This window comes from Olea europaea, unplaced genomic scaffold (assembly GCF_002742605.1).
Source record: "Olea europaea var. sylvestris unplaced genomic scaffold, O_europaea_v1 scaffold2261, whole genome shotgun sequence".
NCBI classification, from domain to species: domain Eukaryota; kingdom Viridiplantae; phylum Streptophyta; class Magnoliopsida; order Lamiales; family Oleaceae; genus Olea; species Olea europaea.
This window is the reverse complement of record NW_019240665.1, coordinates 1-72,089: the sequence shown is the minus strand read 5'-3', so window position 1 is coordinate 72,089 and position 72,089 is coordinate 1. Positions and strand designations below refer to the sequence as shown.

Here is a 72,089-nt window from a genome sequence, read left to right as displayed (position 1 = left end):
AGAAGAGCTGAGAACGAGATAGAGAAGGAAAGAAGAGAGAGAAAAGGGGGAAGAAAAAAGGGGAAAAAAGGTGGAAAAAGAAAAGGAAAAAGATATTATTGAAGAAGATGATATATGGATTCAAATACAAAGTTCATCCTTTCTTCTATTCTATTCCAAGAGGTAAGAAAAACTCATTGTTATTCAATATTGTTAGATTTGGGTTTGTAATTAGTGGCCTAACTTAAAAGATTTGAAGGAAAGAATATATATTGGAGTTGAATATATGTTAAACTAATATGAAACAAGTTTGTAAATTAAAGCCTAAATCTTTATATTTATAGTGTATATGATATAAAACAATTAATTTATGAGGTATTACAATGAGATATGGAGTTGAGGTTGGATTTTGGTATTTTTTAAATTAATTTTCGGGCAAAATTAATGCATAGTGCTATTTTTGAAATTCTACCCAGAAAGTATCATTCCTGTCAATGGTTTTGGAGGCAGATTTCAATTTACAGAAATTGGTGCCAGATTCTTATATTATGGAATTTTAGTGCCATTTTTGTCAAACCTTGGATTTCCAAATTTTTAAAGGTTTGAATGAACCTATATGACAAATATTGAAGTCTATGTATTGGACTAACTACGTATAAGGGTTTTATATGTATTAAGGTAGTGATTTTAAGGAAGTGTGGGTGGTGTAATAAATTTAATAGTGTATGGTGATTAGTTGATAAATCATTAAAGAGAAGAACAAGTTGAGGAATTGGAGATATAAGAGTAAGTATAGAAGTTGATAAGTTAAGTGGTGGATTTATATTAATTTAATTGTTAGGTTTTAATTCGAGAAATTATATCGTTATTTCAGGTACGGACATGGAAGCTTGGAAATGCTCATCAATTTAATCAGATGTCTATCCATATATCTACGAGTGGAAAAATGTAAATTTTTTAAAGTATTTATAAATCAAGTACATTAGTAAAGTATGTGCAATTATTTGTTCGATTCTATGATTTTTACAGAAATCTCTTTTATTATAGTACATGTGGAATTTCAAAGATTATTTATGGCACATCTATGACTTGGTATGTAAGACATGTGCTATTGAGATTGGTTTGGTATGTGAGACATATAATATTGAAATCGGCCAGAAAAGTGCCCGTAATTATATATTTATTATAGCTCACAGAGGGGTCTTAGCCGTATTCTATCCTACACGAAGGGGTCTTGACCGGATATTGGTCTCGATCGTGTACATATAGTTCACAGAGGGTCTTGACCATGTTCTAGATTTGATTATCAGAGGTCTTTGAAATCGACTTTTGTTCACGGATGGGGCCAAGGGCCTATGGGGAAAGTTCTTAGCCCGAGGGGCGGATTACATATTTCAATCAGATGGTACATTTTTGAAGAATTTTTCAGTATGTTTGATGGGATGAGATTATAGCGTGATTATCAGCTGATGTTTATATCATGATTTTGAGATGATATTTTATGACCTTATGTGAATATTTCACTTTTGGTCATAATTACATGATGTTATCTTGTGAATTATTAAATGATATGAACTCAATTTTCGATAGAATTGTAAAATTGGAAAAGTATAATTATTTTCGAACTTCTTCACTCATTGAGCTATTAACTCATATATTTTCCACGATTTTTTCCTACATGTAGCAATTGATTCTTTTTAGCTGGAAGAGCCTAATGGTTTCGGAATGAGAGCCACACATGATGTAAATATTTTGGGCCCAATGCATTATGTTTTACGTAAGCATTTGATTTTGTTACATTTTTTGAAATAACTCATAGTTAGCATTAGTGATAGATTTGACATCTAGTTAGCATCTATCATCGGCACATGTCACGTTTTAGGTCCACTAGGGGATTCAGGACGGGTCGTGTCAGTGTGGGTAATTTTTTTCTTCAAATTGTCCAATGATGTTGCGTCCCATGTTCACATGTTGTTTAATCCTGTCATTGAATCTGTTTGTGTAGCATCTTTGTTTGAGCCAATTTTATGACATAAATAAGTCCAACCTAGAAGCGTTTAGCCAAAATCCTCATCTACGTCATAATATTGGATCAAAGAAACCAGTCCACACCAGATGTCTATGTCGAATCCGATTTGTCTTTTAGCATTGTAATCTATATCCCAACGCGAAAGAAACTAGGCTAAATTTTTTTATGTTGTTTTTTTTATAGTTTTGTCTTTTAGCATTGTAATCTTTAGTGGTCTAGTGATCTTCATAGTCTTAAATAATTTCCAAACTACAAAGTTCGTTGAATTGCATTGTAGTGATTTTCTAAACCAGGCAATTCGACAGAAAAGCTTAACACCAAATAAATTTATTCCACTGCTGCATGAAATCATGTGTTTATGAATCATACCCTGTAACGATTTACATGCTGAAAAGAGAGCATACTAAGAAAAATGAGTTCCAATATTATTTTTATAAGGTCTTCTTAATCCAACACGTGTTTTGACTTCAATTGTAGGAAGAAGTAAATTAAGATTGATTTTGATTGCAGGTAACTCTTCCAAATTGTACCATTTGTTTATTTATTTATTTATTTTTTTTTTTTTTTTGCTTTATAAACAGTAATGATATCATTTTTCATCACAATTGTTTCAGTTGCAGCGATAGGCTTCTTCTCCATAATCTTGTTCACTTTCAACAAGAGGAAGTACAAGCTGGATTTGAAGGGAAAGATACAAAATGATAAGGATGTTGAACTCTTCCTATTGAACAATGAGAATCTCACAACAAGAAGATACAACTGCTCTGATATTAAGAAAATGACTAACTCATTCAGTGAAAACTTAGGAGAAGGGGGCTTCGCTAGCGTGTATAGAGGAAAGTTATCCGATGGCTGTCTTGTAGTAGTAAAGATTTTAAAAGAATCCAAAGGCTATGGAGAAGAATTTATCAATGAGGTTGCAAGTATCAGTAGAACTTTCCACATTAACATTGTCACTCTCTTGGGATTTTTCTTTGAGGGTCCCAAAAGATCTCTAATTTACAAGTTCATGCCCAATGGATCTCTTGAGAATTTCAGATTCTCCAGAGCAGAAAGTCTATTAGGATGGGAACAATTGTTTCAAATTGAACTTGGCATTGCTCATGGAATAGAATACCAGCGCCAAGAATGTAATACAATGATTTTGCACTTTGTCATAAAGCCTCATAACATTCTGCTGGATAAAGACTTCAATCCTAAAGTATCAGATTTTGGCCTGGCAAGAATTTGCCCCAGTAGACCTAGTATAGTGTCAATGCCAGGGGCCAGAGGAACAATAGGGTATATAGCTTCAGAAATAGTTTGTAGAAACTTTGGAGATGTTTCTCACAATTCAGATGTCTATAGCTATGGTATGATGATTTTGAAAATGGTTGGACAGACGAAAAATATTGAAGTTGGAATTGATCATTCAAGTGAAAATTACTTTCTTGATTGGATATATAAGAAACTTAAACAAAGTGCCGAACTTGATTTGAACATCAGTATGAATGCAAATGACCATTTGGGGATAAGAAAAATGTTAATAGTTGGATTGTGGTGCATACATACTGACACTACAACTAAACCTTCAATGTGTAGGGTTATAGAAATATCGGAAGGGAATATAGAATCTCTGCAAATCCCACCCAAACCCAACTTTGTTTTACAGCCAAGAGAAGCATTAAATCCTTCAATTTCTAAGTTAGCACTTACCTTATCTGAAGTTCATGAAGTTTAGCTATGACCTCATTAAAACTTCGAGGGATCCTTGTGGTGATTGGAGGTTCCGAGTGACCATAGAGCAATTATCTTGATTGGTTGTACTATAGCAATTTGCATGTTGTTTCTGTCTCAATGTTAAATTTCACATTTGTGTAAAAACAGAGTAATTAAAGACACTCATCTACCCTTTAGTTTGTCTAGTTATTGTTATTATCTAGTACTTAAATAAGATAATGTGTTGCATTATTGCATAGCATTATTTTCTCTGATTTTTATGAAGTTGAGCTATGAGCCCATTAAAACTTCTCGAGTTGATATGATCCAGGAGTCGAGCCCGACGAAAGCAAGTGCGAGACGAGCCCCGTTGATAGTCGATGACGGACCAATGACGCGATCAAGGGCAAAGCAAGTGAAACAAGCGATGGGATTGCTCGTTCAAGAAACCATTGATGGAACCATGTTCGGGACACAAAATGGAGCAACTTTCATGTTCGGATTGAAGGTTGAATCAACTTGGATCAATTTATTATCAAGCGACGAAAGCGAAGGTTGAAGACAACACCATGCGGCCACACAGGCAAAACCACATGCGGCCGCACACATGCATACCGAAAATCAAAAGTGCAATTTCAGTTGAACCATGCGACCGCATGGATTTACACCATGCGGTTGCACAGGCCAAAAATTTGGTGAATTTTTCAATTTTGGCAATTTTCCACATTTTGTTAGATTTTGATTCTTTTCCATATTTTGGAGATTATACTTGATTTTTGCACGATTTTTACCTAGTTTTTAGGTTTAGTATAAATAGGAGTTTCCATTCAATTGTTAAAAACTTTTGACATTATTGATATTGAATTAAAGTGAGGCGTATTGTCTTTTTTTCATCGTTCTTCATTGAACAATTTCGAACTTATCAAGTGATAACTTGTGGCATTCAAACAACCGGATTTAATTCTTGGATTGCGTGATCAAGGGGTCTTTCAAGCGTCATTCTTGTTGGGTTTTTTGGTTCGACTTTCTTTTGGGTTAATCCTAAACTCTTGGATTAATTTGGCTTTCTTAAGTTCGTCAATCTCGTTGTGGGTTTCGTAGTCAAAGTTACTACGGGGTTCGCATCACGAGTTCTGGTGGTTATTGGAGGCTCCTAATGACCAAGCACCGAAGTAGTTATCTCTGTTGTTTGTGCTCTAGCAATTGTAAGTTGTTAATGTTAGAATGCTAAACAAGAATTACATGGAATATCACAATTTTCTTTAATTTAAGAATACAAGATCGTTATTATGTGTTCACGTGTAAATTACAAACAAGAAACTTAGATTAAGAATTTATTCAAACTCGATAATCAAATTTTGATCCGAATTTGAATCACGAATTTTCTACTTTCTTAAATTACGAAATACTTTGTTTTCAAGAACTTGGTGATTTAAACCTTCAAGTCTTTTATGATATTCTTCAAATCTTTTATTATATTTTTTAAAGTCAAAATTATATTGACATGTAGGTAGGGTTAGACAAAAATCTACCATAATTGCTCAAACCGACTAACCTAACCCAAATCGATCGGTTTGGATTTGTTTTTAAGTTCAATTAGGTTGAATTGTGTTGAAAAATTAAATTTGAGGTCGAGTCAGATTGGGTTTTGGTCTATGAATTAAAATCTAATTCCATCCAACCCAATTCGATGAATTAAAAATTTAATAATTAAAATGAAGAAAACCTAAATAGAGACAATATTAGAGACGAGAATGATTCAAAATGTACAAATGTTCCATTTTTACACATAGGCTGATTGGTATGAATACTATGTACAAATGCAAATAGTTCGATAATAAACTAAAAATTAATTACATGATAATGAAATGAATAAATCTAAAAAAATTATAAAAAGAAAGTGTTCCATAGTTTCAAACTTATTTATAAATTAATTTTTCGAAAGAATTTCCTCCATAAATTAAAAATAACGGAGATTTTCAAGTGATTTCAAACTTTAAAAATTGTTCAAATTCAACCAAAGAAATCGAATCCAACTTGAATTGGTCCAAGCCCAAATTGATCAACCTAACCCAACCCAAGCCAATCCATCGATTTGGGAAGGGTTGGGTTAAAAATAATAATTGGGTTGGGGTTGGATAAAAAAATAACCCAATCCAACCCATGCCCAACCCTATATGTAGGCACATTTTCTAATTAATTTGAAAATCAAGAAAAGATCAAAAAAACAAGATACATTAAAAAAAAAAAAAAGTTTGTCTCTCTTTTCTTATGTATACTAGTCGATGTCACGTGCGTTGCACGATTATTGTATTTAATGTGTCTTTATTAACGTGATGTAGAGATTTTAGTTTTCTTGGCATAATCCTAACATGCTTTTGAAGTTTGAATTGAATTGTTTGGCATAAATCTTCTCTCGCAGTTAGTAAAAATTAGATTTAAAATTGTAGAAATATAAGTAAAAGATAATTTATAATTTTGTGCGGGGACGTGCGAGGAAGTCCCCGCACAAACTGTGCGGGGACGAAAAATAAGCTGGTTGTTTGTGTGGGGACGAAAAATAAGCTGGTTAGTATAAGCACACCCAAACTCCGTGCTAAATAAGCTGGTTTGCTTCTTATTTAGACTTGGCCAAACATGCTATATGTTCTTACAAGAGAAAATAAAATCACATCTTTGGCTACCAGAATACCAAGGGCATATTTGATTCCATGTATATTTTAATGGCATGTTTGGGATTAAATACAACTGACAATAAAATAATTTAACTTATTTTCTTTTCTTGAGTATTGGCTACTCGCTTTGTCAAACATACCATAATTGGACAACATTAAATATTGAGGATTGAAAAGCAAATTAAACGGGACCATAACAAGAGGGAAAAAAAATCCAACTTGCACAATGAAAATTGAGTCAACCAACTGACCTCAAGAAAACCAATCTCTCTTTCCATCATCTGAACATTGACCAACGCCCGCCGCTTCCTGTACAAATCCAAGTACTCTGGTGGTGACTTTGGCAGTGGCCATGAACCACCGCCTCCTGAACCATTCATTTTTCTAAACTTTCCCACCACCGTCCACCAATGAATATATTTGTAAAAATATATATATATATATACACAAGCGTTTACAGAATACAGTCTGAGTAGAATTTGTGAAGGAATCCAAAAACTTCCCAGAAAAGAGAAATATACAGCCTGCCTATATAGTGCGGGGACTCCGCACCAATTTCGTGTGGGGAAGTCTCCGCACAGTTTATTCGGGGTTCCCGCACCAAAATGTACTTGAGATTGTAGAGTTGGTTGGTGGTGCACATACAACTCAGAGATATGTTTTCAAGAACTGATCAGAGGGCATAATAGAATTTTACATTATCTGCACGTTTGTGATTCCTGTGTACAATTTGCATCAATCTTCTTGTTGTAGTTTTGCATCCCTATCTCCCTGCAACGCTCTCTATAGGTGTGGTTGGAGTAGTGGTCAGCACAGAAAACCTTTTGGCTCTTTACTGTCAGTATAAAAAATAGAAAACTTTGATTCATTTGTTTCTTGAACAACAGAGATCCGACTCTATTTTGAAGATAATTGTGTCGACTATCATTCCACGTTCTTCCATGATAAATTGACTTCAGCTCTTGGCTAGGAGCTGCTGCAATATTTATGTCTCTGTTTCTTGGGAAGTGGCGTTCCAGTTCTTCGTGCATGTTGGTATGGAATATAGTAGGCTTAGAATGTACAAAATTTTAGCTGTTTTTTATATTTTGATTTGATTTACCAAACCAGCTATTGAAGGAGTGTTAAGAAGTTGACATTATCAGTGTTGTTCCCATTCCTTGAATTGGGAATTGCTCGTCAGTAAATTCTCTTTCTAAATATAGTGCAATAAAAAATAATTTTTGAAGCTACTTCTTTATTAAGTTGCATAAACATAAATCATAAGTTACTATGTATTCAAACTATTGTAAATTCTCAAATTTTCTATTTCTTAAAAATAAATTGAAGGCCTATATAAATCTTATTATTTTTTCCACACAAGTAATAAATAATTAAAATATTTTTAAAGAATGTAATAACGAGTAACATATATATTTTATTTGAACCTAATTATAATTAAATTCTTGTTTCGATCCCAATTGAAAACAAATTCACTGATTCGATAAATGCCCATGCACGTAGAAGTGGACAAATCATGTAAAGATTTTTGAAATATTACAAATTGGAACAAAATTAGGCATTACCAAAGTTAAAATTTAAAGAAAACATTAGTCATTCTTTTCCTTGTAAAATTTATTTTGTCATCACTTAGGATGCATTCATTTTTAAAAAAATAAAAAACCAAATAAAAAAATGAAGAATAAACAAAAAAAAGAGAGAGAGTTTGGAGAAACTCTCCGCACTGTGCGGAGAGAATTGATCTCTCTACACAGTTCGGAGAGATCACTTGATCTCTCCCCACAGTGCAAAGTTGATCCGCACTTTATGCGGATGCGGAGTGTGTGGAGTAACTCCGCACTTTGTGGGAGCATATGTCAAAGGCAAACTAAGAAAATAAAAAATCAAATAGTTTGAATTTAATAAAATCAAAGAGAATAAAAAAGAAAGAGAAATGGGGAAAAAATCATTGCGTGCGGAGCATCCGAAGAGTTTGAAGATAACTCGACATTGGTGAAAAACTATGGTAATCTAGAAAAAAAAAACCAAATAGATAAAACGAAAAAAAAAAACCAAGAGCGGAGAGTTTGGAGAGTTTCTCCAAAGAGTTTGGAGACTCTCTGTAGAGTCTCTCCAAACTCTCCGCACAGTGCGGAGAGATTTTTTTTTTTTTTTTTTGGTTAAGCTATTTTATTTGTTTCTTATGTAGGAATGTTTACATATATATTATATATCAAAGGTAAACTAAAATAATAAAAAATCAAATAGTTTAAATTTAAAAAAACCAAAGAGAATAAAAAGAAAGATAAACTTGGAAAATAAATCTAGCTCTAGAGAGTTTGGAAATAATGAAAAATATGGTAATATGAAAAAATAAAATACCAAATAAAAAAATGAAGAATAAACAAAAATAAAAAAGTTTTTCCAAACTCTCCGGAGAGTTTGGAGAAACTCTCTGCACAGTGTGGAGCAATTTTTTTTATAGCATTAACAATAAAATTAGTAAAATTCAATCTTCGGTATTCCAACAAAAATGAATTCACCAAATTAACATCACACATCACACTAAAGCAATACTTTCTTGGTATTCCAACAAAAATGAATTTATCAAATTAACGTCAATTTACCCAACTAAAATCAGGTAATACGTTCTAGGAAAATAATTAATTATACAGCCTAAACAAGAAGGTGAAAAGGAAAATATGCATTTTTTATACAACTTGGAACAAAATTTAAATCAATTCCATAAAAAAATACGAAGAAAATATTACTAATCATTACAACCAGCAAAATTTCTTTTCGAGAAGAAAGGGGAGTAGAAAGAGATATTTAAATTCATACACCTCTTCAACTGTGTAAATCAATCAATAAAAATTATTGTACTTGAAAATAAGGAGTATGGTTGCCTAGTATTGTCGCCAAAAATAAGGAGCAAAAATGGGGATGGAGAAGAGAAAGCAAGAAGAAAAAAAGAGAACTTCAATAGTGAAAAGTAGGAAAAATATAAAGACAAAATGATGTCATTTTCTTCTCTCTCGTACAGTAAATTGGGATTCATTTACTATTTCATCAACAGTGACAACTCGTTGAGGTTTTTAATTTAAGTTAGATATATTTCAACCATCCATGTGTCAATATATGCACAAAAGCCTTCTTCTAAGCGGTGGCAAATGAGCCTACTAATTAGTTAGCTCATCCGCTGGGCTCGTCGGGACCTCGTTCGAGCTCGACCATGAATCGAGCGACTATTTGGAATAAGTTCAGCTTGATGAGCGACTTGTGGGCTCGCTAAACAGTGACCAACAGTCTTCTTTTTTTTTGAAAAGTGACCTTTCGTCACTTTTAAAAGTTTTGTGACCGTTTTGTAATGATCACAAAACTTTTAAAGGTCCACAACAGTAAATATATATGTACACACACTCTCTCCCCTTTTAATCAATTTTCACACCAATTCTCTACAATCTAATTATTCACTATCAAATCTCAATTCAATTTAATTCATCTATTACATTCTCATTTTCATATTTTTCTGACTTTATCTCAATTTTATAATTCATGCATTACATATTTACATTCCATCTCTATACAACTATAATTCTATTTGATTTTTATACATTTCAATTATATTTCATATAAATGAATCCCAATTCTTATGTTGAGGGGCTTGTTCGATGGCAATTCACCTATGATGCCAAAATCTCAATTCCATAATGAATTTTTCGGTCTCAACGACATCCCCATTCCCAACGATTTGGCCCATTTGGGCATTGACGATGCTCACGGAAGCAATACCATGTATAGTCCTTGAACTTTCATTATAATTATAATTAAGTCAAAAAATTTTCAAGTAATTACAATGGAGTCCAAAACTTTTTGAACTACCATAGAGGCCTGATTGGGCGTAAATTATTCAAGCTCCAATTATTAGTAAATATCTCTATAGTCTTCTTAGAGTACAAGAATGAAGATTCTCCTCTATCATATAATGGATTGATAATGGATTGAGAATTATCAAGTGGCTTAGCAATATTACAAATAGAATAAAAGCGCATGCTTGCGTACGTAATTGGCTTGAAGTAGGCGACCTTTTGACCCTTTTCGATGTATATATATATAATGATTCGATGTAATTTTAATTATGTCTACGTATTCTTTTTTAATCGAGCACAAGCCAGCTCAACTTGGCCATTAATATCACCAAGCCTCAATTTGACAAATTCACAAAAAGGAATAGTAGTGGATGCTTTAAAATGTGTGGATTATAATCAGTAATAAGGATAAATATATGATTGAATTATAGTTTGAATTTGATTGAATTTCGAAATCATTTACAAATTTCGTTCCAAAGGGATGCGAAATGAGCTCGATAGCAATCCCTTTATATGGCTTCATTTGTCCCTTTTTGTGAACGTCGATAATTTGTCAACCTTTTGTCATCTTAACTTTGTAGCCCGACTCTTTAAATTTTGAGAATTACGTTGTCGTACAATACAACAATAATTGTAGTGAAAATTTGTTAATCATTTATTTAACAAGAAATATGGTAACAGTAAAGGAATTTTTGTTTTCCCATTTGGCACCGCAACTCTACGTTATCAGGAAAATCATTATATTGAAAACTCTATGATATAAATTCATCACGGTTTATTTTCATAATTGTCAATAGAAAACAAGTGTGTAAAAGTTTAAATTATTAGAACTTTAAAAGCGAGCTGCTATTTTCATCTTCCATTTTTATATATTTGTCCAATTTTAATGTTAAAATTTTTTAACCTTTTGTAAATTTATTTAATAGACAAAAGTAAAATAAAATAAAATCTATAGTTCTAAATTCATCTATTAATATTTATTCTCGTTTAATACTTTTGACCTTTTATACCATTGCTTAATTATGTGTTAATTATGTTTATTAGGTTGAACTCAATACAAATTGATGAATGGGAAGAAATGAACCAAAAATGGGCAAAAACGAAAGAAATCCACTAAAGTATAAACATTCAATAGTTAAGTTGAACCATAAAATGATGATTGAAGATCACATATGATCAATTGGATGCAATTTGAAGGTCAAAGGAATGAAATAAAGTTGAAGTATTTTCACAAATCAATTTTCAGCCAAAAAAGACATGTTCTAAATTTTTAGCCTCGACTTGAGTCCCATTTTTCGGATAGCAAATACTCGAATTAGAAAAATTATAGTAAAATAATTTTAGTTTTTTGAGTTAACTTTTTAACGCACTTTGAATCACCTCAATCGGATATTGGAAGAGAAAGCTATAACCAATATACCAAAAATTATTATGGGACAACGGCGTGCAAGCGAATCAGCAGTTTCATTTCGTGATTCAAACTCTTTTGGGACTCAAATTTGAAGCGATTTTGACCTATTTTCTAACTCCTATAAATAGAGAACAAGGGTTACACATTAAAAAAAAAAAAAAAAAAACTCTCTCTTGCCTCTTCATAACAATAGTATCATCAAATTCATCAAGAACAAGTGGCTAATTACTATATTTTGAGAGAAGAAATCAAGTCATAGCAAGGAATTGAAGTTCAATTACATCAAGAAATTGAAGAATTCCACTTTGGACTTGAAAATCAACATCTTTTGAATTCTTTCATGATCTGGGTAATATTTTTTTTATTATTCTTCTTGTAATTTATATATTAATATGCTAGACTAGATTGACTTTTGTATTGGATGAAAATGAACCATATCTGATATTTATTTCTAATTCAAGACTAGTAGCTTAATTTAATTTTTGTATTTTTTGATTAATTTTGCATACTCATTACATTATTTAATCGTTTGCCCGCCAATTGGATAATTAGTTGGTTGTTGTAGTGTTAGGAGACTCACAATAAGTTTAGAACATGATAAAACTAACATATGTGCAATAGATGTTAAAAATAACACCTATCACTTATACAATTATATATATAATCTAAACTTTAATGCGTTCTAATCTTTCGAATTCGGGCTAAAATATAAATTTGGGTCGTGGTTAGGATATAATTAATTTGTCTTAGAAAATAAAATTAAATATATTAGCTTTATGATTGTCAAGAACGTATGAACGAAACTAGATTATACAAATAAAGAATTGAAATAGATAACAATAAGCGGATTCAAAATCTAATACAATCATCCATAATTTGACAAAAACCAAATTTTTATTGTTTCCTTATATTAATTTAGAATAATCATGAATTCTATTTTGTTTTACATAATCCAAATTTCGTATATAACTAGTAAACTTGAATTGAAATTTATTATCTATGGGACGATAATCTCAACTCATCAATTTTATTACTTGTCAACAATCATGTATGCTGCGAGTTTTGCACGAACAACGTCCTCCAAATGTTCATCCACACATGAATCCAAAACTCAATGACGTAGATGACATGTAGTTTGAAAGGCATGAGATTCATTTGGTAACTACGATGACACGTATTCTAAGATTTTGACTCTCGATTGGCTCTTATCCGAATGTTATTCAATTAATCCTTCTTGAATTTTTTTTAGCTTCTTTGTGGTCTATTTTTGAGTTCTTAACAAATTTATTTGGATTTGATTTAATAATCTTATATGATTTTTTCTTCTGATTCAACAGTTGGACGAAAGAAGAGCGTGTGGATTGAAGAATGAAATGAGGAAACTCTAAAAGATATAGGAAACTTAGTTCTTGCTCCAATTGTTGAGTAGAAACCCCTCTCTCTCTCTCTCTCTCTCTCTCTCTCTCTCTCTCTCTCACACACACACACACACACACACACACATACACAAAAGCGGGCAATAGTTTTTTGATTTCGTGTATGTTGGAACTATAAGGTAAATTCTTGAATTTTCTAGCATTCAATAAATTTTAGATTATTGAATGTATACATAAAAAAGTAATATTCTGACTGCATTTTTATTTGTCAAAATCCTGATTTTAAATCAAATTTACTAAAAATTTTACAATCTTGTATTTTATTTATTAAAACTGTTTTGTCTGGTATATTGTAAGCATCATCTATAGTATTATCATTAAGTCTTTTATTATTAATTATCATTCTACTTTTTCCTCTAACAATTTCTGAATGTTTTCTAACAATAAAGGCTGCTGATCTATGAGGACTTTCTGATTTTCTAATAACTCCTAATTCTAAAAGTTCTTTTATATGTATATTCTTAGTTTTAATAATATATTCTGGGTTGTTAATTTTTAATTCACATAAAATTTTATCTTTTTTCCCAATATTTTAAAACATTTTCTTCTATTATTTCTATCTTTTCTAATTTAGATATTAAATTTTCTATTTCTTGTTCGGTTATTAACATATCATAAATTTTTTCATTATCTACTAATTCTATAATTCCAATATATATATATATATATATATATATATATATATATATAAAAGTGATGTTGATATATAGTATTTAAGTGAATAAATTTAATAAGGATAAGGATAATGCTGAAATGTAATGTGGTTATGCTTAAATAGTTGATAAAAATTTGAGTCAAAATCAATAATTAATTTTTACCACACATTTAATAAGGTTCATAACTTTTATAAACTTTTCGATCACATATTTCATCAACTTTTATTCAAATATACTTAAACGTTGATTTTTGGAATAAAAATAAACATGCATTAAACTCTATTCAAAATCGTTCAAACCTAAACACACCTTGTTCAATTTGTCACGTAGCCCTTGTTTGAGTCCAATTTTCATCAAAATACATTTTTCAACAGTAATTTGACTCTATTTCAACCACACATTTTTAATAAAATAATATTACATGTAAATCCAAAATTTTTTCCTATTTTTTAACTACACATTTTATATCATAACACTATCTCAAAGTGCATTTTTTGAAAACAATGGGGTTCAAACAGTCCCATAATTTCAAATCAAACTAGGTTTTCTTTTTATAAATTTAAAATGTGTTCAATATCAGTTCAAATTATATAAAAAAAAAATGTTAATTGAACGAACTAATTCAGACCTAATCAAGGGTAATTATAGTCCTAGATGGATTCCACAGAGGACTGTTAATACAAAGGAACAAGTTAGTGTTTCGAAGTTGTATGACCAAAGTTAGAAAATTTATTAGAATATGCTTGAACCACATTTTCTAAAGGAGTCAAAGCCATTTCGAATTGATCTTGTAAAAGACTCGCTACAAAATGAATACGTTTAATTTCTGAATGATTCAAATCACATAGTTAGACGAATGACGTGATTATGTTTGACTTTACATTTCAACACTATACACAAGTCCCAGTATCAAATTCTAGATTCTCCAAAGAGACAGTGGAAACCACATATCCTGAATTCAATTTATACTAATTTTTTTATTGTTTCTGTTACATCCTGCCCATTTATGGTCAAAATCAAAAAAAAAAATTTATTTAGTCAAAGTCAAGTAATTCAATGGGTCAAATTATAATTTAAATAATGACTTAAGTTGAACAAATGATATCATGGGTTTAATTTGTAATTATCAATACTTAAGGGCCTGGAAATAATACTAGTTAAAATCTAAGGATTCAATTTTCTATCATTACAATTAAATGACTAAATGTTATATAATATGAAGATTGGTTACTTAGCTTGCAATTATATGATAGTTATCCACTTAAAGGATAAGTGATTTCCTTTTTCTCATTTTGGGCATATTAGTCTAGAGGCGTCTAGAAATGAGAAAGCGAAGTAGACGAGAAGGGGGAAGAATGAAAAAGAAAGAAAGAGAAGGGAGAAGAAATAGGGGAAAAAAGGAGAAAAGAAATAACTAGGTGCCGATTTTTGCATGTTGGGGTTCCTTATATCTTCAATTTTTTTCGTTATTTTTGAGATGTATGTTACTTAAATTTCTAGGGTTCATGTGTAATTGTTTATACTCAAATTTTAGCAAGAATTGAAGATTTTTAATATGTATTTCAGGTATTAAACAATAATATTATTGTAGAGAAAAATATATATATTGGAAGATTAGTGTTGAAGGGAAAAAAAGTATGAAATTGGTTTATGGAGTAGAGTTTAAATCTTTATAATATTATGTGTACATGAAGATATCGAACATTTGATTTAATGGATTGAGGTTTATTTTTCCTTTCTTAAAGCTATTTTAAGCTATTTTTGACCAAGATAATACATTGGTGTTACTATTGAAATTCTGTCCAAAAAGTGTTATTTTTGTCAAAGATTTTGGTGATAGTTTTCCATATATAGAACCAGGTGCCAAATTTCAGTACTCTAAAATTTTAGTGCTATTTTTGTCAAATCTTCGTTTTTTTCTAGATTTTCCCGATTTGGATGAAATTATTAACAAATATTGAAATCTAGGCATTGGATTAAATTATCTATAGGGGTTACATAAGGTAGTGATTTTAAGAAAGTATGAGCAATCTTATGGATTTGATTACATGCAGTGATTGGTTGGTAATAATCAAAAAGAAGAAAAGTTAAGGAAGAATGAATATGGAAGTTGATGAATGAATTGATGGGTTTACATTTGAGTAATTATCCGTTATCTTGGGTAGCGACGTGAAAGCTTGAAAAGCCTTGAGAATTTAGTTAGATTTCTATCCATAGATTTGTGAGTGAAAAAACTTAGATATTTTCAAGTATTGATGAATTAATCATACTATTATATTATGTGCAATTATGTGAATTACTTGTTCAATTATATGATTAGTACAGAAGTTTCTTTCGATATCATATATGTAGAACTTCAAATATTGGTTATGGATTATTTGTGAATTGGAATGCTAGACGTGTGATATTGAGATTGACCAGAAAAGTATCCGTGATCATATACCCTTTATAGTTCACAGAGGGGACTTGGTCATGTTCTATCTTAAGCGAAAGGGTCTTGACCGTATATATATAGTTCATAGAGAGGCCTTGACCATATTCTAGAATTGATTATCAAAGGTCTTTGAGACCCACCTTCGTTCACGGAGGGGGCCTAAGGCCCCGTGGCGAAAGTGCTTAGCCCAAAGGATGGATTACAGATTTCAATCAGAGGATACATTTTTGATGGATTTTTCAGTACACTTGTTGTGATGAGATAATAATATGGAGATCAGTTGACGATTATATCATGATTGTGAGATGATATTTTATAGCATTAGGAGGATGTCTCGTATTTTATATGATGTTATAATGTGAACTGTTAAATAATGTAAACTCGATTTTCGATAAAAATGTATAAATGAGAAAGTATAAGTATTTTTTAACTTCTCTACTGACTGAGCTATCAACTCATATATTTTTTCACGTTTTTCTTACCAGGTAACAATTGAGCTTGGGATCTTTGAAGAGAGAGTTGATTTAGGAGCCACCGCCACATGACCATTCTAGATTATTTGTGTTTGTTGAGTTGAGCATGAAAAAATTATTTTGGGCCCATTGCATTATGTTTCGATAATTATCTTCTTTTGACACGTAATTAGTAGTAATTCATAGTTAGCCTTGGTAGTGGATCTAACATCTAACAAGCATCTTCTATTGGCACATGTCTCATTTAGAATCCACTAGGGTGATTCGGGACAGGTCACATTAGAATGGTATCAGAGCATGATTTTGAAAATGTTTATGGTTCATGCATTAGTATATCATGCATATTCAGTGAATACGATCACATGTTGTGGTGGCAGAAATCACAGGCTTTCAATTTTTTGCTACTGGAATGTATGGAACCTAAAATGGTAGATGAATATTTAAACCGATTCTGAAATGACATGTATATAAGTATATTAGTTGCAATGATTTGATTGTTGAAATTGTTATTAGTTGTTGGGTAGAAATTGTGGTGTATGTAACCTATTAAGAGTAAAACAAATTATTAATTTCAAGTGAAAGTTTTGATGGTGTTGCAAGTTTTACATATAGGCAGTTGAAGTGATAAAGGGCACAAACACTTAAGTGCCAATTTTATGTAGAACTGGTGACAATCATAGTGATGGCAAAAAACCCATTAAACTCGAAACCCGCATGCCCCGCCCTAAACAGGATGAGTAATACACGCTTAATTAGGTAACGGGTCGGGTAGGGAGACTTAGACCCGACTCAGGTATGGGGCGGGGACAGGTAACAAGGCACCCACTCCACACCCGTCCCGTTTAATGTTTAAAAATTAAAACTAAAAAAAAAAAAGTTAAGATGCCAATTGCCAAGTCCAACATCATTTGTAACTCCTAAGTGGCCCACTTCCTAGATTTTAGTTTCCCACTAAGCCATAAGCTACATAAGGAAGTAAATAAAACCTACAGGCTACAGCCAGCCACGTTACCCATCTTGTTGACTTGCTATGTCACCGTAAATAGAATTAGGGTTGCCGACTTGCTCTATGACTTTGACTTCTTCATTTCACTCAGAGTCTCAATCTCTCTCGCTGTCTCTCACTTCCACTCAAATCTCAAGCCTAAGGACCCACGTAATTTGACAATATCTCAAACCCTTCATCTTCTTCAATCTCTGTGCTATCTTCTCTAGGTTAGAATGTTGGTGTGGTAAATTTTTTGCATGGAATTTTATGGTATAATTCTTTTGTCTTATACAATATTATATTTTGATTAGTTTTTATTTTAAACCATTTGAATTGAATAAAAAAAACAAAATGTTGTAATAGCTTGCTGATGACAAGAATGAGGGATCCAATTTTTGCTTGATCTAGTCTTGACTTGGTCAAATTATGAACGAATTTATGGGAATTGTTTCTGAAATACTTTGTGATCACCTAAGAAAGAAAGAAAAAATGTATTTGAACGACCAATGTAAAGTTCCTTTGAATCGGACAGAATAAAGCCATGTTCAATCTAATCGTTAGGGGATTCTCATCATTTGCCTTCCCTTTCCTTGCTTGAAGCTTGTCATGAGATATTTTTGTTAAAAAATTTGTGTTTGTTTGTAGTAAATAAACAGTTGAATGATAAAGAACGGGTAGCAGCAGCTCTAGAAAATCCAAACCTCATGGACATTTTGATTAGTTTTTATTTCAAATGTCTAGATTACAGCATTATACATCCATACGAGCATTGGAAGTACTCCAGCACATCAAGTGATAATCCATCCCATGAAGACTTACCTAATTAGATAAATACACAACAAGATCCAATAGACTTGTGTGATGCGGAAGAGGATAGTAGACAAAGTAAGAAAAGAAAATTGACTTCGGTAGTATGGAACCACTTCAAAAAAAAGGTTATTAAGGGGGAAGACAAGGCAATTAGTAACTATTGTGAAAGAAAATTAGGGGCTAAAAGTAAGAATGGTACAAAACATTTGCACGAACTTATGAAAAGATACCTTGGTTGAAATCAAAAAAATATTAAGCAAGCAATATTGAATCCATTAAAGGAAGCATGTGGAAGGGTTTCATTGGGTACTTACTCTTTTGATCAAGATAATGCTCGGAAAGCAGCGGCGGAACAAGCACCCGGCGAGGGGGAGCGGCCGCGCGTGCTGGACTCCGCCGAACTTTCAGTCGTCGGGCGCCACTTGCGGTGGAAGAAAGGAGAGGATTGGAATGAGTGAAGAAGATGACTGCTGCACTGCCTGTTGGTATGGATTGGGTCTAACTTTTTTTTTTTTTTTTAGTTTTTGTTCTGTGAGTTATAATTAGTTTTTGCATGAGTTATAATTTATGGTTAATGATTAATGATTTGTGATTTGGGAATTTAGATTTAGGAAATTAGGGATAAGTGACAAAATTAATGGAGAAAATGGTTGAGTCAACGGTTGTGATTCACTACATTTATCTTGTTTGTGTGTGTGCATGTGTTTGTAGTTTGTACACAAGGGAATAGAGGAAAAGTGAATGAAATGCTATTACATCGTGGAGTCAACAGGAATTTAGATTTAGGAAATTAGGGATAAGTGACAAAATTAATGGAGAAAATGGTTGAGTCAACGGTTGTGATTCACTACATTTATCTTGTTTGTGTGTGTGCATGTGTTTGTAGTTTGTACACAAGGGAATAGAGGAAAAGTGAATGAAATGCTATTACATCGTGGAGTCAACAGGAATTTAGATTTAGGAAATTAGGGATAAGTGACAAAATTAATGGAGAAAATGGTTGAGTCAACGGTTGTGATTCACTACATTTATCTTGTTTGTGTGTGTGCATGTGTTTGTAGTTTGTACACAAGGGAATAGAGGAAAAGTGAATGAAATGCTATTACATCGTGGAGTCAACAGGAATTTAGATTTAGGAATCTATAATTTTTAATAAACGACATCACTATTACGATCGTTGAGTCAACGATCAATGGTTAATGGTTGACGTCCGCCCTAGCTGACCTTCAGCCCTGGATTCGCCACTGTCGGAAAGAACTTGGAAAAATGATAATCTTGCATGAGTATCTTCTTTCGATGGTTGAGCACATTGGATTTAGAAGATTCATGAATATTTACAACCATTATTTAAGAACGTTTCTCGTAACACTATGAGGAATGATATTTTGAAAATTTATGATTACGAGAAATTGAAAGTGATGAGCTTATTGGAGAGGAACAATAGCAAAACTGCAATCACTACACACATGTGGACTTCCAAACAGAATAAAGGATTCAAGACCATCACCGCACATTTTATAGATGATGCTTGGAGACTTCAAAGTCGTATTATGAGGTACTTATCTTGTATGAAATTAATTTAGCATATTGTTACATAATATTTAAATTTATTTTTGTCGTAATAATGTTATTTTTATTTATTTGATACAGGTTCATATATGTGTTGTGTCTGCACACGTCTGAGGCATTGAGTATATTGTTGATGGATTTCTTGTTGGATTGGAATATTGATCGTAAGTTGTCTACTTTGATTGTCGATAACTGTACTACAAATGATGTGATGATCAATATTCTTTTAGATAAACTTTCGGTAGTTCACTTCTGCTCAATGGTGAATTTTTTCATATGCATTGTTGTGCACACATATTGAACTTGATAGTTAATGATGGTTTAGAGATTATTAGCTGAAGTGTTGAGAAAATTCGTGATAGTGTTGCATATTGGACAGCAACTCCAAAAAAGATTAGAGAATTTTGAGACTTCAACACGTCAATTGAAAATTTCTTGTTCCAAAAAGTTAGCGCCAGATTGCAAAATGAAGTGGAACTCTATCTATTTAATGCTTCACAGTGTTTTACAATATATGGATGTTTTTCCTCGACTGAAGCAACGTGAGACACAATATAAATATTTGCCTAGTGATGCAGATTGGAATTTGGCGGAAGAGATATGTGAAAGGTTGGAAGTGTTTTTTGAAGTGACTGAAATATTTTTTGGGACTAAGTACCCAACGTCCAATCTTTATTTTTCTAATATTTGTGAGATAAAGTTGTCAATTTACGATTGGATGAAAAATGAAATCAAAATGATGGTTTCAAGTATGATTGACAAGTTCGAAAAATATTGGAGTGAGATTCATTGAATTTTGGCAGTAGCTAGTGTGTTGGACCCAAGATTTAAAATGAAGTTGGTTGAATATTATTTTCCAATGATTTATGGAAACGAAGCTTCGGATCTTGAGATTCAAAATGTTAGAAGATTTTGTCATAAACTTCTAAATGAGTACAAAATAAGCCATGGATCAAGTGGTAATATGACCGAATCTTCAAACTGAACTGAGATATTTACTAATATGAGTAAAAAGGATCTGTTGGCACAATTTGATTTATTTGTTTCTAATACGATGAGTACTGAGAGTATGAAATTAGAGCTTGACACTTTTTTAAACGAGCCTGTACTGCCTAGATTGATGCTTTTGACATATTGGCATGGTGGAATACAAATTCAATAAAATATCCTCTTTTGACAAAAGTTGCATGAGATATTTTAGCCATTCTAGTATCTATTGTGGCATCAGAATCTATATTCAGTACCAATGGTAGATTTGTTAGTCCACACATAAATAGGCTTCATCTGAAGACTTTGGAAGCTTTAATATGTGCTCAAGATTGGCTATGGCTTGACATTCATGGTACGAGAAATATAACTATCTATGTTTTTTTGTAATTGTTATTTATGTTATTTCTTTATTACTAACTAGTTTTATTTTTTGTTAGAGCATTTTTCGTCTACATCATATTCTGGATGCTGAACAAAATTAAGTGACATGGATATTGAAGAGGAGGTAAATTGATTTTCCTTTTAATGGACTTGAGTAATAAATAAATAGATATATCATTTGTCTAACTAATACACTTCTTCAGTCATCAATTTTTAAGGAGCCAAATATAGACATTCCAGAAGAAGATGCCAGCTCTTGAAGATCTACAACATGAAGTGTTGCATTATGCGATGTTTCTCTACAAGCCATGTCGTAATTTATCGAATAATTTGCACAATTAGAATATATTGGACATATTTTTAGTTGAGTGAATATATTGTTTGTGGATTTAAGTTTTGGTGAAAGACAATTATTTTGGCATTGGTGATTTTATTTTCATTTAACGGTTGAGAAGATATTTGATGTTGAACAGTTCAACATATCCCTTCATGAATTCCTTCAATTTTACTACAGCTCTTCCTCTATTGTTGTGTAACAAGGATTATGTTAAACTTCAAGTTCTCAAAGTTTTTGAGCAGAGTAAGGAGAATTAGCATAATGTTTTTCAAAATATTATATTATTACAAGGGGTACTAAACTTAGAATATATTAAAAACTGAATTAAAATAGGGCAGTAAATGGGTAGAGACCTTGCCCGGACCCGTCGGCCCGCCCGCCCCGTTCGTGACTCATCCTTGAGTTAAATGGATAAACTATCTAGTGGAGCAGGGTGAGGCTGGGCGGGGCGGGGCGGACCCATACCCGCTCGGTTGCCATCCCTAAACAATCAGTGATGAATTTTAATTATCTTGGGAAGCTAAATGGTCCTTAGTGTTATCAAAATTTTGTGTGATTTGTTGTCGTTTATATGGGATGGTGATAGAAATCATGATTTCTCTACCAAAGAAATATTCCTTGATTGCCATTCTTGAGTTATATTAGGTGCATTGAAGTAAGGGTCTTTAAGCAATATACTAGAAGGCCTATGATATGGTAATGACTCCTTTACGTAATAAGAGTGTAGAAATTTCATGGAGTAACTGTTATTATTATCTCTTTATAGAAAGAAGAGCATCAAAATTTGTGTGGTTTTAGAAATGTAACAAATTTTGCTATAAGAAGTTTGAAACTGATTAAATTCGAAGGAAATATTTGCTTTTATATCTAAAGATAATGAGTGGTTGATTTACGATAATGTTTTATGTTAGGGTTTAGTAAGTGTTCTGAAGTAGAATGATAAATTATAGATTATTAAAGAGACATGATTAAAACATGATTTAGACTTGGCTGTATTGGGTTGACATTTAGGAATTGTGATGTCATCACTTGGTGGGAAAGAACAACACTCACTGATCACAAAAGTTTAAGGTATATTTTCATTCGAAAGAGTAAAATATGAAGTTGGCATATAAGAACTAGATACATATAACTCTGTTGAGGTTATATATGATTCTTGCATATTTCAAGGGCTTATTTATTGGGATGAAAGTTACAAAAGAAAGTTATTGAGTTTTAATATGTGACCATTGTTATAGCGAAAAGAAAAAGGGATTTAATTAGAGAATAGTTTAAATCGTGATATAGGGTGAAGTTTTGGAGAGCATGAAAAGTAGTATCTTGAATTTCAAATCAAAAAATAATTGAATTTTACTAGAGTTTGGTAGGAGATCATTAGGATATTATTGAAGATCAAATATATGCTCTATACCCTTGTGTTCGAATACTAGCTAATTAAATTTCGAGGTGAAATTCTTTGAAGGGGGTAAAATTGCCACACCCACTCATTTATGGTCAAAGTCAGAAAAATTGTTTAGTCAAATTCAGTTAATTCAATGGGTCAAACTATAGTCAAATAAGGACTTAAGTTGAACAAATGTTGGGGTTCCTTATATCTTCAATTTTTTCCTTATTTTTGAGAGGTGTGTTACTTAAATTTATAGGGTTCGTGAGTAATTGGTTATATTCAAATTTTAGTAAGAATTGGAGATTTTTAATATGTATTTGAGGTATTAAACAATAAATTTATTGTNAAGTATGAAATGAGCTTATGGAGTATAGTTTTGATAATAGCACAATTTGTCATGTTTTCATTCATTTATACTTGCATTTGCATCATATATTGGTGCCTAAATGCACTAAGTACCCTTATTTTTTTATTTAAGTTGCAAATGGATGAATACGGTGGAATTTAGAAGAAAAGAGTGAAAAATGACTAAAGTGAAAGTTTAGAGGCCAAGTTGCAAATAATCTAAAGATAAGATGGGCGATGGAATGATGATTCGAGAAAGCTAGAAGTACATTGGGTGCAATTAGAAGTAAAAAAAAATTAAATATGACCATAATATTTTCACAAATCAAATTCCGATCGCATAAGGATTTTCCATATTTCCAGCCAGAGATTGAGATCCAATTTTGACCTAGTAAACATTTGAATTTAGAAAGAGCTATTCTAGAAAAATTATATCCCTTTGTATTATCTTTTCAATGCACGTTGAATTGCCTTAATCGGACATCAAGAGAGAATGTTATAGTCAAAATACTGAAAGTAGTCACACAGAACAATTTTTGACCAAATCTTCAAATTTCCTTATTCCATTCAACCTCTTTTGGAAATAATTTGGCACTCGGTTTCAAGCCCTAATTCGACTAGAACACGCCCCCTCATCTCCCATCTCTTTTCTCTCATCTTTGACATAAGAACTCCATGGAAAACTAAATTAATCGGTGAAGTCATGAAGGAACTCGATTAGATTTGGAAATTTCAATGTCTTTTATTGTGTGTAAGGTGTTTTCATTGTTGAACAATTTTAAATTTGGATCTCTTATGTTATTGGATATGTTTTGGAATTGAGTTAATTCACATTAGATTTTTATGAATTCAATCATGTTTTCTTCATTGAATAATAGAAATGTTTATTGATTTTCAATTTCAAACTTATTGGTGTGATTCTTTACTATTATACGCTTGATTTATATAGTTGCTATGGGATCTAATTTTAATAAATTATTGTGGAATTATATTGTGAAAGAAACCTAGATTTGGAATTACTAAAGAAATTAAATAAGGGTTTGAATGTTTTATTTTCCAATTAAAGTGTTGGGATGAAAACTTTTAATTGAGTATTCTCATGCAAAATTGACATTGATTGAACCCATCCAATCCAGAGAATTTCGGCATTTCACCATTTCATACATTGATATTAATCATTTATTCCAACTGATAAATCATTCTCACATAAAATCACAAAAACCCTAGTTTGTTTGATCCTTTGTGAAATTTTTTTTATCTTATTTGTCTGAAAATAGGTTTGATTTGCTTGACCTATGAAAATGTCTACCAATTTTGCTTTTATTCATCAAAGCTCATCCTAATCTCCGTCGAGATTACTGCCTATCTTCCTATGAAATTGACACTCCAAAGCTATACTACAATCATCGCGTTATTCTTTGGGTGTAATTAAATTCTGGCGCTATTGCCAGGTAGACGGTACAAATAATTGAAGGATTCTCGAGCAAAATGGTGATTTCGTTCCTCTTTTACATTTTTTAGTTAATTTAGTTTATTTTCTTAGTTATATTGTTAAAAGAAGTTAAATATGACCATAATATTTTCACAAATAAAATTTCGACCGCATAAGGATTTTTCATATTTTTAGCCGGAGATTGAGATCCACTTTTGACCTAATAAACATTTGAATTTGAAAGAGCTATTGCTAGGAAAATTATATCCCTTTGTGTTAGATTTCCAACGCACTTTGAATTGTCTTAATCGGATATTGGAAGAGAAAGTTATGGCCAAAATACTGAAAGTAGTCGCACATAACAATTTTTGGCCGAATCTTCAAGTTTCCTTATTCCGTTCAACCTCTTTTGGAAACAATTTGGCACTCGCTTTTAAGCCCTAATTCGACCATAACATGCCTCCTCATCTCCTATCTCTTTTCTATCATCTTGGGCACAAGAACTTTATGGAAAACTAAATTAATCAGTGAAGCCACGAAGAAACTTGGTTAGATTTGGGAATTTCAATGTCTTTTATTGCGTGTAAGGTGTTTTTTATTGTTGAACAATTCTAAATCTAGGTTTCTTATATTATTGGATATGCTTTGTAATTAGGTTAATTCACATTAGATTTTTATGAATTCAATCACGTTTTCTTCATTGAATAATTGAAATGTTTATTGATTTTCAATTTCAAACAATTTATTAGTGTGATACCTTACTATTATATGCTTGATGTATATAGTTGCTTTGGGATCTAATTTCAATAATTCATTGTAGAATTATATTGTAAAAGAAACCTAGATTTGGAATTACTAAAGAAATTAAATAAGGGCTTGAATGTTTTATTTTTCAATTAAAGTGTTGGGATGAAAATCTTGAGTATTCTCATGCAAAATTGACATTGATTGAACCCATCTAATCGAGGAAATTTCGACGCTTCACTGTTTCATACATTGATATTAAACATTTATTCCAATTGATAAATCATCCTTGCATAAAATCACGAAAACCCTAGTTTGTTTAATCCTTTGTGAAACTTTCCATCTCCCCGTGGAATCCGACATGCTAAAGCTATACTACAATCATCGTGTTATTCGTTGGGCATAATCAAGTTTAAATCTTTACAATATTATCTGTAAATGGTGATATCAAACATTTGATTTAATTTATTTTTCTTTTCTTAAAGCAATTTTAAGCTATTTTTGAGTATGATAATATATTGGTGTAGCTATTGAAATTCTGCCTAGAAAAGCGTTGTTTCTATCAATGATTTTGGTGACATTTTTTCATATATAGCGACAGGTGCCAAATTTCAGTACTCTAAAATGTTAGTGTTTTTTTTGTCAAACTTTCATTTTCTCAGGTTTTTTTAGATTCGAATGAAATTAAATGACAAATATTGAAATCTAGGTATTGGATTAAATTATATATAGGGTTTATCTAAAGTAGTGATTTTAATAAATTATGAGCAATCTTATGGATTTGATTATGTGTGGTGATTGGCTGGTAATAATCAAAGAGAATAAAAGTTAGGGAAATAGAGATGCAAGAATAAATATAGAAGTTGACGAATCACTTTGCAGGTTTACATTTGAGTAATTATACAGTTATCTCAGGAAGCGACGTGAAAATTTGGAAAACCTTGTGAATTTAGTTAGATTTTAATCCATAGATCTGTGAGTGGAAAAACTCAAATACTTTCAAGTATTGATAAATTAATCATATTATTACATTATGTGTAATTATGTCAATTATTTATTCAATTATATGAACAGTATGAAAGTTTCTTTCAATATGATACATGTGGAATTCAAAGATTGGATATGGATTATTTGTGAATTGGAATGTTAGACGTGTGATATTGAGATTGACTAGAAAAGTACCCATAATTATATAGTTTTTCTCGTTTACGGAGGGGTTTTGGCCGTGTCCTATCCTACACGAAAGGGTTTTAATCACGTACATATAGTTCACAGAAAGGCCTTGACCGTGTTCTAGAATTGATTATCAAAGGAATTTGAAACTTGCTTTCGTTCACGGAGAGGGCCTAAGGCCCATGATGAAAATGCTTAGCTCGAGAGGCGAATTACAGATTTCTGTCATAGGGTATGTTTTCGGTGGATTTTTCAGTATATTTGATGTGATGAGATAATAGTATGGAGATCAGCTGACGATTATATCATGATTATGAAATGATATTTTACAGCGTTATGAAGATGTCTCGTATCTTGATTATTAATACAATATTCTATTTTAATGTGAACTATTAAATGATGTAAATTTGATTTTCGATAAGAATATATGAATGAGAAAGTATAAGTATTTTTGAAATTCTTCACTCACTGAGCTATCAATTCATATAATTTTTCACGTTTTTCTTACCAGGTAGCAATTGAGCTTGGGATCTTTGAAGAACTAGTTAATTTAGGAGCCACCATCACATGACCACTGTAGATTATTTGTGTTCGTTGAGTTGAGCATGAAAAAATTATTTTGGGCCCATTGCATTATTTTTTATAAACATCTTATTTTGACACGTAATTAGTAGTACTTCATTGTCAGTTTTGGTAGTGGATCTAACATCTAGTCAGCATCTTCTATCAACTCATTTCTCGTTTAGGATCCATTAGGATGATTTGAGAAGGGTCGTATCAGTTTCAATGTTTTCTACTTGTGGACAATCACAACATACCTTATTTTCCATTTTATTGATTTTTTTTAAATACATTTCTTAACTTATTTATTCTAAGCTTATATTTGGTGTAGCTAAAAATCATTTTTTTCCTCACTTTTTTTTTGTCAATGTGGATAAAATTTGATGAAATGTACAGTTGAAGAATTAATAAAAATTGTGAATCTCATTAAATATGTGGTTAAAATTAATTATTGACATTGACTTAAAATTTTAAGTTATACTAAACGGGACTAAATTTAGCACCTGTGGCGGTTTCAGCCCCATTTTTAGCTAAGAATACATTTTAAAATAGTAGATTGATGGAGATTGTGTGATTAAAAAATAAAGAAAAATTTTGGATTTACGTACAATATTATTTTATTGAAAAATATGTAATTAAATAGAAGAGAGAAAAACATATATTTTAAAAATAGTGGAGATCAGACAAGGGCTTATTCAACAAAAAAGAAAATAAATAAAAAAATAAAATTGACCATAAATATGGAAGAAAATTCAAAGTTGGCCATAAGAAAAGAATTATAGAGTCAAAGGTAGAACAAGGAAATACAAGAAAAAAATTGTCTAAAGAAAATGGGGTCTTGAATTTCTTTCTTCTTTGCATAAGTTGATCACCGTCCTATGGGGCCATAACCTGAAAACTTCAAATAGGATCGCACTTTCAAGGCATTCCATGACGACTTGGTCCAAATTTGTGACTAATTATTTCCCAAATTAATTAGTACTTTTTTTAGGTTAACAGAGAGAAAATAAAATAGAATAGCAAGAAAAAGTTTAACCACGCTTGTAAATAAGATAAGCCAACACAGTATCTAATCAAAGTTTCAAGTTCGACATTCAAATTTGATATGATGATTATGAATCTTATGAATATAGGGTGTAGTTAACATTTCTTCCTATGATGGCAACCAAATGGTCACGTTGTTCCATCCCGTTGGAGATTTTAATTTTCCGCCTTATTTATTGTAATTTTTGGATAATTTGAGAATTGCATTAATGGATTTGGGTAATCAGTCCAGATTTGGACATAAAAAAATTTGTGTTAACGAAATTTTAAAGAACTAATTTTTTGGACAGAACAAGACGGGACGGGACAAGACACTGTAAATCTCTAATTTTTCTAGTCAAGATTTCCATCCCTATTTGTTACATAGTTTATTTATATTTTTTAAATTTGTTGTTTTAACAGTATCGTGTCAATTATTATAACTTTATTGTACTGACATCTCTAAATTAATATTTTAATAATTAATAACCTGTGAGACATTTAATAAAATTTAATGAAACCGGTCTTGTTTTATAGGCATAATTTTATTTATTTAATTTTTTTTTTTGCATCTAATAATTAATATAAAATATTAAAATTTTAAATTTGTAGAATCACATTCTTTAGGGAATCATCTATCTAGAGTTTTATTTATCTTTTATTTATGATGTTGACTATATACCTTGGAGTACCTATGAATTATAACATTAGTGTGATTTAAAAGGTCAATAAGAGAAATAAATGAGTGAAGAACACATAGTTTATCTTTATTATACAAAAGTTCATCATTATTTATATCATCTTCATGTTGGTCTTGTGACCCTTCATGTTGCTATGAGATCTTCATTCGTTATTTCTTCATGGACAATTTGTTGCTCCTCCTCCAAATTTCATAGGGCGTTATAAGAGTAAATTGACTTTTTAATTATCTAAAAGTATGTAAGAGACATTAGTAAATACACAATAAATAAAAAATTTAATAGAAATTCTATAAACTAATTCCCTGTGTTATTTAATAAATTATTGAACAACATATTGTATTAATTTTAAAACTGTAGTACTAAAGAATTAGACTTTCATTTTGTTTCCTTCTTGGTTTCTTCTCTTGTGTAAACGTGTTAATGTCTAGACAATCAATGTTTAGATCCTTTATCAAATTGTCGTGAATAATAATGAAATGTTTGAAAATATATTAGCCAAATGTGGACATCGTTTTCGAAAGGAAAGTGGAACGCTTGGTATGCATAAAATGTAGATCAACGTTGACGTTGCCAATACGCGATAGTATTATATGATCCAAGCATGGAATTTTTTAATCAATCCCCACAAGATGGAATGTCTATATTTATACGCTTAGAACTTATTTTATAAAAGTTCTTTAAATTTTTATCCACTTTTAACGGATCAAACTTTAAGTATTACTATGATACTAGAGTCTATCAAACTTAAATAAATAATTCTATATGTGTAAAGTTTGAACGATCATTCAAATTTCAAGATTGATGTGCTTAAACGAGCTACTATATATCTTGTAGGAGTATATTGTGTGTAAAATGTCACGTCAATTTAGTATAAAAATACTAATCAACATATTAGGACTAGCACTTGAATTAATCCTCTTAACAAATCTTAACTTTTTAAGATAAAACCTCAAATTTAATATCAACATCTAAATTTTTGCAACATAAATAATTAATATTATTTTGTGTTTGCGACTCCATTTCATAGTGTTGGTTATTAATCCTTCAGGTCAAAATAATTTCTAATAGCATGAATAAACGTTATCCACAAAAATAAAATCTTAAGGGAGTTCAATTTTTAAGAACTTTTAAATACTTCTTTCTTTACTCAGATATTATATCCGATAAAGAAAGAGACCAAGTCAGAGGTCTGACTAATATTCAGTCGAACGTAGAAACTACGCCAGAATAAAGGGAGCGAAGTATCGCATGGACTACGGTAGAACAGACCACAAAAGTAATTAATGGTAGAATCATGGACCAGTTTAATTTTTTCCATCCACTTGCACAGAAGATACAAATTGATGAGTGCCACAAGAGCATAAATTGAATGTGGCCTCTTTCTTGCATATTCCAACACGCAAAATGAAAAACCAGTAAAACCTTGCACAAATATTCAAGAATTTCACTATACAGACACTGGACTCACAGATTGGTCAATACTTGCGACTTTCTTGAAATGACCCTTTATTAGTTTAATAAACAAGGAAGACACAGAAAACCAACCATTTGTGTCTGAAGCTTGGAATTCACTTCACCAAAGCATGAAATATACCGTTTTCTTAACATCTTTAGATATCTGTGTATTCTGTCTTATCCTTTTATCAAGAAAATCTTCTGCTACTGATTTTCGGTACGATGCATGCTTGCCCAAGAATTGTGACAATGGCCCAAAAATTAAATTTCCATTCTATATTGAAGGTTTGCAAAAATCCTACTGCGGTTACCCCGGATTCCATCTCAAGTGCGGAAAACATGGCTATCCAATGATTAGTTCAACAGAAAATGACTATATAGTTGAAAACATTTCCTATCCTCGTCGTTCTTTTCGTGTTTATAATGCTGCTGTTTTGAGTAATTTAAACGGCAGATGCCTTCCACAAATCAGGAACACGACACTTCCTATTAGAGAGTTTCAGTATGTTAATGCAACAAGTCTTTATTTTTTGTCCAATTGTATTGAACCGTTGCCTAATGATCTTTTGCGATACAAGGTTGACTGTCCGGGTGAGAAAAGAGATAATTTGGATTTAGCAATTTGTGATAAGGATGAAAATTTGCAGAAGGGATTGAAAAATTGCGAAAAAATAGTGGCGGCCCCGGTGGAAGTGCATGGTGATGAAGAGAGGATTGTAGTGGGAGAGTATAAGAAGATTTTGAGAAGAGGGTTTGAACTGAATTATTCATCATCCAGTGAATGCAGTACATGTGAGAGAGAGGGCGGCCGATGTGGCTTTAACACCACTATTTTCAAGTTCCGTTGCTTCTGCCCTGACAGACCCCGTCCCCGGGGTTGCAGATCACGACGTGCAGATTCAGGTATGTTATATTTCTTTTTTGTCACTTTCAATTTATGGAATGTGATAATTGAAAAATTAGTTTGATAAAAGTTTCTTAGGATCTGTTTAACGTTCACACTAACAAAAAGAATTTTAAGTACGTTTTCTTACTTCCGTCATATATGCCAAAAGGGCATGTTGACAGAACATGTACTGTGATTTTAGCAGCCTAAATCTTTTTTCTAAAGTCCTAAATCTTTTCTTCTGTGTTACGTAATAGATGTTTGGATAAATTCAAGAATAATGTGCTGTATGGTTCGTTCTTCCATATGTTTGACCAAGAAGCTTAATAGCTTCTCAATTTCATCAAAAAACGATTAACTTTATTAATAGTAATAGTTCAAATCTGCACATGATTCTCTACATCTCAGTCAATGTGAGATCTATTTTCTAACATGCCTCCATAAGATAGTAGTTCGTTTAAGTAGAGCAATCTGAGAAATAACTCAAATCTATATATATTAATCTATATTTCGGTAATTAGCCAATATGAAATTTATCTCTTGATAAAAACAATTGAGACAATACCATGAATTGATTGTATACCTCGGTCTTGTTTTTGCTCTTAACTGAACATAGAGATGAGATATAGAAACAAGACTGAGTCTTCCTTGATGCATTCTTACGTACTGAAGACAAAAGGTGAGTTTGAGCCCCATTATTTCTCATTACATTAAATTAAAATTTTCTCTCTTACTTTTAACCACACAATCTTCAATAAAATAATATTACATGTAAATCAAAAAATTTTCAACTACTCATTTAAAAAAAAAATATTATTCATCTCATTATAATGCATTAAATTAAAATTTTCTCTCTCTTACTTTTAACCACACAATTTTCAATAAAATAATATTATACGTAAATCAAAAAATTTTCAACCATTCATTTAAAAAAAAATATTATTCATCTCATTATAATGCCAAATAATGCGGCTCAAACACACCAAAAATTTAAATTCATAACTATTACAATTGACAAAACTTTATCTCGTTGTTTTTTCTGTAGAACAACTAGAAATCAAAAAATTTACAAGTATATCAGGTGGAAAAGTATTCTTAAAATTATCCTTGATTTAAGAGCACGTATTGCAAGGTTTGCATCCCACCAAACCGATTAGTAGACCAAATGTCTAAATGAGTCTATCGATTCGATAAACGTATGAATTTCATAGAGCAGACACTATATTGCTACAATTAGTCTCAACGAAAGATATATCATGGCCTCGACCCGAGCAAATTAAGCTTTTTTCATATGGCCATGCTCTCAAGTCTCACCCACCAGTGGCTCAATATTACTTACGAGAACTTTGGAAAATGCAGTCGCCATTTTGCAATTCTCATCCCTACTAATTTCCTAATCTCATAAAACATTCCGACCTAACTCCACTGGATCACCCATTCAATTGATATATGTTTTCTAACAATTATGGATTTCGTTAGTTTTAGCCCATTTCGTTTTTTTTGTGGACTGGCCCAATGAATTTGAAATTATGGGTTATGGCCATTTATTAACAATTGCCACTAGCCCAAACTATGCATCTCATTACTTTGAATCCTACTGCTGGACCGATCTAGGGACGGAGTTAGAACTATATAAAATTTTGAGATAGATTATAATATAGACTTCTGGGGTGGACTAGTTTCTTTGAGCCAATTTTTTGACGTAAATAAGGTTTTAGGCCCAATTTTTGAAGTAAAAGAAATAAATCCTTTCGGCCCAAATTTTAGATTAGGCTATAACCCAATTTGTCAAAAGTTAGGTTCGCCCCTGAATAATCGAACCGGCTTATAGCCCAAGTAATGCGTTCTTCTCTGGCCAACTTTCACCGAAGAATCATCTATGTTAAAGAGACAACATTTTATCTGATTAATCCAAATATATTGTAAATTTGTGACTTAGGACCATTTTTGTAGGATTTTTGAGAAATTAAATGTCGTATCTGATACTAAAAAGCTGGATTAAGATATGTTTGGATAATTTACCGAAAGTATTTTGTCTGAATATACTTTTTTTTTTTAAGAAAAAACTGTTATAAGGTAGGTAACTATTTTTAGGAAGCTCTTTCTAAAAGAACTCCGATCAAATAATCATTTAATTGTCCCATAAACTACTGGTCACAACTAATCTAAAAATTGAAGATTCTTTCGCATTGATTATTAGAATTCTTCTCCCTCAAATGTAAAAATTCAAATTGAAATTGCTCAGTTGCAATTGCGAGATTACAGACACAACATTTTTTCTTTCTTTCTTTCTTTCTTTCTTTTTTTTTTTTAATAAATAATGTCAGCGAACATTTTAAGCCCCTGTTTGGCCCCATTGCGTGGAAAAATTAATGGGTGGAATAGTATTTTTTTGAAAAATGAGTAGTTGAAAAAGAAAGAAAAGTTTTCGATTTATGTGTAATATTATTTTATGGAAGATTATGTGGTTGAAAATAGGAGAGATAAAAATAAAATGTAATGAGATAAAATTTAGTGGGGCTCAAACGAGGGCTAAATTTCGAATAGTTGAATTGTGATTTTGACGTAACTTACTTCGTATATTACATTACATTTTAAATTAAAACTAACAGTAAAGTCAATGAAATGAATAATTTTGTAATACTAATGTGAGTACAGTAAGAGCCACCGAACTATCCTTTACTTTTCCACCACAATTTTGACAATAAAAAAAGGAAAAAAATGACAAGTGCAAGGCATTGAAGTTGTTTCTGATTCGCAGGTCAGGAATTCAAATAATTTGTTGGGTAGGAAACTTCAGCGTTATTGGTTTAGGCTGACTTTTTCAACTTAGGACATTTTGATAATCCTTTTATATTAGTCTTGATGAAAAAAGATTCAAGTCAAATGCCGTGTTACACCTTGATGATGATGCAAATAATTTTCAAATACAATTGGGACAAAGCTAGAAAATTTCATCTCTCTCACCATCTTCTTCTTCTTGTTAATCATGGTTTCTTCAAGGGAGCTCTGTAGGGATGCTGCCAGTTTTTTTGTTAATTTCTCTGTGTTTCTTCATGTTTTTACTTTCAAATTCGTGTATTCTAAATGCCCAAAAAGTTTCCAGTGTGGAAATCTTGGCAATTTGGAGTTTCCTCTGGCAGATTTTTCGCAACCCGGATGTGGGTTGTACACGGTTGAGTGCGGTGCTCTGCCGAATCCAAGAATTCACCTGGATACTGAGAGGTTATCGCTGTCGTATGAAATTATGGGCAACATATCTACCAATCGAGCATGGATTCGAAACCCTATTGTTGAAAATTTTTTGCGAACTAAGAGCTGTGATTTATTCCTCGATTACTATATTCCTTACAATCATTCTATTTCGTTGATATTCTTCCCCAATATCACTCTGATCAAATGCCCCAAAAATATGAACTCTGACGACGACGAGTTACGTCGTTTACATGAAAGTTATAGAAATTACACACGCTGCGACTTTGATATATATTACGCCAATTCAAATGAAAATCTTCCGCCCCCAATTCCAATTGGTTGTTCTGATCTTTACTTGCCGGTCAAATCACAGACTATATCAGATTCAGCAGACTTGTTCGAACGGTTAGGGAACGAATATAATATAGAATGGAATCTGTCTGAAGATTGTATTGATTGCCACCAAGGTGGAGGACAGTGTACAGCTGACCAAAATAATCAATTTCGATGTGCAAAAGGTAACATCGGCTTTTGAACATGGGCGATCTCAAGTTATTCCTTTACATGCTTCTTCTTGATTTGAGTTTTGCCAGCAATCAAGAGCAGGGTTTAAGTGATTTTAACTTTAAAAATATATTAATTGTCTGGTTTTATGTGTTACTGATAATTTTGCAATTTGTATTTCTATTTGCCAATCAATCCACATGAAAACAGTTGATTTGTGTTCTTTACATGTATAGATGTTCTCCATACGGTTTTTTTTTTTTTTTTTTTTTCCGCACAGGATATGAAAACAGAGAAATCTAATTTCTATCTGATCAATTGGACCTGATCTGACATATTTGCTCATGTTGGCTATGAATGCAGGAAAAAGTAAGTTGAAGCTGATTTTATTAATCACAGCCACAGGTAAGAACATACATATATTACATAGTAGACTTGGAAATTCTGTTCTTACCTACATTTCTTCGTTACTTATTACTTCCCCTTTTTTCTTTATTTCGATTCATTGGAAGAAATCATTATTCTCATCACAGTTTCTCGTTTCATTTCATTTTCGGTTAGTGAGTTCCTCACTTCTCTGTTTTATGATTTTCAGTTATAGCTGGAAGTATACTCATACTTTGCGTGGTAGGCATTTTCGTTTGGCGTCATAAAAGAAGAATCAATGATGCCAACTTACTTTCGAGGAACATATCCTCCGATCCTTCCTCAAAATCAGACATTGAAGGCGGGAGTTTCTACTATGGTATTCCCATCTTCTCCTACACAGAACTTGAAGTGGCCACCAATAATTTTGATTCTTCAAAAGAACTGGGAGACGGAGGTTTTGGAACCGTCTACTATGGTAAGAATCTATTAGTCATTATGAGGCAGACTCACTCTACATCACAATAAGTACAGTTGTGGCTAGTCGTTACATAATCGGCAACTGTTTAAAACTAATGGCAAGTATGCCTTCTTTCTAATTAGGCAAGCTCCAAGATGGACGAGAAGTAGCAATAAAGCGCCTCTATGAGCATAATTACAAACGAGTAGAACAGTTTATGAATGAAATCAAAATTCTTACTTGCTTGAGGCACGTGAATCTTGTTTCTCTCTATGGTTGTACATCAAGGCGCAGCCGGGAACTCCTACTTGTTTACGAGTTCGTTCCTAATGGCACGGTTGCAGATCATATCCATGGTGACAGAGCTAGTAAAGCACCACTCTCATGGCCAATTCGCATGAACATTGCCATAGAAACTGCTAGCGCATTGGCATACCTACATAAATCAGATATAATACATCGCGATGTGAAGACTAACAACATACTACTCGACAACAATTTTCGTGTCAAAGTTGCAGATTTCGGGCTTTCAAGACTCTTCCCTAATGATGTCACTCATATATCGACTGCCCCTCAGGGAACTCCTGGATATGTTGATCCGGAATATCATCAATGTTACCAACTTACAGATAGAAGTGACGTTTACAGCTTTGGAGTTGTTCTCATCGAGCTCATATCATCAATGCCTGCAGTGGATATAAGTAGGCATCGGCATGAAATCAACTTAGCCAACTTAGCGATAAGCAGGATCCAACGGTGTGCTTTTGACGAGTTAATCGATCCATCTCTGGGATTTGGATCTGATGATGATGTTACAAGGATGACTACTTCAGTGGCGGAGTTAGCTTTCCGATGTTTGCAACTTGAAACGGATTTGAGGCCTTCTATGGACGAAGTATTATCATCTCTAAAGGAGATAATGGGCGATGAGGAGTTGGAATTTGATAATAAAATGGAGACTAATGATAATCACAGCGTTCCAAGGGGTGTAAAGATCCCACCTTCACCTGAGACAGATGATGTTTTATTGTTGAGGAGCAAGTATTTGCAATCCTCACCAAATGCTGTGACTGATATGTGGATAAGTAGCTCTACAACAGCTAGTTCAAGTGGGTAAGATTTGTATTTCCTTTTCGTGTTTATAGAAATAGATTATGGTAAGAATTTTGTTATATATCCTTTATATTGTTTGCAAAATGGTTGTGATATATTCCATATTCTATGCTTTCTGCTTCAAAAACAGTAAATATAGAACTAAAACTGAGAATATGCTAGTAAATAATGTAGCTTTTCTTAACATCTGGCTATGTTGTTCTCCGGCTTCAATAATACGAGGAAACTGTTTGCTGTGCACTACTGACAGCTATGTACAAAACAACAAATAACATTTTTACTTGTTTTTATTCATTCGTCCTATCCTATGTTGTTCAATCTAGTATGTCAAATAATTTTGTGTAAAATGATATGCAGCAGTACAGTAAATGACACGCATCTAAGATGATGTCATTCTTGTCGATCTGTCAAAGCGAAGCATTCCTAGGTGTCATTTGGATCCTGGATTTTGACAGGGAAAATGAAGAAATTTCCTATGGATTTTTGCATTTTTCCCTTGTGGCCGGGATAGGGTGTTTGTTTCGTGCATATAGGCTTGTTCTTAACCTAAAGTTAAATTTTTTGAGTGAATTAGTACTACTAAAATATCATTGCCAACAACTTTAAAAGCAACAATTTTTATATATGATTGTTCAATGGACCGTAAAGAGGATAAGAAACGAGCTCAAGTAGAAGAAGAGACGTGATCCAGATAGCTCGTTAGGCTGCTATTCAGGAATGGGAAAGTTCGAAAAAAGATCTTACGTCCACTAGATACAGAGTAAATAATGAGGTTATGATGGATTCTCAACATAACATAGCATTTGATGAACCAAGTAACCAACACATACCTCAAAAGACTAGTTGAATATGAATCTCTAATAGAAGGTAACTCATCCAATGAAGGAACGATTCAACAATCATCGCAAGCTTTATGAGACACATGGAAATAACAAAAAAGATGAGTGATTTGACTGTGTAGCTAAATTCAAGGGAAGAACAAATTAAGGTTGAGATATGCATTCGAGTTTCATATTGGCCACCTTAGTTTTAAGAAGAATAGCGTTGTAAGAATTACTGCCATTTGGATAAAATCATAGATAGTCAAAGTTTGATTATTAATACTTTTTTACCATTTGGAAAAATTGAAGATATGTTACAGTTGACAATTCTTATAATTTGACTATTTTTTTATACCTTATGATTTTCAATCTTTGCACTCAGCCTATCCTTAGATTTTTTGTATGGTTTTTTAAATAGAGAAAATAATACCACACTCATCAATATTAAGAAAAAATAGAAAATAAAAACTCGTCAATTTAATAAATCACGTGTCATCTTGCTTTTTGAGATTTTGATTTTATGAAGTTTAACAGGGTTATGCAATAGCTTATCATGCTGATATAACCAAATGAAATGCATAATTTTCATAAGAGAAGTTAGATTTCCAATCTATTTTTATTTGCCAATTTCATTTTCAAAACTGGCTTCTGCGATAATATTGTAAGCAATATGAAAACTTACCATTTTTTGTTCCTCATGCAGCATGGGTGACATGAAAATATTAATTCCCATTCAATGCTCCCAAAATTTGTATCTGGGATGAGGATAGGTTGGATAAGAAACCTAACTAGATATCGAAACTTGAGATGATCTGCAATAGTGCTGTTGAGTTCCTAAAACAAAGTTTAAGATGTATGATATTGTAGTCCGTTCGATACTTAAGTCAGTATGCGTGTGAGCTTACGATATTGTCAAACTTAGTAAAGTGGACCTAAAGAGTGGAATATCATTTTCACGAGGACCGTATTATTTATTATTAGGGACAGATTCAAGATTGGATCCAAGACCTGGCTATAAAATTTCAAATCGGGCTACTACGAGAGGGAAAAAATTACATATAAAAAATTGATTTTTTACCAAAAATAAAAAATACCTTTAAAAAAAGTTGTTGGGCCAGGAGGGCGGGGGCTACAACCCTGCCCTGCCCTGCCTTGCCCCCCAAATCCGTCCCTGTTTATTATTGACCTAAATTGATCCTTCTTTTTATTTGAACCAATACAAAAATTTAATGCGGGATGTATTTATTATAATTTTTAGACTAAAATAAAGCTATGATTAACTAACTAGTTGACGAGATTGTTTTTTAGATTAAAAAGAAGAGAAAAATGAAAGGACTCGTGATTTTAAAATCTCCCCCTTGATTTATCATACGAACTCATGAAAAATAATTGGCATGTGTATTCGGTCAAACAATTTAATCCAGTTTATCTCTATTTGAATCTCAACATATATAATTAAATGCATTAATCTACAATTATTTAGCAACCACAATAATTATAGAAGTATATCTCTTTATTCAAGCTAAATTTTTTATTTTTCTTATTTAGTTTAAACAAATAAAGCAATTAATTATTGACCAAGTAAGTAATTACGATCATCTTAATAATAAAAGTAATATGCAAAACTAATAAAAAAAATTAGATCTTCAATTATCCAAAATCAATAATTTGAACTAAAGCTATATCTTTCATCCTAACAAACGAATTTAGCCAAAAATCATCGTATAAGAAAAATACAAATCACAATTGAAATACATCACCAGGTTACGAAGACAAGAAAGTTGAAGCAATCTTGCACCAAGATTAATACTCCTTAATAAATTCTCCAAATCCTAGTTCATTGCCTTGTATTTTTTTTTTTCTCTCTCTCAATTTAATCTCCAAGAATTTCTTAAAAATTGTGTTAATTGTCAACCGTAATAATGAATGAAAAATCTTATTTATGGTATTCTAATCCCATAGCTATTCGTAGGTTACAATTCACACAAAATCCATTCTTTTTGAATGAGTGCAGACAAATTTTAACCTAAAGATCAGGCTGCAGAGGCCTCCCCAAATTTGAGAAACCTCGTACTAGCATAAAAAACTCCCGTTGCTTTAAGGAGGCAGCCGGCCTTCCCAATTTTGGGAGATCTAACATCATTTTTTTTTTTCAAATTTTGCATGGTGCCCCCTGAACTTATAGTCTCCAACTTAGTTTTTGAACTTTTCACCTTCCAATTTAGTCCTTGACATTTGGATTTAGTCCAATTGCACATCACATCTTTTTCAATTTAACTCTGTTTGGCTCCAACACGTCCCTTGATTAATCCATTCTATATATGAAAGAAAATTAACACAAATTAGACCGAACAAAGATTATTTGGTATGTAAGTGTAAACTTAATAATTCATATATGAAAGAGATACAAATTTGTGAGTCCATGTATGATTTTGACACAAAATTGAGCGTATGTATATTTTGATACAAGGGTAAAGTTCATGTATAATTTTGACACGAGGATAAATATCATTTACCATTTGCATAATTAACTTGCAAAGTGCCTCCAACATAAGTACTCCATTTGCAACATAGATTGCTAGGTTAGTTTTAACAAACATAAGTTATGGATGAAATACGAATTTAGAAGTTCGTGTATAGTTTTGATATAATGTTGATTTCATTTATGATTTTGATACATTCTGTAAAGTTCATGTATAGGGCGCTCATTTAACACTGTACTTTGATTATAAAGTGCCTTCAAATATATAACAAGATTAGAAAGAATATATAAATTATATATTTGGCTGTCCAATCACAAAATCTGAAAGAAAATATTTTTTAGTTTTTTGATCAGTTGTGCTAATGTACATAACGATTTACATACATATGATGTGATGAGATATAATTAGGTCATAATTTTTTCATCATCTATATGTAAATCATTATGTAACTTATTATATACAAGTAACTTATTCTTTTTGAATTCATAACAAGTGAAATTAGATACATATTTTAAAATTTGTAACCGCTTGACCTGTCCTTTGAATTAATGACAAGTTGGTTTAACTAGTGAGATTTATGTGCCTTCACGTTAGGTCCTTCTCTGATTCCAATAAAATTTAATTATGTTATAGGTATAGGAAAATTTTGACAGAATTTTGACAGATGAACACTTGGCAATTTTTCATTGGTTTTGGACCCAACACAACACCTGTATAGATTCTATGAATAATTTCTTGTATGTTATTCAATAAAATTGAATAATGCTATTCATAGTGAATATTACCGATAGTCGTCCTACGTGACAAACACATGAGAGTTTGTTATTTTATACATTAATATGGTAGTTTTGATTGTCTTATGTATCAAATGTATGCCACGCAAGATGATTTGTCGGCAATCTTCACTATGAATAACATTATTCATTTAGGCAAGTCAAGAATTTATGCAAAATGAATGATTATCTCGACCACATATTTTCTTGATAGACCAAGCCACTTGTACCCGGGCGTTTACATGCTTGGTTAAACACCCTTCACATGGGGGACGGGGCCACGCAACCAAACGCTCGGTTACAAATGAAATTTCTTGTTTTTGATTCATATTCTATTTGTCTTGTTATACGCCGGGTACAGATGAAAATTCCATTTTTGATTCATATTCTATTTGTCTGTGTCCAGGTCTTCGTGAAAATATTTCCAAGTCAACTGCTCTGGTCAACCGCGTCTCTATAATTTAATGAAATTGAGGGAGACTGAGATTTCTATCCTATTCTTCTCCTTCTCGTTAGGCATGGCTTTTTCCAGGAAGCTCTATAGGCCTGTTTCTAGTTTTCCTGTTTATTTCTCTCTGTTTTGTCTGCTTAATCTAAACTTTGTCTATTCTAAATGCCAAAAATCTTTCCAGTGTGGAAATCTTGGCCGTTTGGAGTTTCCTTTATCCAATTATACGCAATGAATGTGGATTGTTCAGGGTTCAGTGCGATGCCACTCCACATCCATTAGTTTACCTGGAAGATGAAGGGATTTCATCAACCAGGGAGATTCTGTCCAAGATATCTACCCATGTGTTCAGGATTAGGAACCCTACTCTTGAAGGTCTTTTGAAAAGTAAAAGCTGCGTTGTGTTCAACAATTTCTCTATTCAAAGCTTGCCTACTATTTCGTTGTCATTCTTACCTAATATCACTTTGTTTAAATGCCACAAAACTCCGATACTTTCTTTCACGGATTATTATAGGAAGTACACAGGTTGCCATTACTTCGATATATATTACGCCATTAAGAATAAAAGTATTTCTTGCCCAGATGAGTGTTCTGTTTTTCACTTGCCAGGCGACTTGAAAAATGAATCAGATTCAATAGACTTATTCGATCAGCTTAGCGCTGAATATGATGTACAATGGTTTCTGTCTGTTGACTGCGCAGAGTGTCACAACAAAGGAGGCCAGTGTACAAATACCAGGAAGAATGAATTTATATGTGAAAAAGGTACCATCGACCTTCAACACGGACAATTGCAAGATAATCATTTACAACTGCAAGATAGAATGAATTTATCAAGCGATTGCTATATGCCAATAAACAGTTGTTTTATGTCCTCTTGTTTATATGTGTAGTGTGCTCTGCTCCATGCTTTGTTGAGACTTTCGTTTTTCTGTCTTTGACTGAGTCTGAACTGACATATTTTCTCATGCTGACATACGTTTTTCTGAAGAGAGCTCTTTAGAGATGATGCCAGTTTTTGTGTTTATGTCTCAGTTTTTCTTCATGTATTTATCCATCACATTCTATAGCACATACCAGGAATGATTTCAAGTAATCCATTCACCAATTTGTAGTTCTGAAGAATATCTTCATTTGACCGAGTCGTGCAATGCTAAAGACAATTTGCACAAGTTTTTCCCTTGTGTAAATACATATAAACTCTTGACAATATCCATTATTATTTTAATTTAAAAATCATACAATATTACAAGTAGTAAAACTATAAAATATTTTCAAACTTCAAGATATGCATTTATCAAAAAATAAATAACTCTTATAAAATAATAATTTTTCATAGTCTCGAGAGTGCTACTTTATAGTGGTTTTATTGTAGCGTGTTCCATTAAAATCACTATATATAAATATAAACTGCTAAGTCGAGTTATTTTAAAGTTTGTCTTTTAGCAGCGTAATCTATAGTAGTTAAGTGATCTCAATTCTAATCAGAAACTTAAATCATTTCTTGACTACAAAGTGTGTTGAATTAAATAGTAGTGATTTTCATTTAGTATACCAGGCAATTTGATAGAAAATCTTGACTCCAGATAAATTTATTTCACAACTGTGTGAAATCACATGTTCATGAGACATGCCCCGTAAAAATTTGCATGCAGAAGAGATTATACAAAGAAACCATTTTATTTTTATAAGGTGTTCTTAATCTAACATGTATTTTGACTTCAACTGCAGGAAGAAGTAAGTTGAAATTGATTTTCATCGCAGGTAACTCTTCCAAATTTCAGTACCATTTGTTTTGCACTTTGCTTTATAAATAAAGATATCATTTTTCAAAATAGGCGGTTTAGCTGCTGCGGTAGTCCTCTTCTCCATAATCTTGTTCATTTTCAACAAGAGCAAGTGTGTGTTGAATTTAAAGGGAAAATCGCAAAATCATAAGGACATTGAACTCTTCCTAAAGAATAATGAGAATCTTGCACCACGAAGATACAACTACTTTGATCTGAAGAAAATGACTAACTCATTCGGTGACAAGCTAGGGGAAGGGGGCTTTGCTAGTGTGTATAGAGGAAAGTTGCCCAATGGCCATCTTGTAGCAGTAAAGATTTTGAAAGAATCAAAGGGCAATGGAGAAGATTTTATCAATGAGGTTGCAAGCATTAGTAGAACTTCCCACATTAACATTGTCACTCTCCTGGGATTTTGCTTTGAGGGTTCCAAAAGAGCTCTCATTTATGAGTTCATGCCCAATGGATCTCTTGAGAAATTCATATGCCACAATAGCTCTATAGCAGAACGTCAGTTAGGATGGGAAATTTTGTTTCAAATTGTAGTTGGCATTGCTGAAGGAATAGAATACTTGCACCAAGGATGTAATACACGGATTTTGCACTTCGACATAAAGCCTCACAACATTCTCCTCGACAAAGACTTCAAACCTAAAATATCGGATTTTGGCTTGGCGAAACTTTGCCCCAACATGTCCAGTATAGTTTCAATACTAGGGGCTAGAGGTACAATCGGGTATATAGCTCCAGAAATAGTTTGTAGAAACTTTGGAGACGTTTCTCACAAGTCAGATGTCTATAGCTATGGTATGATGATTTTGGAAATGGTTGGAGAGACGAAAAATATCGAAGTCAGAGTTGATCATTCAAGTGAAAATTATTTTCCTGATTGGATATATAAGAATCTTGAACAGAATGCTAAACTTGATTTGAACAACATTGTGAATGCAAATGAGCATTTGAGAAGGAAAATGATAATAGTTGGCTTATGGTGCATACAAACTGATCCTAGAGCTAGACCATCAATGAACAGGGTTGTAGAAATGTTAGAAGGGAACATGGAATCTCTGCAAATGCCTCCTAAACCCAACTTCTTTATACAGCCAAGAGAAGCAGTAAATCCTTCAACTTTTGAGTTATCACTCTCTCTCTAATATTCATGAAGTTAAGCTACAACCCCATTCAAACTTCTTGGTATTGGTGTCTGGAGGCTTCTAATGTCGAAGCACAGAAGTTGTTTTGTGTTGTTTGTGCTCTAGCAATTTGTAAGTTGTTAATGTTACGGAACAACACTTATCCGATTACTCTTTGTTTTCATTGAAGTATATAGGACTATTACTATATATTTACGTGTATTTTATAATCAAAAAATTTAGATGAAGAATTTAATCAAATTCGTTAAACAAATCTTTATCCTGATTCGAGTCATGAATTTCCAATTTTTTTGAATACAAACTTCCAATTTTTGATACCAAAAACTTAATGATTAAACACCTCAAGCCTTTTATGGTACTATCTAAAGTCAATACGACATGTAGGCACATTTTTTTTTTAATTAAAATCTAAAATCAATTCTAGACCACAAACTTAATTATTAGTCTTTGTTTTCCCACTAAATGTAAAACTTGCGCTCTCTGAATATATAAGATCACATAAACTAATATATTTATAATACTTTCCTCAAACCTTCCGTATATTTGTTTATCGTCGTCTGATATTCGACAATTAAGTATTAGCACAAATGATCGTTTTGACACAATTATCCACACCAACTTAAATACCATCTTTTCAATAGTTTCATAGATGTCTCAATTTAGTCGCGCTAAAAACTAAGCTTAGATTTATGTTTGTTCAATACAAAATATTTAAGTTGTCACTCGACTCGTTTTTCAAGACGACAATTTTTAACATGAATTCATGTTCTCTAATTCGCTCATTCTTGAATTTTCAACTCACCAAATATTAATCAACAAATTTTAAATTAAAGAATATTAAACTTACGAAAATATACACAACATTTTCTATAGATTTACATGAAATATCTGGAGATCAAGTTGAATTTATTTTTTTCATATGGTCCTCCTATAGAATTAAACTTGACATGAGGTCATTCAATATATTCAAAATGTACTAGTATCACCATTAAATTGCTTCTGCAATATGGACAAATTGTAAACTCTTATAGGAATTATCAACACTGCAATCTTTTTTACAATGTGCCAACCCACATATATTGGTTAGGAACAATATAATTTATGATCAAAATATAAGTAGTGTCATATCGTGCTTTTTAAACTTACATTATCACAAGTGACCATAGAAATTTTAATTCGCAAGTTCAACATTAAATAAATGCAATAAAATAAAATATAATAATCACAATTTATATAGTATCAAAATGCTATTTTACATAAGTAAAACTATACTGTGTCACACACAATTCAACAAACCTCTTACTTTTTCTAGAGTATATGATGTGTCATGTCATGTCTTGCAACCACATGCCTTACGATATCCCTTGATAACCTTTGTTAACAAAACTTTGGTAAACAGATGCGCGAGGTTATTCCCAATAGCAATCTTACTCACTACCACATCTCTTCAACCAACAATGTCTCAAGAGATTATACTTTCGTCCATATTTGTTTATCCCTAATGGGTTCGTTATCATTTGGAATTTCTTCTCCCTTATATGTGAAGGTTCAGATTGAATTTGTTCAATTGAGATTGGGAGACTACTGACACAATTGTTTAAAACAATACATCTTAAAGAAATAAAGTCAATGGACATTCCACTTTCAAGTAGTTCAATTCTTATTGTGACACTACATATGTTTGCACTACAACAAAGTTTACTTTTTACGACGTATAGGCGCATGTCGTATAAAACCATTCTGTAAATACTAGCATGAAAGCATGCCATTAATGTATTTTTCACGGTTTGCACTTGCACGGCGTAAATACTCAGCTCTTTTATGGCGTGCATTTGCACACTGAAAATACACTTCTTTTATGGCGTGCACTTACAAGCCGTAAATGTGAATTTCATTTTTTCAAAATATTTATTTATTTAATTACCAGGTCCAACAAGCTTATAATAATTAATAATTAAAAGAACTATATATACCAACACATATAATATAATCATGTTTTCCATAATTTGAATGAATAAAAATATTAAGTGCAATCAAATACAATATTCCAAAATGTAGAGTTAATCTAAATGATTACTAAGAACATCATTAGCCTAGTCAAAAAGTTGATAGCAATATACCAAAAGTATCGATTACTACTCTAAAAATAACTTATTAAAATAGTACAAAATATTCAACCCATATTGAAGACATCCCACAATCATGGTGATCTTCTGTTGGCAAGCAAGCATTTGGAAAAGATTTGTAGCTTGTAACATGGTCAGTGGATACCGAATTGCTACATGCCATATGCTTTATTTTAGTCTGTGAGACTGAGTAGTCCTAGAACCAAAAATAAAGAAAAAAGTAATTGATCATAGTATACCTTTATAAAATAAATACCAAGTGACAAACATCAATTTCATTTCACTTAGCTTGGTGTATATGGCCATTGAAATTTACGAGTAAGGTCCTCTTTATTATGATTCTTGTCCAAAATTTAAGAGTAAACAACAAAACAAGTAAAATAAGATAAAAAAACTGCTAGAAGAGACATACCCAAGTCATGGCTACTTGTGCTTTTGACTCTACTACTTGTGCAGCTTCTTGGACTTCATGACCCAATCCAATTTCAAGTAATGGAAGAATATGCATCTACGTTGTTTAACTAATAGTAACTAAAAAATAAATAAAAACCATGACAATGTGACTCAAATCCATAACCGAAGGTTAGCCACAAGACATCATAGATCAATTTATAGAGAAACTAGACTAGATAAATAGTGGCAATGGGAATAAATATTCTTTAGTCACTATCATAAACAAAAGGTCCATTTGTGAAAATAACGAGACCATAAAATTTATAAGAATGATAGCTAGCAATTTATAAAATTATATTAACGACTACGACTTAAAGATGGAATGAGAACCAAAACGGCTAGTCTCAAAACCTTGTTATAGGAAAGTTGGAGCAGTGGTGAAAAGAGACGTGTTTAGAGCCACATTTTAACTACCTCTTAGTAAATGACAAGAATATTTGTAATTAAGTTCAAAGACCATATATACCAACAAGGCATTTATTTAAGCATAAAAATTCCAAACCAACATTTTGGCTGCAACACGACTAGAAAAAAGTTTAGTCAAAATGTGTGAAGATCATAGTAGACCTTGTTCTGAACCCGATTGATCTGATACTCCCTCCAACTCCATTTGGTCCATAGTTCATTCCATTGTATGCCACTACTAGAAAAGGTCAATGAATACATTACCGTAAAGAAGCAACTGAAATTGAAAACGAAGCACGTACTTTCCAGAACAATTTCTTATAAACACCTTTGAAATTGCAAAAACTATGAAGCATAAACATCAATGAAATAACTCCAACATAACATGCAAAACTTCTGCAAAAATTTATATGCTAAAAAAATCTAACATGAGCATAAATTAATGAATTCACCAATCTCTACAATTATCTATAATTTATGATCATCTCATATTCCCATTTTATGAATGAGAATAGTCCCTCCTTTAGTAAAAGGCATTTTATCTCCAAGCGTTTAAAACAAGTTATACAAGTCATACTCGAGACTTTCCAAAGTACATTCTAACAGTCCAATAGTTACTATACCATGCACAGAATGAACTGGTGGTGCAGGAACTCTGCTTTCACCAGATTGAAATGAAAAATACACTTCAAAATATAGAGAACAGAGATAAGAATGATAATACACAAGGAAAGCCACCAGAGTAGAAGAAAAGCCTATCTAGTCTCACAAAGATAAGATTACTAAATTTTGTTGACTTAAACTTCCTAACATTCCCAAGGGATATTGGGAATTGAGGCTCAGGCGCTATAGGTTTTGTGATAGATTATTGAGAGTTCAATTTTTTGTAATGGCAAGGAGTATGAGAGATGGTGGCGTTTGCCCACCATCCTGCTACTGTTCAAGGAAATTCAAGCTCGGTTTGTCGATTGGCACATAGCGAATTTAGAAGTCTGAGATTTTTCTCTCTTCAGTCTTGACCTCGATACATTTTGGGCCTACGAATCTGTTTCTTGATGCAAAATTGTTTGCGGGAGAAAGTGGACTGGATTTTTCAGCATCTATGCAGTAAATAGGGTCACCATGTACACACATCTCAGAGTAAAATAGGATCTTTAATCAGAGTAATTGAATTGTTTTCACCATGTACATATATGTTCCCATTTGTGCATAGTTTAGAGAAAATTATAATTGGGAGAATAATTTAAAGGCACGTAGACAGATTACAAGTTTGGTGACTAAAGCGTACTATAGATTCTAATCATTCCAAATCGATAATGAAATCGTGTTCTGGCCCTAAATGTTGTGAAATAGCAACTTGTTGGCCACTGCCCAATGCACGCCCAAAACAATTCCCAGCTACATTCAATCCCACAAATCACATAAACATAATACCAAGGCCCCAACAACTCATTTTCAAATAAAAACCCTCGTCAAGTTTTAACAAACAAATATAATATCAAACAGTCTGAAGCTAGGATTAGAAGGTTAGGGTTCATTGAAACTTACAGGAAGTGGAGACATCCAAGTAGTGGTGAGAAAAAGAAATAAACTGAAATCAAATACTTCCAATGGCGTCGGTGATTCACAGTAACCGGCATATTTTGAGTGATTTCTCTATAGTGGCGGGATGAACTCTGCCGTTCGTGCTCTTTTCAATTTTGAGGGATTTAAGTTCAACTATTAGGGCCGTTTGTGTAAAAGATTGACGGGCTTAGTAAATTTCAAATTTTTTACATGCACGTGTGCATGCCGTAAATGCTCGTTTAATATGGCGTGCAAAGGATGCACGTCGTAAATATTTTAATTAATTAATCTTTTACGGCATACACATAGCGCACGCTGTAATTAGTCTATTTTTACTGCATGCCGTAGATGTACGCCGTAAATGAATGCCGTAAAAGACTGCTTTTGTTGTTGTGATGGTTTAGCTAAAAATTAAATTTTTAATAGATTTTGATAAAAGTTAATAAAATATGTGGTTAAAAAGTTGTGAATTCTATAAAATGTATGGTTAAAAATAAATTTGAGAACAATTGAGTTTATAAAATGGAGGCCAAATGTGAACTTAATTTCAAATCTATTTAAGTTTGTAATACTAATGTTAGTACATTCAAAGCTATCGATGTAATTTATTTTTTTCCACTACAATTTGAGAAAAAAGGAAAATGACAAGAAGAGTAGGGCCTTGAAGTTGTTTCTGATTCACAGGCCATGAACTCAATTAACTTGTTGGGTGAGAAACTTTAGCATTATGAATTGAGATATGTTGTCTAATTTTTGCCGTCCACCCAAATATTTATTGATACGTTATTTTAAATTAATAGGTCATCAATTTGGTGGGTTAATGTTGAAGTTAATGATGGCGAATTTGAGATAACATATTAATTTAAAAATGATGTGTCAATAATTAGTTAAATAGACGACAAAAATTAGATTGGACTGCTCCAACTCGGCACCTTTGATAATACTTTTCTATTAGTCTTGATGGAAAATTTCCAAGTCACCTCTCATGTTTCACCTTCATGATGCAAATAATTTTCAAATAGAATTGAGACCGGGCAACAGAATTTTATCTCTCTCCTTCTCCTCCACCAATTTCTGTGACTGATATGGGGATGATTAGTAGCTCTACAACAGCTAGCTCCAGTGGGTGAGAATTTTATTTTCATTTTATTTATTTATTTATTTATGGAAGTAGATTATGGAAAGAATTTTGTTAAACACCCTTTATGTTATTTGCCTAATTGATGGGGATTTATTCCATATTCCATGCTTTCAGATTCACAAACACTAATTAGAGAACTAAAACTGAGAATTTGCTATTAAATAATGTAGCTTTTTTTTAACATCTAGCTATGTTGTTCTTTGGCTTGATAAATACGATGAGATGTTTGCTATGTACTACTGACAGCAATAATTCTAGAAGTTTATCTCTTTATTCTTGCTAAATTATTGATTTTTCGTATTCAGTCTAAACAAATACAGCAATTAATTATTGATCAAGTAAGTATTTGTGCTCATAATAATAACAAAAAGTAATATACAGTACCAATAAAACATGTAAATCTTTAATTATCCAAAATCAATGTTTCGAATTAATTAAAGCTATATCTTTCATCTCACAAATAAATTTGGCCAAAAACAATTGTATAAGAAAAACACAAATTACAATTGAAATACACCACGAGTTTAACGAAGAAAAAGACAAGAACGTGAACGCAACTTTAACCAAGTTTAATTCTTCTTTAATAAATTCTCCAAATCCTAGTTCATTACCTTGTATATTTTTTTTCCTCTCAATTTGATCTCCAAGAATTTCTAAAAATATCATGTTAATTGTCAGCCCGATAATAATGAACGACATTTCCTATTTATAGTATTGTAATCCCATAGAAATTCGTGGGTTACAATTCACACAAAATCCATTCTTTTTGAATAAGTGCAATCCAATTTGAACCTAAAGATCAGGTTGCAGAGGCCTCCCCAAAATTGGGAAACCTCGTACTAGCACAAAAAATTCACGTTGCTTTATGGAGGCAGACGGCCTCCCCAATTTTGGGAGAAATAACACCAATTTTTTTTTTTACAGAACTTGCATGAAGCCCCATGAACTTCTGTCAAGTCTCCAACTTAGTTTTTAAACGATTTTCCCCTTCCAATTTAGTCCTTCACATTCGGAATTAGTCCAATTGCATATCATATCTTTTCAATTTCGCTCTGTTTGGCTCCAACACGTCCCTCCGTTAATCCATTTATAAATGAAAGAAAAATAACAAAAATTAGACCCAAAAAATATTATTTGGTATGTAATTGTAAACTTAAATTCATGTATGGACGACATACAAATTTGTGAGTCCCTGTATGATTTTGATACAAAACTCAGTTTATGTATAGTTTAATACGTGGGTAAAATTCATGTTTGGTTTGGATACAAGGGATAAATTTCCTGTACTATTTGCACAATTAACTTGTCAAGTGTCTTGCACATAAGTACTCTGTTTGCAATGTAGATTGCTCCGTTAGTTTTAACAAACGGAAGTTATGGATGAAATACGAATTTAGAAATTGATGTATGCCTTTTTTCTAATTAGGCAAACTCTAGGATGGACGAGAAGTAGCAATAAAGCAACTCTATGAGCATAATTACAAACGAGTAGAGCAAAGGCTGAGATATGCATTCAAGTTTCATGTTGGGCCCCTTAGTTTTAAGAAGACTAGCCTTGTAAGAATTGCTGCCATTTGGAAAAATCATAGATAGTCAAAAGTTTGATTTTGAATACATTGTTTACCATTTGGAAAAATTGAAGACATGTTACAGTTGATAATTCTTATAATTTGATGATTTTTATTTATGCCTTGTGATTTTCATTCTTTGCGCTCACCCTATCGTTAAATTTTTTATTTGGTTTTTTAGTTAGAGAAAATAATACCACATTTAACAATATTAAGAAAAAATCTCGTCAATTTAAAAAATCACGTGTCATTTGACTTTTTGAGATTTTGATTTTACGAAGTTTAATAACGTTATGCTATTTTACCATGCTAATAGAACCAAATGAAATTCATAATTTTTATAAGAGAAGTTAGATTTCCAATATATTTTCACTTGCCAATTTCATTTTCCAAACTAGCTGCCGCAATAATATTGTAAGCACTTTTATATGAAAACTTACTATTTTTGTCCCTCGTGCTGTATGGGTAACATAAAAATATTAGCCAAAAAACTCACGTTGCTTTAACGAGGCAGACGGCCTTCCCAATTTTGGGAGAAATAACACTCTTTTTTCCAGAATTTGCATGAAGCCCCACGAACTTCTTTCAAGTCTCCAACTTGGTTTTTGAACTTTTTTCACCGACCAATTTAGTCCTTCACATTTGGAATCAATCCAATTGCATATCATATCTTTTCAATGTTGCTCCGTTTCGCTCCATGTCCCCCCATTAACCCATTCTATGAATGAAAGAAAATTAACACAAATGTGAGCCCATGTATGATTTTGACACAAAATTGAGCTCATGTTTAGTTTGATACTGGGGTAAAGTTCATGTATGATTTTGATACGGGGATAAATATCATGTACCATTCGACTAATTAACTTGCCAAGTGTCTCTTACATAAGTAGATTGCTGCGTTAATTTTAACAAACGAAAATTATGGATAAAATACGAATTTATAAGTTCATGTATAGTTTTGATATAATGTTGATTTCATTTATGATTTTGATACATGGCATAAAGTTCATTTACCATTCACATATTTTACTCTCTATTTTGATTATAAAGTGCCTTCAAGTAACTAGCAAGATTCAGAAGGGAAATAATAAAAATCACAATTTCATCTTTATACCCAACTTATCAATATTTCTTATGTTGGGTTATATATAAATTATTTGTTTGGCTCTCCAATCACAAAATCTGAAAGAAAATATTTTTTTTTTTTTTTAGTTTTTTGAATTCGTAACAAGTGTAATTAGATATATATTTTAATGACAAGATGGTTAAACCTGTCAGAAATCTGATCCTTCACTTTAGGTCCTTCTCTGCTTCCAATAAAATTAGTCAAGTCTAGAATTTATGCAAAGCGAATGATTATCTCAACCCAAATATTTTTTGATTCCTATTCTATTTGTCTGTTTCCAGGTCTTAACGAAAACATTTCCAAGTCAACTGCTCTATTCAACAGCCTCTCTATAATTTAGTGGAATTGAGGGAGACGGTGATTTCTATCCTATTCTTCTTTCTTCTCCTTCTTGTCAGGCATGGGTTTTTCCAGGGAGCTATTCAGGGCTGCTGCTAGTTTTCCTGTTCATTTCTCTGTGTTTTACCTGCTTAATCTAAACTTTGTCTATCCTAAATACCCAAAGTCTTTCCAGTGTGGAAATCTTGGCCGTTTGGAGTTTCCTTTATCCAATTTTACGCAACCTGAATGTGGATTGTTCAGGGTTCAGTGCGATGCCACTCCACATCCATTAGTTTACCTGGAAGATGAAGGGATTACATCAACCAGGGAGATTCTGTCCAAGATATCTACCCATGTGTTCAGGATTAGGAACCCAACTCTTGAAGGTGTTTTGAAAAGTAAAAGCTGCGCTGTGTTCAACAATTTCACTATTCAAAGCTCGCCTTCTATTTCGTTGTCAGTCCTACCTAATATCACTTTGTTTAAATGCCACAAAACTCCGATACCTTCTTTCACGGATTATTATAGGAAGTACACAAGTTGCCATTACTTCGATATATATTACGACATTAAGAATAAAAGTATTTCTTGCCCAGAGTATTCTGTTTTTCACTTGCCAGGCGAATTGAAAAATGAATCAGATTCAATAGACTTATTCGATCAGCTTAGCGCTGAATATAATGTACAATGGTTTCTGTCTGTTGACTGCGCAGAGTGTACAAATACCAGGAAGAATGAATTTATATGTGAAAAAGGTACCATCGACCTTCAACATGGACAATTTCAAGATAGAATGAATTTATCAAGTGATTGCTATATGCCAATAAATAGTATTGTTGGGGATCCTAGGAGTTCAATCAACCAAAACATCAATCAGCAAACAAGATTCAAGGCAAAAACAAGAAAATATAAAACCGGAAGAATACAACCCCTTTATATGGCCGAAATCTGTCCAGCTTCTTCTTCTTCCTTGCAGCAGCTTCTTCACCTCTTATGGCAGATTTTACAGGCTCAGGAACAGCCTCATGCTATGCAAATCGCCTTCCAAAGAGAGATAGAAAGAACCGGCAAAGAACCTCTTGAAAACCACCAACCAAGAGACCACCTTAAGGAACCAACAAAAATGGAGGAAATTTTCTGTCGAGCCACACACAGAAAATGACCAGCCTGCCTCCTTTTAAAATAACCCCCACCCAACCGAAGACACTCCTTCTTACACAAAACGTGGGGTAAGTAGTATGTTAGGTGGAAAAATTGGTCAAAGCTTCTCCCACAAGATTAAATCTCAATCATTGATTTTCATCCAATGGTTCACAAAAAACTGAATAAAGTGAGTTAAGAGAACCATATTCTCACATTCTTCACCTTGGTTCTCATAACACTCTCTCTTGGTTGCGAATTTGCACATGGAAGAACTGTTCATCATCATCGCCCACCACCTGCAAAAAAATTAACCAGTGTCAATATGTAATAAAGATAAGCACAATCTAAATTTACTTGCAAGTAGAATTTTTGTTCCCATATCAGAGGGATTCCTATCAGTGTGAATTTTAACAAGATTAACTTCACCGTGAGACAGTTTCTCACGTATAAAATGATATTTCACCTCAATATGATTAGTTCTTTCATGATAAACAGGATTCTTACAAAGCAATAAAGTACTTTGACTATCAGTAAACATAACAGGTGTATCATGCATGAAGTTCAATTCTTTTAAAATTCCTTTTAACCAAGTACATTCTTTATGAATGCAAATGAGCATTTGAGAAGGAAAATGATAATAGTTGGCTTATGGTGCATACAAACTGATCCTAGAGCTAGACCATCAATGAACAGGGTTGTAGAAATGTTAGAAGGGAACATGGAATCTCTGCAAATGCCTCCTAAACCCAACTTCTTTATACAGCCAAGAGAAGCAGTAAATCCTTCAACTTTTGAGTTATCACTCTCTCTCTAATATTCATGAAGTTAAGCTACAACCCCATTCAAACTTCTTGGTATTGGTGTCTGGAGGCTTCTAATGTCGAAGCACAGAAGTTGTTTTGTGTTGTTTGTGCTCTAGCAATTTGTAAGTTGTTAATGTTACGGAACAACACTTATCCGATTACTCTTTGTTTTCATTGAAGTATATAGGACTATTACTATATATTTACGTGTATTTTATAATCAAAAAATTTAGATGAAGAATTTAATCAAATTCGTTAAACAAATCTTTATCCTGATTCGAGTCATGAATTTCCAATTTTTTTGAATACAAACTTCCAATTTTTGATACCAAAAACTTAATGATTAAACACCTCAAGCCTTTTATGGTACTATCTAAAGTCAATACGACATGTAGGCACATTTTTTTTTTTAATTAAAATCTAAAATCAATTCTAGACCACAAACTTAATTATTAGTCTTTGTTTTCCCACTAAATGTAAAACTTGCGCTCTCTGAATATATAAGATCACATAAACTAATATATTTATAATACTTTCCTCAAACCTTCCGTATATTTGTTTATCGTCGTCTGATATTCGACAATTAAGTATTAGCACAAATGATCGTTTTGACACAATTATCCACACCAACTTAAATACCATCTTTTCAATAGTTTCATAGATGTCTCAATTTAGTCGCGCTAAAAACTAAGCTTAGATTTATGTTTGTTCAATACAAAATATTTAAGTTGTCACTCGACTCGTTTTTCAAGACGACGATTTTTAACATGAATTCATGTTCTCTAATTCGCTCATTCTTGAATTTTCAACTCACCAAATATTAATCAACAAATTTTAAATTAAAGAATATTAAACTTACGAAAATATACACAACATTTTCTATAGATTTACATGAAATATCTGGAGATCAAGTTGAATTTATTTTTTTCATATGGTCCTCCTATAGAATTAAACTTGACATGAGGTCATTCAATATATTCAAAATGTACTAGTATCACCATTAAATTGCTTCTGCAATATGGACAAATTGTAAACTCTTATAGGAATTATCAACACTACAATCTTTTTTACAATGTGCCAACCCACATATATTGGTTAGGAACAATATAATTTATGATCAAAATATAAGTAGTGTCATATCGTGCTTTTTAAACTTACATTATCACAAGTGACCATAGAAATTTTAATTCGCAAGTTCAACATTAAATAAATGCAATAAAATAAAATATAATAATCACAATTTATATAGTATCAAAATGCTATTTTACATAAGTAAAACTATACTGTGTCACACACAATTCAACAAACCTCTTACTTTTTCTAGAGTATATGATGTGTCATGTCATGTCTTGCAACCACATGCCTTACGATATCCCTTGATAACCTTTGTTAACAAAACTTTGGTAAACAGATGCGCGAGGTTATTCCCAATAGCAATCTTACTCACTACCACGTCTCTTCAACCAACAATGTCTCAAGAGATTATACTTTCGTCCATATTTGTTTATCCCTAATGGGTTCGTTATCATTTGGAATTTCTTCTCCCTTATAAGTGAAGATTCAGATTGAATTTGTTCAATTGAGATTGGGAGACTACTGACACAATTGTTTAAAACAATACATCTTAAAGAAATAAAGTCAATGGACATTCCACTTTCAAGTAGTTCAATTCTTATTGTGACACTACATATGTTTGCACTACAACAAAGTTTACTTTTTACGACGTATAGGCGCATGTCGTATAAAACCATTCTGTAAATACTAGCATGAAAGCATGCCATTAATGTATTTTTCACGGTTTGCACTTGCACGGCGTAAATACTCAGCTCTTTTATGGCGTGCATTTGCACACTGAAAATACACTTCTTTTATGGCGTGCACTTACAAGCCGTAAATGTGAATTTCATTTTTTCAAAATATTTATTTATTTAATTACCAGGTCCAACAAGCTTATAATAATTAATAATTAAAAGAACTATATATACCAACACATATAATATAATCATGTTTTCCATAATTTGAATGAATAAAAATATTAAGTGCAATCAAATACAATATTCCAAAATGTAGAGTTAATCTAAATGATTACTAAGAACATCATTAGCCTAGTCAAAAAGTTGATAGCAATATACCAAAAGTATCGATTACTACTCTAAAAATAACTTATTAAAATAGTACAAAATATTCAACCCATATTGAAGACATCCCACAATCATGGTGATCTTCTGTTGGCAAGCAAGCATTTGGAAAAGATTTGTAGCTTGTAACATGGTCAGTGGATACCGAATTGCTACATGCCATATGCTTTATTTTAGTCTGTGAGACTGAGTAGTCCTAGAACCAAAAATAAAGAAAAAAGTAATTGATCATAGTATACCTTTATAAAATAAATACCAAGTGACAAACATCAATTTCATTTCACTTAGCTTGGTGTATATGGCCATTGAAATTTACGAGTAAGGTCCTCTTTATTATGATTCTTGTCCAAAATTTAAGAGTAAACAACAAAACAAGTAAAATAAGATAAAAAAACTGCTAGAAGAGACATACCCAAGTCATGGCTACTTGTGCTTTTGACTCTACTACTTGTGCAGCTTCTTGGACTTCATGACCCAATCCAATTTCAAGTAATGGAAGAATATGCATCTACGTTGTTTAACTAATAGTAACTAAAAAATAAATAAAAACCATGACAATGTGACTCAAATCCATAACCGAAGGTTAGCCACAAGACATCATAGATCAATTTATAGAGAAACTAGACTAGATAAATAGTGGCAATGGGAATAAATATTCTTTAGTCACTATCATAAACAAAAGGTCCATTTGTGAAAATAACGAGACCATAAAATTTATAAGAATGATAGCTAGAAATTTATAAAGTTATATTAACGACTACGACTTAAAGATGGAATGAGAACCAAAACGGCTAGTCTCAAAACCTTGTTATAGGAAAGTTGGAGCAGTGGTGAAAAGAGACGTGTTTAGAGCCACATTTTAACTACCTCTTAGTAAATGACAAGAATATTTGTAATTAAGTTCAAAGACCATATATACCAACAAGGCATTTATTTATGAATAAAATTCTAAACCAACATTTTGGCTGCAACACAACTAGAAAAGAGTTTAGTCAAAATGTGTGAATATCATAGTAGACCTTGTTCTGAACCCGATTGATCTGATACTCCCTCCAACTCCATTTGGTCCATAGTTCATTCCATTGTATGGCACTACTAGAAATGGTCAGTGAATACATTACCGTAAAGAAGCAACTGAAATTGAAAACGAAGCACGTACTTTCCAGAACAATTTCTTATAAACACCTTTGAAATTGCAAAAACTATGAAGCATAAACATCAATGAAATAACTCCAACATAACATGCAAAACTTCTGCAAAAATTTATATGCTAAAAAAATCTAACATGAGCATAAATTAATGAATTCACCAATCTCTACAATTATCTATAATTTATGATCATCTCATATTCCCATTTTATGAATGAGAATAGTCCCTCCTCCAATAAAAGGCATTTTATCTCCAAGCATTTAAAACAAGTTATACAAGTCATACCCAAGACTTTCCAAAGTACATTCTAACAGCCCAATAGTTACTGTAGCATGCACAGAATGAACTAGCGGTGCAGGAACTCTGCTTTCACCAGATTGAAATGAAAAATACACTTCAAAATATAGAGAACAGAGATAAGAATGATAATACACAAGGAAAGCCACCAGAGTAGAAGAAAAGCCTATCTAGTCTCACAAAGATAAGATAACTCAATTTTGTTGACTTAAACTTCCTAACATTCCCAAGGGATATTGGGAATTGAGGCTCAGGCGCTATAGGTTTTGTGATAGATTATTGAGAGTTCAATTTTTTGTAATGGCAAGGAGTATGAGAGATGGTGGCGTTTGCCCACCATCCTGCTACTGTTCAAGGAAATTCAAGCTCGGTTTGTCGATTGGCACATAGCGAATTTAGAAGTCTGAGATTTTTCTCTCTTCAGTCTTGACCTCGATACATTTTGGGCCTACGAATCTGTTTCTTGATGCAAAATTGTTTGCGGGAGAAAGTGGACTGGATTTTTCAGCATCTATGCAGTAAATAGGGTCACCATGTACACACATCTCAGAGTAAAATAGGATCTTTAATCAGAGTAATTGAATTGTTTTCACCATGTACATATATGTTCCCATTTGTGCATAGTTTAGAGAAAATTATAATTGGGAGAATAATTTAAAGGCACGTAGACAGATTACAAGTTTGGTGACTAAAGCGTACTATAGATTCTAATCATTCCAAATCGATAATGAAATCGTGTTCTGGCCCTAAATGTTGTGAAATAGCAACTTGTTGGCCACTGCCCAATGCACGCCCAAAACAATTCCCAGCTACATTCAATCCCACAAATCACATAAACATAATACCAAGGCCCCAACAACTCATTTTCAAATAAAAACCCTCGTCAAGTTTTAACAAACAAATATAATATCAAACAGTCTGAAGCTAGGATTAGAAGGTTAGGGTTCATTGAAACTTACAGGAAGTGGAGACATCCAAGTAGTGGTGAGAAAAAGAAATAAACTGAAATCAAATACTTCCAATGGCGTCGGTGATTCACAGTAACCGGCATATTTTGAGTGATTTCTCTATAGTGGCGGGATGAACTCTGCCGTTCGTGCTCTTTTCAATTTTGAGGGATTTAAGTTCAACTATTAGGGCCGTTTGTGTAAAAGATTGGCGGGCTTCGTAAATTTCAAATTTTTTACATGCACGTGTGCATGCCGTAAATGCTCGTTTAATATGGCGTGCAAAGGATGCACGGCGTAAATATTTTAATTAATTAATCTTTTACGGCATACATATAGTGCACGCTGTAATTAGTCTATTTTTACTGCATGCCGTAGATGTACGCCGTAAATGAATGCCGTAAAAGACTGCTTTTGTTGTTGTGATGGTTTAGCTAAAAATTAAATTTTTAATAGATTTTGATAAAAGTTAATAAAATATGTGGTTAAAAAGTTGTGAATTCTATAAAATGTATGGTTAAAAATAAATTTGAGAACAATTGAGTTTATAAAATGGAGGCCAAATGTGAACTTAATTTCAAATCTATTTAAGTTTGTAATACTAATGTTAGTACATTCAAAGCTATCGATGTAATTTATTTTTTTCCACTACAATTTGAGAAAAAAAGAAAATGACAAGAAGAGTAGGGCCTTGAAGTTGTTTCTGATTCACAGGCCACGAACTCAATTAACTTGTTGGGTGAGAAACTTTAGCATTATGAATTGAGATATGTTGTCTAATTTTTGCCGTCCACCCAAATATTTATTGATACGTTATTTTAAATTAATAGGTCATCAATTTGGTGGGTTAATGTTGAAGTTAATGATGGCGAATTTGAGATAACATATTAATTTAAAAATGATGTGTCAATAATTAGTTGAATGAACAACAAAAATTAGATTGGACTGCTCCAACTCGGCACCTTTGATAATACTTTTCTATTAGTCTTGATGGAAAAATTCCAAGTCACCTCTCATGTTTCACCTTCATGATGCAAATAATTTTCAAATAGAATTGAGACCGGGCAACAGAATTTTATCTCTCTCCTTCTCCTCCACCAATTTCTGTGACTGATATGGGGATGATTAGTAGCTCTACAACAGCTAGCTCCAGTGGGTGAGAATTTTATTTTCATTTTATTTATTTATTTATTTATGGAAGTAGATTATGGAAAGAATTTTGTTAAACACCCTTTATGTTATTTGCCTAATTGATGGGGATTTATTCCATATTCCATGCTTTCAGATTCACAAACACTAATTAGAGAACTACAACTGAGAAATTGCTATTAAATAATGTAGCTTTTTTTTAACATCTAGCTATGTTGTTCTTTGGCTTGATAAATACGATGAGATGTTTGCTATGTACTACTGACAGCAATAATTCTAGAAGTTTATCTCTTTATTCTTGCTAAATTATTGATTTTTCGTATTCAGTCTAAACAAATACAGCAATTAATTATTGATCAAGTAAGTATTTGTGCTCATAATAATAACAAAAAGTAATATACAGTACCAATAAAACATGTAAATCTTTAATTATCCAAAATCAATGTTTCGAATTAATTAAAGCTATATCTTTCATCTCACAAATAAATTTGGCCAAAAACAATTGTATAAGAAAAACACAAATTACAATTGAAATACACCACGAGTTTAACGAAGAAAAAGACAAGAACGTGAACGCAACTTTAACCAAGTTTAATTCTTCTTTAATAAATTCTCCAAATCCTAGTTCATTACCTTGTATATTTTTTTTCCTCTCAATTTGATCTCCAAGAATTTCTAAAAATATCATGTTAATTGTCAGCCCGATAATAATGAACGACATTTCCTATTTATAGTATTGTAATCCCATAGAAATTCGTGGGTTACAATTCACACAAAATCCATTCTTTTTGAATAAGTGCAATCCAATTTGAACCTAAAGATCAGGTTGCAGAGGCCTCCCCAAAATTGGGAAACCTCGTACTAGCACAAAAAATTCACGTTGCTTTATGGAGGCAGACGGCCTCCCCAATTTTGGGAGAAATAACACCAATTTTTTTTTTTACAGAACTTGCATGAAGCCCCATGAACTTCTGTCAAGTCTCCAACTTAGTTTTTAAACGATTTTCCCCTTCCAATTTAGTCCTTCACATTCGGAATTAGTCCAATTGCATATCATATCTTTTCAATTTCGCTCTGTTTGGCTCCAACACGTCCCTCCGTTAATCCATTTATAAATGAAAGAAAAATAACAAAAATTAGACCCAAAAAATATTATTTGGTATGTAATTGTAAACTTAAATTCATGTATGGACGACATACAAATTTGTGAGTCCCTGTATGATTTTGATACAAAACTCAGTTTATGTATAGTTTAATACGTGGGTAAAATTCATGTTTGGTTTGGATACAAGGGATAAATTTCCTGTACTATTCGCACAATTAACTTGTCAAGTGTCTTGCACATAAGTACTCTGTTTGCAATGTAGATTGCTCCGTTAGTTTTAACAAACGGAAGTTATGGATGAAATACGAATTTAGAAATTGATGTATGCCTTTTTTCTAATTAGGCAAACTCTAGGATGGACGAGAAGTAGCAATAAAGCAACTCTATGAGCATAATTACAAACGAGTAGAGCAAAGGCTGAGATATGCATTCAAGTTTCATGTTGGGCCCCTTAGTTTTAAGAAGACTAGCCTTGTAAGAATTGCTGCCATTTGGAAAAATCATAGATAGTCAAAAGTTTGATTTTGAATACATTGTTTACCATTTGGAAAAATTGAAGACATGTTACAGTTGATAATTCTTATAATTTGATGATTTTTATTTATGCCTTGTGATTTTCATTCTTTGCGCTCACCCTATCGTTAAATTTTTTATTTGGTTTTTTAGTTAGAGAAAATAATACCACATTTAACAATATTAAGAAAAAATCTCGTCAATTTAAAAAATCACGTGTCATTTGACTTTTTGAGATTTTGATTTTACGAAGTTTAATAACGTTATGCTATTTTACCATGCTAATAGAACCAAATGAAATTCATAATTTTTATAAGAGAAGTTAGATTTCCAATATATTTTCACTTGCCAATTTCATTTTCCAAACTAGCTGCCGCAATAATATTGTAAGCACTTTTATATGAAAACTTACTATTTTTGTCCCTCGTGCTGTATGGGTAACATAAAAATATTAGCCAAAAAACTCACGTTGCTTTAACGAGGCAGACGGCCTTCCCAATTTTGGGAGAAATAACACTCTTTTTTCCAGAATTTGCATGAAGCCCCACGAACTTCTTTCAAGTCTCCAACTTGGTTTTTGAACTTTTTTCACCGACCAATTTAGTCCTTCACATTTGGAATCAATCCAATTGCATATCATATCTTTTCAATGTTGCTCCGTTTCGCTCCATGTCCCCCCATTAACCCATTCTATGAATGAAAGAAAATTAACACAAATGTGAGCCCATGTATGATTTTGACACAAAATTGAGCTCATGTTTAGTTTGATACTGGGGTAAAGTTCATGTATGATTTTGATACGGGGATAAATATCATGTACCATTCGACTAATTAACTTGCCAAGTGTCTCTTACATAAGTAGATTGCTGCGTTAATTTTAACAAACGAAAATTATGGATAAAATACGAATTTATAAGTTCATGTATAGTTTTGATATAATGTTGATTTCATTTATGATTTTGATACATGGCATAAAGTTCATTTACCATTCACATATTTTACTCTCTATTTTGATTATAAAGTGCCTTCAAGTAACTAGCAAGATTCAGAAGGGAAATAATAAAAATCACAATTTCATCTTTATACCCAACTTATCAATATTTCTTATGTTGGGTTATATATAAATTATTTGTTTGGCTCTCCAATCACAAAATCTGAAAGAAAATATTTTTTTTTTTTTTTAGTTTTTTGAATTCGTAACAAGTGTAATTAGATATATATTTTAATGACAAGATGGTTAAACCTGTCAGAAATCTGATCCTTCACTTTAGGTCCTTCTCTGCTTCCAATAAAATTAGTCAAGTCTAGAATTTATGCAAAGCGAATGATTATCTCAACCCAAATATTTTTTGATTCCTATTCTATTTGTCTGTTTCCAGGTCTTAACGAAAACATTTCCAAGTCAACTGCTCTATTCAACAGCCTCTCTATAATTTAGTGGAATTGAGGGAGACGGTGATTTCTATCCTATTCTTCTTTCTTCTCCTTCTTGTCAGGCATGGGTTTTTCCAGGGAGCTATTCAGGGCTGCTGCTAGTTTTCCTGTTCATTTCTCTGTGTTTTACCTGCTTAATCTAAACTTTGTCTATCCTAAATACCCAAAGTCTTTCCAGTGTGGAAATCTTGGCCGTTTGGAGTTTCCTTTATCCAATTTTACGCAACCTGAATGTGGATTGTTCAGGGTTCAGTGCGATGCCACTCCACATCCATTAGTTTACCTGGAAGATGAAGGGATTACATCAACCAGGGAGATTCTGTCCAAGATATCTACCCATGTGTTCAGGATTAGGAACCCAACTCTTGAAGGTGTTTTGAAAAGTAAAAGCTGCGCTGTGTTCAACAATTTCACTATTCAAAGCTCGCCTTCTATTTCGTTGTCAGTCCTACCTAATATCACTTTGTTTAAATGCCACAAAACTCCGATACCTTCTTTCACGGATTATTATAGGAAGTACACAAGTTGCCATTACTTCGATATATATTACGACATTAAGAATAAAAGTATTTCTTGCCCAGAGTATTCTGTTTTTCACTTGCCAGGCGAATTGAAAAATGAATCGGATTCAATAGACTTATTCGATCAGCTTAGCGCTGAATATAATGTACAATGGTTTCTGTCTGTTGACTGCGCAGAGTGTACAAATACCAGGAAGAATGAATTTATATGTGAAAAAGGTACCATCGACCTTCAACATGGACAATTTCAAGATAGAATGAATTTATCAAGTGATTGCTATATGCCAATAAATAGTATTGTTGGGGATCCTAGGAGTTCAATCAACCAAAACATCAATCAGCAAACAAGATTCAAGGCAAAAACAAGAAAATATAAAACCGGAAGAATACAACCCCTTTATATGGCCGAAATCTGTCCAGCTTCTTCTTCTTCCTTGCAGCAGCTTCTTCACCTCTTATGGCAGATTTTACAGGCTCAGGAACAGCCTCATGCTATGCAAATCGCCTTCCAAAGAGAGATAGAAAGAACCGGCAAAGAACCTCTTGAAAACCACCAACCAAGAGACCACCTTAAGGAACCAACAAAAATGGAGGAAATTTTCTGTCGAGCCACACACAGAAAATGACCAGCCTGCCTCCTTTTAAAATAACCCCCACCCAACCGAAGACACTCCTTCTTACACAAAACGTGGGGTAAGTAGTATGTTAGGTGGAAAAATTGGTCAAAGCTTCTCCCACAAGATTAAATCTCAATCATTGATCTTCATCCAATGGTTCACAAAAAACTGAATAAAGTGAGTTAAGAGAACCATATTCTCACATTCTTCACCTTGGTTCTCATAACACTCTCTCTTGGTTGCGAATTTGCACATGGAAGAACTGTTCATCATCATCGCCCACCACCTGCAAAAAAATTAACCAGTGTCAATATGTAATAAAGATAAGCACAATCTAAATTTACTTGCAAGTAGAATTTTTGTTCCCATATCAGAGGGATTCCTATCAGTGTGAATTTTAACAAGATTAACTTCACCGTGAGACAGTTTCTCACGTATAAAATGATATTTCACCTCAATATGATTAGTTCTTTCATGATAAACAGGATTCTTACAAAGCAATAAAGTACTTTGACTATCAGTAAACATAACAGGTGTATCATGCATGAAGTTCAATTCTTTTAAAATTCCTTTTAACCAAGTACATTCTTTAACCGCCTCAGTTATGGCAACATATTCTGCCTCAGTACTTGACAAAGTAACTAAAGGCTGCAGCTATGACTTCCATGTTATACAATTGTCACCTAGTGTAAAAAAGTACGCTGTGGTAGACTTTCTACTATCCTTATCACCAGCAAAATCAGAGTCTACATACCCCTTTAGAGTAAGTTTTTCAGATCTCTTTTCGTACACTAGACCCAGATTTAATGTATCAACAATGTACCTTAACAACCATTTCAAACCTGCCCAATGAGGCTTTCCTGGGTTTGACATAAATCTGCTCAAAAAACTTATAGCATAGGCTAAGTCAGGCCTAGTTGTTATCATAGATAACATGACGGAACCTATAGCATTAGCGTAGGGTATGTTCCTCATTTCTCTAAATTCCTCCTCAGTCTTAGGAGATTGTGCACCAGAAAGATTCATATGAGCTGCTAAAGGAACGTTCACAGATTTTGATCCATTCATACCAAATTTGGTTATGACTTTGTTTAGATAGGCTTCTTAGGAAATGACTAGTCTATTTTCAGCCCTATCTCTCTTTATAACCATCCCCAAAATCTTCTTAGCACTCCCTAAATCTTTCATATCAAATAGTGATTTTAAAAGGTTCTTCATCTTAGTGATTTCAGTCTTACTTGAACTTGCTAGAAGCATGTCATCTACATACAGCAACAAGTAGACCTCACAGCCCTCCTTACTATCATTATAGTACAGGCATGCATCATATTCACTCCTTTTAAAACATATCTTCAGTACATAGGTATCGAACCTTATGTACCACTGTCTAGGGCTTTGTTTAAGCCCATACAGAGATCTTTCTAATTTGCACACACAGTTAGTTTTACCTTTCACATCAAAACCTTGAGGTTGACTCATGTAAATATCCTCTTCCAATTTCCCATGTAGGAAAGCAGTCTTGACATCTAGTTGTTCCAGTTCCCAGTTGTACTGAACAACCAATGCAAGAACCAGTCTGATTGTTTTGTACTTTATCACAGGAGAGAATATCTCATTGTAATCAACCCCCTCCTTTTGAGTGAACCCTTTCGCCACTAATCTGGCCTTATACCTAGGAGGATCACTAGGATTATTTCCTTCTTTCAATTTGTAAATCCACTTACATTGAACTATCTTATGATCCTTAGGTTTGTTAACTAACTTCCAAGTTTTATTCTCCATTAGAGATTCCATTTCTTCCCGCATAGCTTTTAGCCAATTTTCAGAACATTTTCCATCAACAGCTTCTTCATAACTAGCAGGTTCTATCTGTTCAAGTGCTTCACCTGAAACCAAGGCAAAATCAGTCAAGTTTAGGGATTCATATCTAGGATTTGGCCTTATTTGTCTCCTCCCCCGATCCCTAGTAAGCTGATAATCTTGATTAGGTGGCTGATCATTAAAATGTTCAACTTCAACTGGTTCAATATTATCTTGAAGTTCAGTCACCTCTTCAGGTTCAGGTTCAGGTTCAAGTTCAGGTTCAAGTTCAATTTCATTTTCATTTTCATTTTCATGATGTATAGGGTCATTTTCGTCATTCCCAGGTGTAGGTGAATTTAGCCTAGTCAGCTTCACCTCAGTCTGAATACTCTTCTCAGTTTCAGATTTGTTAGTTTCTTCGGTTTTCTGTTTTAGACATGGCATCTCAGATTCATTAAAGACTACATTCCTGCTGTTAATAATCTTAATGCCTTGGACCCCTAAAACCCATAACCTATAGCCCTTCACACCCTCGGGATACCCTAACATCACACACTTGACAGCCCTGAGCTCAAGTTTCCCTTCAGATTGATGTGCATATGCAGCACATCCAAACACCCTCAAGTGTTCCAGATTTGGAGGCTTTCCCGTCCACAACTCCTGTGGGGTCTTAAACCCTATACTGCTGGACGGAGACCTATTAATCAGATAAGCTACAGTACTTGCAGCTTCAGCCCAAAAACCTTTCGCAAGGCCAGAGCTAATCAACATACACCTAACTTTGTTCATTATGGTTCTGTTCATTCTTTCAGTGACCCCATTTTGTTCAGGTGTGTATTTAACAGTTCTATGTCTTGTTATACCTTTCTGCTTACAGAAGTTGTCAAATTTGCTATTACAGAATTCAAGCCCATTATCAGTTCTTAACGTTTTAAGTTTTTTATCTAACTGATTCTCAACAGACTTTAACTAAATCTTGAATTTTCCAAAAGTTTCCGACTTAGCCTTCAAAGGATAAATCCAAAACTTTCTTGAGCAATCATCCACTAAGGACAAGAAGTACTTGCTCCCACCAAATGTGGAGTGCTTCTCCGAGCCCCATAGATCAGCATGGACATAGTCCAATGGTCTGCTGGTCCTATGAGAGCTAGTTTCAAAGCTCACCTTATGAGACTTACCCAAAACACAAGTTTCACAAAATTCCATAGTTTCAATGTCATCTTTTCCAAGTAATTTCTGATTACTTAAAGATTTTAGACCTTTAAACCCAATGTGACCCATTCTGTTATGCCAAAGTTCAGTTTTGTCTTTACTCACAGCAAGAAGGCTAGAATCAAATGGTATTTCAGTTCTACCCTCAAGATAGTACAACCCATTCCTCTTGGGCCCCTTCATAACTATAAGAGAACCCTTCATAATTTTCAAAATCTTGTTACCAGACTTGAAGGTATATCCCTCATCTTCCAGAAAACCTAAGGAAATGAGGTTCCTCTTTAAATTTGGGATATATCTAACATTTCTAAGCTGCGTGACGGCCCCATCGTACATCCTGATGGCTATGTCACCAATTCCAATCACATTTTGAGAATTATTATCTCCCATGTAGACCTTCCTAGGTTCAGTCTCCCTATAGTTATAAAACCAAGACCTATCAGGGCACATATGGAAAGTGCACCCTGTGTCAAGAATCCAATTTTTGTCAAATTCTTCTTCAGACACATTCATGACATGCAAACTATTAAATTCAGTAGCAATAGCAGCATTATCAACATCAGAATTGTTCGGGTCTTTTTGTTTCCTTTTCCAATCAAAGCAGTCTTTCTTGAAATGTCCTAACTTTCCATAGTGATAACATTTCTTACCGCTTTTATCTTTAGATTTGGATCTCATTTTAGATTTTCCTCTCCCCTTCTTGTTATGGAAGTTGAATTCTTTCTTTTCAGATCTTCCCCTAACAAATAGACTCTCTTAACGAGAATGAATTCTGTTCTCTCTTTTTAATTCAAGTTCTCTTGATTTTAAAGCATCAGAAACAATAGCTTGAGTGAGAGTGTCCCTACCATACTTTATGACATTTTTCATTTCTCTGTAAGATTCGGGCAAAGAGTTTAGCAATATGACAACTAAATCCTCATCATCAAATGTTCAGCTAAATCTTCATCATCAAATGTTTTATCATTATGAGCTAGACTCTTAACAATTATGCAAAAGTCACTCAAATTCCCCTCGACATCCTTTCCCGGGTCCATCTTAAAACTAAACAACTTCTCCAATAGGTATATTTTGTTAGGTAAAGTTTTAGTTAAGAACAGGGCATTTAAAGCAATCCACAAAGCTCTAGCAGTTTTAGCACTGTCAACTTGTCTCACAATATTGTCAGATAGATGCAAAATTATATAATTGTAAGCAATTTCATTCATATCTTCAATTTCAGTTGTTTTAGCTTTTAACTCATCAAAAAATGTAGCGGGATCATCAAAAGTTTTAGCAACTCTCTGTTGGACCAAAATGGCCCTCATTTTCTGTTTCCATATCGAGTAATCCCCCTTTCCATCGAATTGCGATAATTCGACCCTCGAACCCATTATAGATTCTATAAAAGAGTGGCCTATACTCGTGGACACAACAAAAAAGATTTTGAAAAATTCTTTTCCAGATGATCAATATAAAATTGAGTACCGAGTTTAAAAACAATTTTTAGAAATGAAGCACAATATTGAAATAATCCGTTCACGAAACACAGGTATATAAAGCAGGTAAATATGCTTCTAGGTTACAAATTAATCACAAGAATTCAATCAACAGAAATCACAAATAAGCAACCAAGCAATAACCATGCATAAACCGATAAGGATACCAAACCTAACCTAACGGAGAGTTTGGAATAATCTTACCAAACTACTGTTGACAAACAGTAAATATATCACCAAGTTTCTGAACCAAATTGCCGTATACGTCAAGCTAGGGGCAAAATCGTCCAACTTTTTCTGTAAAATCTGAAACAGAAAACAAACGACATTAGTGCGTTCAGGACGTCAAAATAAGTAAACTGCCCGAAAAAAGCTCGCCGGAGGTCCGGCCATGCTCCGCCGTCGACGCCGATCAAGCGCCCCACCACAGGGTGCGCCTCCTCCTGCTGGTCATGGTTCAATGGTCCATTTCGCCGGAAAGTCAATAGGTTGGTCGGAAATCACGTTTTCAGATTCGGTCAGAAAATGGTAATGGCGATTTCCTTGCTGGTTTTTGATCGATTTTGGACTAATATCACTCCTCCTAGCTCTGATACCAGTTTGTTGGGGATCCTAGGAGTTCAATCAACCAAAACATCAATCAACAAACAAGATTCAAGGCAAAAACAAGAAAATATAAAATCGGAAGAATACAACCCCTTTATAAGGCCGAATCTGTCCAGCTTCTTCTTCTTCTTCCTTGCAGCAGCTTCTTCACCTCTTATGGCAGATTTTACAGGCTCAGGAACAGTCCCATGCTATGCAAATCGCCTTCCAAAGAGAGATAGAAAGAACCAGCAAAGAACCCCTTGAAAACCACCAACCAAGAGACCACCTTAAGGAACCAACAAAAATGGAGGAAATTTTCTGTCGAGCCACACACAGAAAATGACCAGCCTGCCTCCTTTTAAAATAACCCCCACCCAACCGAAGACACTCCTTCTTACACAAAACGTGGGGTAAGTAGTATGTTAGGTGAAAAAATTGGTCAAAGCTTCTCCCACAAGATTAAATCTCAATCATTGATCTTCATCCAATGGTTCACAAAAACTGAATAAAGTGGGTTAAGAGAACCATATTCTCACATTCTTCACCTTGGTTCTCATAACACTCTCTCTTGGTTGCGAATTTGCACATGGAAGAACTGTTCATCATCAAATATTTTTATGTCCTCCCGATTATATAAACGTGCTTCATGCCTTGTTCAGACTTTCGTTTTTCATTCTTTGACCGAGTCTGACATACATTGTTAATCTATGCCAGTTTATTTTTATTTATTTATTTATAAGATGTTCTTAATCTAACATGTATTTTTTCTTCAGCTGCAGGAAGGAGTAAATTGAAACTGATCTTCTTTGCAGGTAACACTTCCAAATTTCAATACCATTTGTTTTGCCTTTGCTTTATAAAAATAGATATCATTTTTTCAAAACAGGTGTTCCAGCTTTTGTGGTTGTCCTCTTCTCCACAATCTTGTTCATTTTCAACAGAAGGAAGTTCGTGCTGAATTTAAAGAGAAAAACGCAAAACCATAAGGACATTGAACTCTTCCTAAAGAATAATGAGAATCTTGCACCGAGAAGATACAACTACTTTGATATAAAGAAAATGACTAAATCATTTAGTGACAGTTTAGGGGAAGGTGGCTTTGCTAGGGTGTATAGTGGAAAGTTATCAGATGGCCGTCTTGTAGCAGTAAAGATTTTGAAAGAATCAAAAGACAATGGAGAAGAATTTATCAATGAGGTTGCAAGCATCAGTAAAACTTCTCACATTAACATTGTCACTCTCCTGGGATTTTGCTTTGAGGGTTCCAAAAGAGCTCTTATTTATGAGTTCATGCCCAATGGATCTCTTGAGAAGTTCATATGCAACAATAGCTTCATAGCAGAATGTCATTTAGGATGGGAAAAATTGTTTCAAATTGCAGTTAGCGTTGCACAGGGAATAGAATACTTGCATCAAGGATGTAATACGCGAATTTTGCACTTTGATATAAAGCCTCATAACATTCTCCTGGATAAAGACTTCAACCCTAGAATATTGGATTTTGGCTTGGCAAGACTTTGCCCCCAACAGGTCCAGAATAGTGTCAATGCTAGGTGCTAGAGGGACAATGGGTTATATAGCTCCAGAAATAGTTTGTAGAAACTTTGGAGACATTTCTCAGAAGTCAGATGTCTATAGCTATGGTATGATGATTTTGGAAATGGCTGGAGAGACGAAAAATATTGAAGTCAGAGTTGATCATTCAAGTGAAAATTATTTTCCCGATTGGATATATAAGAACCTTGAACAAAATGCTAAACTTAATCTAAACAACATTGTGAATGCAAATGAGCATTTGAAGAGAAGGAAAATGCTAATAGTTGGCTTATGGTGCATACAGACTGATCCTAGAACTAGACCATCAATGAGTAGGGTTGTAGAAATGTTAGAAGGTGAAAGTTCTAAGAACGCGCTACTACACTTAGAAAGTTCACGGGAACGCTATACAACGTCAAATT

The 72,089-nt window shown here is 32.8% G+C and overlaps 5 protein-coding genes, 1 long non-coding RNA gene and 1 pseudogene across 8 annotated transcripts in view; 5 read left to right on the top strand and 2 right to left on the bottom strand.

Moving 5' to 3' along the window:
* Positions 1-1,058, top strand: part of LOC111381153 — a 1,243-nt gene extending 185 nt beyond the window's left edge. Inside the window, exons 1-2 of the long non-coding RNA XR_002700279.1 lie at positions 1-162; positions 854-1,058. The exon at positions 1-162 is cut by the window's left edge and continues 185 nt beyond it. This is a non-coding gene — a long non-coding RNA (uncharacterized LOC111381153). The remainder of the gene's footprint in view (positions 163-853) is intronic.
* Positions 1,059-1,722: 664 nt separating this feature from the next.
* Positions 1,723-4,082, top strand: LOC111381152 (rust resistance kinase Lr10-like). The gene is made up of 3 exons (XM_023004894.1): positions 1,723-1,756; positions 2,486-2,518; positions 2,623-4,082. The coding sequence occupies exons 1-3, from the start codon at positions 1,741-1,743 to the stop codon at positions 3,726-3,728; spliced, it is 1,155 nt and encodes a 384-aa protein (XP_022860662.1). The 5' UTR covers positions 1,723-1,740; the 3' UTR covers positions 3,729-4,082.
* Positions 4,083-30,588: 26,506 nt separating this feature from the next.
* LOC111381150 (LEAF RUST 10 DISEASE-RESISTANCE LOCUS RECEPTOR-LIKE PROTEIN KINASE-like 1.2) lies at positions 30,589-31,830 on the top strand. Its single transcript, XM_023004892.1, has one exon. The coding sequence runs from the start codon at positions 30,664-30,666 to the stop codon at positions 31,501-31,503; it is 840 nt and encodes a 279-aa protein (XP_022860660.1). The 5' UTR covers positions 30,589-30,663; the 3' UTR covers positions 31,504-31,830.
* Positions 31,831-34,172: 2,342 nt separating this feature from the next.
* LOC111381144 lies at positions 34,173-44,689 on the top strand. Its single transcript, XM_023004885.1, has 10 exons — positions 34,173-35,134; positions 35,484-35,525; positions 35,716-35,964; positions 36,090-37,059; positions 37,190-37,313; positions 37,860-37,926; positions 41,543-41,577; positions 41,737-42,352; positions 43,319-43,351; positions 43,426-44,689. Exons 1-10 carry the CDS (start codon positions 34,411-34,413, stop codon positions 44,526-44,528), a joined length of 3,963 nt encoding a protein of 1,320 aa, XP_022860653.1. The 5' UTR covers positions 34,173-34,410; the 3' UTR covers positions 44,529-44,689.
* Positions 44,690-46,510: 1,821 nt separating this feature from the next.
* LOC111381148 lies at positions 46,511-49,216 on the bottom strand. Of its 2 annotated transcripts, none has more exons than XM_023004890.1 (3): positions 47,675-49,216; positions 47,067-47,162; positions 46,511-46,850 (listed from the first exon to the last, which is right to left on the bottom strand). In XM_023004890.1, the coding sequence occupies exons 1-3, from the start codon at positions 47,771-47,773 to the stop codon at positions 46,683-46,685; spliced, it is 363 nt and encodes a 120-aa protein (XP_022860658.1). In that variant the 5' UTR covers positions 47,774-49,216; the 3' UTR covers positions 46,511-46,682. The 2 variants fall into 2 exon arrangements, with proteins under 2 accessions (XP_022860658.1, XP_022860659.1); XM_023004891.1 differs by having other exon boundaries at positions 47,067-47,119.
* Positions 49,217-57,174: 7,958 nt separating this feature from the next.
* LOC111381147 lies at positions 57,175-59,943 on the bottom strand. Of its 2 annotated transcripts, none has more exons than XM_023004888.1 (4): positions 59,724-59,943; positions 58,338-58,413; positions 57,731-57,826; positions 57,175-57,514 (listed from the first exon to the last, which is right to left on the bottom strand). In XM_023004888.1, exons 1-4 carry the CDS (start codon positions 59,813-59,815, stop codon positions 57,347-57,349), a joined length of 432 nt encoding a protein of 143 aa, XP_022860656.1. In that variant the 5' UTR covers positions 59,816-59,943; the 3' UTR covers positions 57,175-57,346. The 2 variants fall into 2 exon arrangements, with proteins under 2 accessions (XP_022860656.1, XP_022860657.1); XM_023004889.1 differs by having other exon boundaries at positions 58,338-58,410.
* Positions 59,944-63,851: 3,908 nt separating this feature from the next.
* Positions 63,852-72,059, top strand: LOC111381143 (annotated as a pseudogene).
* Positions 72,060-72,089: the final 30 nt, after the last annotated feature.

Bases quoted from the DNA above. Each gene is read 5' to 3' on its own strand.
- LOC111381152 (XM_023004894.1), top strand. The intron at 2,519-2,622 runs GTAACTCTTCCA...CAATTGTTTCAG, and splicing joins AAGATTGATTTTGATTGCAG to TTGCAGCGATAGGCTTCTTC.
- LOC111381150 (XM_023004892.1), top strand. From the start codon at position 30,664: ATGAAATATACCGTTTTCTTAACATCTTTAGATATCTGTGTATTCTGT.
- LOC111381144 (XM_023004885.1), top strand. From the start codon at position 34,411: ATGGTTTCTTCAAGGGAGCTCTGTAGGGATGCTGCCAGTTTTTTTGTT. The intron at 35,135-35,483 runs GTAACATCGGCT...CTATGAATGCAG, and splicing joins TCAATTTCGATGTGCAAAAG to GAAAAAGTAAGTTGAAGCTG. The intron at 37,060-37,189 runs GTAAGATTTGTA...CTTCAAAAACAG, and splicing joins ACAACAGCTAGTTCAAGTGG to TAAATATAGAACTAAAACTG.
- LOC111381148 (XM_023004890.1), bottom strand. From the start codon at position 47,773: ATGTATTCATTGACCTTTTCTAGTAGTGGCATACAATGGAATGAACTA. The intron at 47,163-47,674 runs GTCTACTATGAT...TAAACAACGTAG, and splicing joins TCAATCGGGTTCAGAACAAG to ATGCATATTCTTCCATTACT. The intron at 46,851-47,066 runs GTATGTCTCTTC...TTTTGGTTCTAG, and splicing joins CACAAGTAGCCATGACTTGG to GACTACTCAGTCTCACAGAC.
- LOC111381147 (XM_023004888.1), bottom strand. From the start codon at position 59,815: ATGCCGGTTACTGTGAATCACCGACGCCATTGGAAGTATTTGATTTCA. The intron at 58,414-59,723 runs GTAAGTTTCAAT...GACCATTTCTAG, and splicing joins CTTGGATGTCTCCACTTCCT to TAGTGCCATACAATGGAATG. The intron at 57,827-58,337 runs GTCTACTATGAT...TAAACAACGTAG, and splicing joins TCAATCGGGTTCAGAACAAG to ATGCATATTCTTCCATTACT.